General features: G+C 39.2%; 2 pseudogenes; both read left to right on the top strand.

Annotated features, from left to right (window-relative positions):
- The first annotated feature begins 34,777 nt into the window (after positions 1-34,777).
- LOC141582995 (heat shock transcription factor, Y-linked-like) lies at positions 34,778-36,461 on the top strand (annotated as a pseudogene).
- A 21,699-nt stretch (positions 36,462-58,160) lies between these two features.
- LOC141583072 (interleukin-9 receptor-like) lies at positions 58,161-70,586 on the top strand (annotated as a pseudogene).
- Positions 70,587-72,089: the final 1,503 nt, after the last annotated feature.

Below are 72,089 nucleotides of genomic sequence, written 5' to 3'. Positions count from 1 at the left end.
GTGTCTTTGTTATCATTGGTTTTAAAGAACTTCTTTATTTCTGCCTTTATTTTATTGTCTATCTAGTCAACATTCAGGAGCAAGTTGTTCAGTTTTTATGAAGATGTATGGTTTTGAGTTGGTTTTTGAATTCCGAGTTCTAACTTGATTGCACTGTGGTCTGAGGGACTGTTTGTTATGATGTCCGTTCTTTTGAATTTGCTAAAGAGTGCTTTACTTCCAATTATGTGGTCAATTTTAGAGTAGGTGTGATGTGGTGCTGAGAAAAATGTATATTCTGTGGATTTGAGGTGGAGAGTTCTGTAAATGTCTATTAGGTTTTCTTGGTCCCGGTCTGAGTGTAAGTCCTGGATATCCTTATTAATTTTCTGTCTGTTTCTTCTGTCTAATATTGACAATGAAGTGTTAAAGTCTTCCACTATTATTGTGTGGTAATCTAAGTCCCTTTGTAAGTCTTTAAGAACTTGCCTTCTGTATCTGGGTGCTTCTTTATTGAGTGCATATATATTTAATATAGTTAGTTCTTGTTGCATTGATCGTTTTACCATTATGTATTGTATTCTTTGTATCTTTTGATCTTGGTTACTTTAAAGTCTATTTTATCAGAAATAAGAATTGCAACTCCTGTTTTTTTTTTTTGTTTTGTTTTGTTTTGTTTTGTTTTTTCCCTCTATCCATTGACTTGGTAAATTTTCTTCCATCTCTTTATTTTGAGCCTTTGTGTATTCTTGCATGTGAGATAGATTTTCTCGATAAAGCACACTGATGGATTTTGCCTTTTTATCCAAGTTGCCTGTCTTTTTTTTTTTTTTTTTTTTTTTTTTTTTTTTGGTTGGGGCATTTAGTCTATTTACATTTAGGGTTAGTATTGTTATGTGTGAATTAGATACTGCCATTTTGATGATAGCTGACTGTTTTGCCCATTAGTTGATGCAGATTCTTCATTGTGTTGATGCTCTTTACTATTTGGCATGTTTTTGAAGTGGCTGGTACTGGTTGTTCCTTTCTATGTGTAGAGCCCCTCTCAGGAGCTATTGTAAAGACGGCCTTGTGGTGATGAAATCTCTGAGTACATGCTTGCTTGCAAAGGATTTTATTTTTTCTTCACTTATGAAGCTTAGTTTGGCTGGATATAAAATTCTGGGTTAAAAGTTCATTTTTTAAGGATGTTGAATATTGGCCCCCACTCTCTTCTGGCTTGTAGAGTTTCTGCTGAGAGATCTGTTGTGAATCTGATGTGCTTCCCTTTGTGGGCAACATGAGCTTTCTCTCTGACTGCTCTTAGCATTTTCTCCTTCATTTCACCCCTGGCAAATCTGACGATTATGTGCCTTGGGGTTGCTCTTCTTGAGGAATATCTTTGCCGTGTTCTCTGTATTTCCTGGACTTGGATATTCACCTATGTTGCTAGGTTGGGAAAGTTTTCCTGGATAATATGCTAAAGCGTATTTTCCAGTTTTGATTCATGCTCTTCATCACGTTCAGGTACATCTATCAAATGTAGATTTGGTCTTTTTACATAGTTCCACATTTTTTGGAGACTTTGTACATTCTTTTTACCCTGTTTTCTCTAATCTTGCCTTCTCATTTTATTTCATTGAGTTGATCTTTGGCCTCTGATATCCTTTCTTCTGCTTGGTCAATTCAACTGTTGAAACTTCTCCATGCTTCAAGAAGTTCTCGTGTTGTGTTTTTCAGTTCCATCAATTCATTTATATTTCTTTCTACGTTGTCAGTTCTCATTAGTATTTTGTCAAATCTTTGTTCAAAGTTCTTAGCTTCTTTGCATTGGGTTAGAACATGTTCTTTTAGCTCACAGAAGTTTCTTATTACCCACCTTCTGAAACCTGATTCTGTCATTTCATCACACTCATTCTTCATCCAGCCTTTTTCCCTTGCTGGTGAAGAGTTGTCATCCCTTGTAGGAGGAGAGGTTTTCTGTTTTCATCCTTTTTGCACTGGTTTCTCATTTTGTGGATTTATATACCTGCCAATTTTGTAGTTGCTGACTTTCAGATTGGGTCTATGAGTGGATACTGTTTTTTGATGATGAAGTTATTTCTGTTTCTTAGTTTTCCTTCTAACAGTCTGGCCCCTCTGCTGTAGGATTGCTGAGGTCCACTCTAGGCCCTGCTTGCCTGGGGAACACCTGCAGCAGCCACAGAACAGTAAGGGTTGCTACCAGTTTCTTCTTCTGCTATCTTTGTCCCAGAAGGTTACCTGCCAAATGTCAGTCTGTTCTCTCTTTTATGAGGTGACTCTGGATATACTGGGCCAGGGAGCTGCTTAAGGAGACAGTCTGTCCTTCATAGAAACTCAAGTGCCAAACTGTGAGCTCCATTCTTTATTCAGAGCTGCTGGGCAGTTATGTTTTTTTCTGCTGCAGCAGACCTCATAAACCACTTTTTGTTCCCAGGTGCTTTTTCTCAGGAAATTAGGGCTTTATTTATGAGTTTCCATTTTGCTGATGCCTTTTTTTTTTTTTTTTTTCAGGGCTGCCCTGCCTAGCAAGGAGACAGACTATTCACTGTCTGCCTGCAAAGGTTTTGCTGATCTGCTGTGGGCTCAGCCCAGCTGCAGTGTAAACTTTCCTGCAGTCCTGTTTATATGGGTGTAGTTAGAACTGCCTCGGCAATGGTAGCCTTCCTCTGTATTGTTGGACTCTCTCTGTAATGGGAGGTTGCCTTGGCAATGATAGGCTGCCTCAGAAATGGCAGACTACCTCTGTAGTGGTGTAGTGCCTCAAGAATGGCAGACACCTCTTTCACACAGAGCTAGCCTGTCCCAGGTTCAGCTGTGGTTGTTATGAAACTTTAAATGCAGAAATTTTGATTGTTGTTTTTTTGTGGGGGTAGGACTAGCCAAACCTGATCACTTGGCTCCCTGACTCAGAGCCCTTTTTTTTTTTTTTTTTTAATTGAATTGTCAACTTTCTTCCAGGTGTTCCAGTCACCTGTTGAGAAAGTGCAGGGATCTGTGTGATTTTTTGTGCGGCAACTCACTGCACCAGCTTAAACAGTGGTGCAGAGATTTGTGGAGATATTTTCCCCAGAAATATCCTGGCCTGGCTCCCTGTTTGGTTCCCTTTTAAATCAGATAAATAGGTGATTTTCTGGGGCTTCAATCATCAGCTAAAAGGGCACCCAGACCACTGTATTTTGTATGGAGAACTACCATGCCAGGGCACTGGCAATGTAGCAGTGCCAGTCAAAACAACCATGCTGGCCAAAACAGCCACACTGGCCAAAACAACAATGCTGGCTTTGTGTGGGGCTCCTCTGCCTGGGAATCCCCTGGTCGGTAGGCAACAAAAATTCATCTGGAAATGCAACATCCACTCACCCTCTGCCCTTTCACTGGTAGCTGCAATCCTGAGCTGTTTCTAAATGACCATCTTGGATCTTCTCTCAAATGTTCTTAATTAAGAAGTGTTACCTTATTAAAACAGCCATCATTTAAACTATTTTAGTTGTCCGGGTATACAATTCTTATACCAACCATCTAAAACTTAATTTCAAATTGACCAAAAACCTCTACAGCCCTAATTTTATAGACTTCAAGATGTAAGTAATTTAAATTAAGGTTGATATTTTATTTTTTCTCATCTAATTCTTAGCTTCATGAAACAATAAAGTTTGATTTCATCAAGAAAATTTCTTGAGTTTAAGACATTTTCTAAAGAAACATCCCTACTATATTATGTTGTACCAGACAGTAAGTGACTATAAGTAATGATTACCAGTGATGGTAAATTCTACTTCTCTTCATAAAATAACCTATATAACTGTTGAGTTCCTCAGTGCTTTTTAAATGGACTGCTCACTATTGGATTAACTATTTTTACTCACGTTAAGAGTTCACTTGTGATTTGGATGTTTCCTGGCTTTTGTAAGATACATATGCAGAAATGTATTCAAATAAAAGGAAAGAGACACAACACAATCAGGATGTTATTAAATTTGTAAATCAAGTAGGACATGTCAGTTGGTTTTTTAAAAATAATTTTAAAAAATACCTATTGCATTTCTTTAAAAATCTGGTTAAACTCTCTTCTGCGTAGAATGGATATTCCAACACAGCTTAGTGCATGGCTTTCTTGTCGCATGACAGATTTAACTATTATTTCTGATGGTACTGGTGATGCTGTCAGAGGCCAGTGTTCTGAAAGAGAAAGTGTCTAAACCCTAATTTCACTTTTCTAATTCTGGTGGCTATTAACAGGAATTACTGTATATTTTGCATAAGTAGTCTAATTTTTTGTGTAAGGGGCAAATAAATTTTGCTTTGTGTAATTTTTGATAACTTAATGGTGAATCAGTATTTTGAATCAGTGTGAAGGGTTTCCTGTAGTTCTATTCAAATGTTGCAATAAATATTTTTAGATATTAGTCATTTGTATATATTTATTTTAAAGATCTATTTAGCTGCAAATAGTTGTGCTTTTACTAAGAGTAATAAAATAAAATAGCTAATTTCCTTATCTTTTTACAACATATAAATCCTATATTTCTTTGTCCTCAGTATGGTGTCACTTTTGAATAATGTGTGGAATCAAGGTTCCACACTGGTATGGGAATCAAATCTGCAAGTACTATTTGTTTTATTTTTGTCAAGTCTTTTCAGCCACTAGCACTTCTGTAGTTGTCCGCATAATATGATAATTTTTCCAGCTGAGTTTGCAACAAATAAAAGCGATTTTATTTTGAGATAAATTTTATTTATTTATGAGATAAACAAAGCTTAAAACTTGGGTAAGATAGAAACAAGAAGGGCCTGTTTGTAGCTGGTTATTTTTTAAACTGGAGGTACAAAAGTCTATTGAAATAAGTACTCAGGCATACCAAAATAAAACCTAGTTCTAACAGTTACCTCTAGGATAGCAGAGCTAAATATGTTACTTAGGATTTTATTTTATCATCTGTTTAAACTCTTTATCTTCCAACATAATTCTTTATTTAGATTCTCTGCACCTGACCTTTCTTAGTGAGGCCTAGCCTTTGTCATTACTGGCACATGGCCATCCTAAATGAGGTACTGACTCTAGATCATCACCGTTCATTCATTCATGACAGGAGAACAATCAGCAGCTCAATTAGTGTGCTATTGGTCACACTACTTACGACTTTCTGATTAAGTAGCAATTTTTTTTTTTTTTGCAATTATGTAAGTCACGTAACTCAACAGAGAAATCTGCACATAATGAATAGATAAGATCACAAGCAGCCTCTAAATTATCCATAGTGATTCTGTCACATAACTTAGGGTCCTCTACATTTAAATAAGAAGCTACTCTTAGTGTAATCAAAGATATTTTATGACTGGAGAAGAGTTTCATTTGACTATTTTCTTTTTGATTCATAAAGTACCATATAAAATGATGAAAATCACCGCCACTGCCACTGCCACCAAAACAACATTGAAAACCCAGTGTATATTTTTTCCAGTTCTGCCTTGTAAAAATTGATTTTAAAGAGCTAAAAATAAAGTCAGTTATAGAGAAGAAAACCTATATTTAAAAACCAATAAAATATTTTAATCATTTTCATGAAGCATGAGGAACAAAAGCCCCACAATAAAGACACTATCTCAGTACATTTTTGCTGCTATAACAAAATACCTTAGATTTCATAACTCATAAAAACAAGAAATGTATTTCTTAGAGTATTAGAGGCTAAAAAATCAAGATTAAGGTACTGGCAGATTCTGTATCTGATAAAAAACCTACAAATATTTGTCAAAAGAATACACTTTAAAGACTTAAGGTTCCATTTGAAATTCTGATTCTTTTTATTGCTTTTCTCCTTTTGTTTTCAATGAAGAAAGCCTGGCATCTGCTTACATGATGGCACCTGTTGCTGTTTTCTCCAGAGAAGACTAATATAGTGACCTCAAATAATGGAAAGGCAAAAGGGCCTAATTAATGTTGTTGAGCCTTTTTATAAGGATAGTAATGCTACTCTTTATTATCTCTAACATTTTCCAATTTTTAAATCTCTCACAATGACAGGCTTAAATTCTAACATGAATTATGGAAGGACAAATATATTCAAACCACGGACATCAAATATAAACAACAGAGGCAATATTATACTGTTTTTAATACCGAAAAAAATTATGTGTTTTTTACCTTCAGTGAGAAAAACAACAACTGGGGAAAAAAAAAAAATATATATATATATATATACCTTCCTCTGGAGAGAAGAAAAGCACAGTTTTATCTTCCTAAATGTAACTCTGGAGATTACCAATTAGAGGTTATACTAATTTAAAATTCTAAGATAAAAATAAGGAGGTTTAAAAAGTCCAGCTACTTTTAGTGTAATCAATGGAAAATTCTATGACTGAAGAAGGGTTTCACATTACTAGATTATTTTTGGTTCATACACTGTATCACCACATAAAATTATGGAAAAAAGTAAATAACACAATTGAGTACACAAGCATTTACCAAGCACATCAAAATAAATCATAGGGTATCCATTGATCACTACAAAACTTTATACTTTTACAAAATATTAATGTCAGTACTAACATACTTATTATTTAGTGATAAATCTTTTCTTTCTTGTTCCTAAAAGAATGCACTATCCCAGTATTTGGTAACTTTAACAAACTGAGACCGTCCAAATCTTTTACCTTAAGCAAAAAGCCATAATTTTTTTTCAAAAGAGTGCTACACTTCAAAGATGTAAAGTTCCACCTGACTTTATTTTTTTTAATGTTTTCAACTTTTGTTTTCAATGGAGAAGAAAGATTTTTGTTCCAAGCAGTTAAAATAAACCACCACCAACAACAAAAGTCCTGGGTGTCCCCAATCCACAGATTTCCCTGCCCATGGGCTGTGGGAACTTATCTTGTGATTTCTGGACTTGTTTACACTGAATGATATCTATGTATTTCTCTAAAGGATTTTCACTTGGAGAAGGTTTGTCTCTCATTTCTTAATTATTCCTTCCTGATTCATTTTTTATTTCTAATTCATTTTTCATTTCAATCTTCACTGATTCTTCTATTATGTGTTATAAAACAGATGAACACCAAAGGAAAAAATACACAAATCTATTTGTAAAACATTTTAAATGTTTCAAAATGCATTCATATAATCTAGATTCTTCAATTATAACCCTTATGCTAGTGAACTAATTTTGAAAACCGAAGTCAAAATAATTTGAACAGGGCAAAGTCTATGATAGCTCAACAAGGCCTCTTCAGGAAGACTGTATCATTAAACTCTCTTTTACCTGTGCAGGGAATCTCTGAAAACGGGTGGCAGCCTGTCAGAAAATTACCAATAAATCTCTCACCTTCCTGGGAAAGACATCCTGGGAAGAAGAGCAGTTGTGGGTACAGATTTAGCAGACTTAAACATCCCTGCTTGGCAGCACTAAAGAGACCATTGGGATTTTTCAGCACGGTGTTTAAATATTGATAAGAGGCAAACTCCCTCCTCCACTGGCTTTCTGATCCCTGCGTGTCCTGACTGGGAGACACCTGCCAGGAGGGGCTGGCAGACAACTCATAAAGGAGAGCTTAGATTGACATCTGATGGGTAACCTTCTGGGATGAAGATATCAGAAAAAAGAACAGTCAGCAATATTTGCTTTTCTGCAGCACCAATTGGTGATTCCCAAGCAATAAATGTCTGAAGTGAACCTCTAGCAAACCAGCAGCAAAAGAACCTCACTGCTACTAGAAAAACTATCAAATAGAAAGAAATAGTTTTACCATCAACAGAAAAAGTATCCACTCAGAGATCCCATACAAAGGTCACTAACTTCAAATACCAGTGGTGGATAGGTCCATGAAAATAGGAAGAAACCAATGCAAAAAAGATAAGAATTCTAAAAACCGAACACTTATTTTTCTCCAAGGGACTACAACTCCTCACAAGTAAGGAAATGAAACTAGACAGATAATAAGTTTAATGAACTGATAGAAACAGTCTTCAGAAATTGGGTAATAACAAACATCTCTGAGCTAATGTAGTATGTTCTAACCAAAAGTAAGGATGCTAACAACCTTCAACAAAGGTTAAACAAAATGCCAACTAGAATAACCAGTGTGGAGAAGAAGATATGTTACTGATGAAACTCAATAGAACAGAATGAGAACTTAATTAAGCATACACAAGTTTTAATAGCCAAGTCAATATAGCATAAAAAAAGGATATCAGAGATTGAATATTAACATAATAACATAAATCAAGAATACCAGATTAGAAAAATAAGAGAGAAAGTAAATTAACAAAGGCTCCAGGAATATGGTGTTATGTAAACAGATCAAATCTACTTTTGATTGGTGTACCTGAAAGTGACAGGGATAATTAAACTAACATGGAAAACACTCTTCAAGGAATTATCCAGGAGAACTTCCCAACCTAGAAAAGCAATCCAACATTTAAATCCAGGAAATACAGAGGATACCACAGTGATGCCTCTTGAGAAGAGCAACCCCAGGACCCATAATCATCAGATTCACCAGTGTTGAATTGAAGAAAAAAAAATGCTAATGGCAGCCAGAGACAAAGGTCGAATTACCAACAAAGAAAATACCCTCAGAATCACTGGGGAGCTCTTGGCAAAAAGCCTACAATCCAGGAGAGAATGGGTCAATATTTAACATTCTTAAAGAAAAGAATTTGCAGCACAGAATTTATATCCAGCCAAACCAAGCTTCATAAGTGAAGGAGAAGTAAAATGCTTTATGGACAAGCAATTTTTAAGAGATTTCCTAACCACCAGGCCAGCCTTAGAAGAGCTACGGAAGGAAGAACAAAACATAGAAAGGAACAACCAGTATCAGCCATTGAAAAGAAATACCCAATTTTAAAGACCATCAACATGATGAAGAAACTGCCATCAGCTAATGAGTAAAATAACCAGCTAGCATCATAATAACAGAATCAAATTTACACATAACAATATTAACCTTAAATGTAAATGTGTTAGAAGCTCCAATTAAAATACACAAACTGACAAATTGAATAAAGGTTCAATAGCCTTCAGTGTGCTTCCTTCAAAAATGCAGAAGATACATCTCATAATTAAAGACACACATAGGCCTCAAATAAAGGAATGAAGGAAGATTTACCAGTCAAATACAAAGCAAAAACAAACAAACAAACAAAACAAAGGTTGCAATTCTAGTCTCTGATAAAAGAGACTTTAAACTATCAAAGATCCAAAGAGACAAAAGGTATTACATAATTGTAGAATAATCAGTGCAACAAGATAGCCATCAAAAATATATCTGTACCCAATACAGAAGCACCCCAATACATAAAGCAAGTTCTTAAAGACCTACAAAGAGATGTAGACTTCCATACAGTAATAATGGGAAACCTTAACACTCTACTGTCAGTATTAGACAATCAACAAGAAAAAAATGAACAAGGATATGGAATACTTTAACTCAGATCTGAAGCAAGCATACCTGATAGACATCTACAGGACTCTATCTCAAATCCAGAGAATATGCATTTTTCTCAGCACCATTTGCACTTTTTCTAAAATTGACCACATAATTAGAAGTAAAAAAAAAAAGATTCTTAGCAAATGCAAAACAACAGATATTATAGCAGCCTCTCAGAAAAAAGTGAAATCAAATTAGAATGTAGCATTAAAAAAACTACTCAGAACTTCACACCTACAAGGAAACACAACCACCTGCTCCAAAATGAAAACTTGATAATGACATATATGTAAAAATAAAGTTATTCATCAAAACCAATGAGAATGAAGACACAACATTCCAGAATTTACGGGACACGTTTAAAGCAATGACTAGAGAAAAATATATGCAGTAAGTACTTAAGTGGAAGAAGAACAGACCTAAAGTTGGCATCCTAATGTTACAATTAAGGAACTAGAAGAAGAAGAACAAACTAATTCAAGAACTATCAGAAAACAAGAAATAATTAAGAACATGGCATAAGTAACAAAAAAACCAAAAAAAAAAACAAAACAAAACAAAAAAAAAAAAAAAAAAAAAAAAAACAGCAACAACAAAAAACAAAAACAAAAACAAAAACTTTGAAAAAAAAAATGAATGATTCCAGGAGTTGAATTTTTTGAAAACATCAACTAAATAGACTGCTAGCCATAATAATGAAGATGAAAAGGGAGAAGAACAAACAGATGTAATAAAAAATGATAAAGAGAATATCACCACTGATTCTACAGTAATCCAAACTACTATCAGAGTATACTTAAAACACCTCTATGCAAAAAAAAAAAAAAAAAAAAAAAAAAAAAAAAAACGACATTCTAGAAACAAAATGGATAAATTCTTCAACATTTACTTTCATTCTCCAAAGACTAAACCAGGAAGAAGTTGAATTCTTCAATCAACCAGTCATGAGGCAGCAGTTAATAGCCTACCAATCAAAAAGAAAAAAGTGCAGGACTCAATGAGTTCACAGTCAAATTCTAACGGAGCTGCAAAGAGGAGCTGGTACCATTCATTCTGAAACTATTTCAAACAATACAAAACGAAGGAATCCTTTCTAACTCATTTTTATGAGACAAAACTCATTCTGACACCAAAACCTGGAACAGGCACAACTAAAACAAAAATGCAGGCCAATATTCATGATGAACGTTGATGTGAAAATTCCCAATAAAAGACTGGAAAACCAAATCCAACAGCACACCAAAATTTATTTATCACAATCAAGTAGCCTTCATTCCTGGGATGTGATTCTGGTTACATATATGTAAATAATACATAATCCATCACATAAATAGAACCAAAGACAAAATGCCGTATTATTATCTCAGTAGAGTCAGAGAAGACCTTTGACAAAATTCAGCAGTCCTTTATGATAGTAGCTCTCAATAAACTAGGTACATATCTCTAAAGAATAAGAGGTATTTATGACAAGCCGACAGCAGATATCATACTGAATGGGCAAAATCTGGAAATATTCTCTTTGTAAGTCAGAACAAAACAGAAAATGCCCTCTTTCAACAATCCTATGCAACATGGTATTGAAAGTTCTGGCCAGGGCAATCAGTCAAGAAAAGGAAATAAAGTTTATTTAAATAGAAAAAAAGAAAATCAAATTATCTCTATTTGCAGATGAAATAACAGTATATAAAAGACACCATCATCTCAGTCCAAAATTTCCTTAAGGTGAAAAGCAACTTCTAGAAAGTCTCAGGATACAAAATCAATGTACAAAAACCACAAGCATTTCTATACACCTATAGAGACAAACAGAGAGCCAAATCATGAGTAAACTCGCATTAACCATTGCTACAAACAGAATAAAATACCTAGGAATACAACTAACAAGGGATGTGAAAGATCTCTTCAAGAAGAACTACAAACCACTCTTCAAGGAAATAAGAGTGGACACAAAGAGATTAAAAAACAAAACAAAATAAAACAAAAAATTGCATGCTTATGGTTAGGAATAACCAACATCTTCAAAACAGTTATCCAGCCCAAAGTAAATTATAGATTCAATGTTATTGCCATCATGCTACCAGTGACTTTCTTCACGGAATCAAAAAAAATTAAATTAAATTAATAAATACATCTTAAACTTCATAAGGGGACCCCAAGAAAGATGTCAAGACAGTCCTAAGGAAAAAAAAAAAAAAAAGGATTAAAAACCTGCAGATATCACACTACTTGGCTTCAAACAATACTACAAGTCTACGGTAATCAAAACAGATATATAAACCAACAGAAAAGAACAGCGGTCTCAGAAGTAACGCCACACATGTACAAACATATGATCATTGACAAACCTGACAAAAATAAGTAATGGGGAACGGGTTCCTTGTTTAATAAATTATGTTGAGAAAACTGGATAGCCATATGCAGAAAGCTGAAACGGGATCTTCTTCTTACACCTTATATAGAAATTAACTCAAGATGCATTAAAGATTGAAAGGTAAGACCTAACATCAAAAAACCTTAGAACAAAACCTAGGCAGTACCATTCGGGACATAGGCATGGGTGAGAACTTCATGAAACACCAAAAGCAATGACGACAAAAGTCAAAATCGGTAAATAGGATCTAATAAAATGTAAAAGATTTTTCACAGTAAAAGAATTCTCATTAGAGTGAACCAGCAACCAACAGAATGGGAAAAAAAATTGCAATCTACTTATATGACAAAGGACTAATATCCAGAATCTACAAGGGACTATGACAATTTTAAAAAAGCAAAATCAAAAAATGGGTGAAGGATACGAAGAGACACTTCTCAAAAGAAGACATTTATGTAGCCAACAAACATACAAACAAAAGCTCATCATCAGTGGTTATTTGAGAAATGCAAATCAAAACCACATTTACATACCATTTAGGACAGTTAGAATAGCAATCATTAAAAAAATCTAGAGACAGCACATGCTGGAGAGGATGTGAAGAAATAAGAATGCTTTAAACTGCTGGTGAGAATATAAATTAATTCCATCACTGTGGAAGAAATCATGGTGATTTTTTTTAAGAATCTAGAACTACAAATATCATTTGACCCAGGAATCCCATTACTGGGTATATATACAAAGGATTATACATTATACTATTATTTTTTCTTTTTTATTGCATTTTAGGTTTTTGTGTACATATGAAGAACATGTAAGATTGTTGCATAGGTACACACATGACAGTGTGGTTCGCTGCCTTCCTGCAGTCACCTATATCTGGCATTTCTCCCCATGTTATTCCTCCCCTACTTCTCACTCTTGCTCCCCCTCCCCTGTTTCCACCCTATAAACCCTAGTGTGTGATGCTCCCCTCCCAGTGTCCATGTGTTCTCATTGTTCAATACCTGCCTATGAGTGAGTACATACGGTGTTTGACTTTTTATTCTTGTGTCATTTTGCTGAAAATGTTGGTTTCCAGGTTCATCCAAGTCTGTACAAAGAACATGAACTCATTGTTCTTTACAGGTGCATAGGATTCCATGATGCTTATTGCAGCACTGTTCACAGTAGCACAAACTTAAAACCAACCCAAACGTCCATCAACAATAGACTGGATAGAGGAAATGACACACATCATATACACCATGGAATGCTATGCAGCTATTAAAAATAATGAATTCATTTATTTTGCTGGGACATGGATAAAGCTGGAAACCATTCTCAGTAAAATGCTACAAGAACCAAATGCAATATGTTCTTACTCATAAGTAGGTGTTTAACAATGAAAACCTGTGGACTCAGGGAGAACATCACACACCAGGGCCTGTTGTGGAATGAGGGTGCTAGGGATAGGATAGCAGGTGGTTTGGGGGGCTAGGAGAGATATATCAATAGAAAGAATATCTAATTTAGATGACAAGGTGATGGATGCAGCAAACCACCATGGCATATGTATGCTTATGTAACAAACTTGCACATGTACACCAAAACTTAAAATATAATAATAATAAAAACAATAAGGTAAAGAAGCTTTGTCATTATTTATTTTATTTATATGGTATTTGAGACCAAACTGAATTTCCACCTTCTCCTTATGCTGAAAGTGACAAGTAGTCACTCCAGAACCTTACTTGCACAATGCCTTGTACCTGCTTCAAGAAAACCTACACATCCTTGTTTCTTCCACTTCTATTCCTTCCAGGGAAGACACATAATTTAATAAATTGTCTGTTCTTTCTGCATGTTGACCCAGTTTTTGACATGTCAAAAGTTTAATTAAACCTCAATTTCAGAAACAAGTAAGCTGAAATTTCTCCTCCACCTATGACCCATAACCTATTTTGTCTTTAATCTAAGCTATGCTAATCAGCAGAAAAATTCATAGGCTTAACAGTGTACTCTGAAACCTTTTGCTGTGTCTTTTCTTAAAGTTGCTTCTCTTCCACTTGTAAAAGTGACTCAGTCCCCTAAGGTCAAAAGGGACTGAGTTACTTTTACAAGTGGAAGAGAAGCAAAACAGTTGTTTTTAATCTCTAACCATCCTTATATCTTCTCAATAATTCTCATAAAATTGAAACACCAGAGGAGTCAGTTGATAATTTCCGCAGAAAGAAATACAACTTCCTTTTTGCTAAAAGAGGAAAACAGAGTTTCTCCTAAATGAGATCACTTTCTTATATGAAATAGTAATCTCAAAATAAAATTGTTGTTTAATCACCCCTGTATTAAAAAATAAAGAGAAAAAGCACAGTAGTTTTCTGCTCTGGTGCCTAGTTTGTACCTGCATGGTAGTACACAGAAATCTCCCAGGACACAAGTGGAAATAAAGGAAGTATGTCCAATGGGCACCTCAGATCACAGACACCAAATTTCAGGCCAATGACAACAGTGCTACTCACTATGGGCTTAACAATTATCTTTAATTGCATTTTAGCTTTTGGGATAGGGCTTAATGATTTTTAAAGCCAGTATCATAACCTACATGTTATCTCGAGGCAGAACACCAAGTCATTTTATTCGTTTTCCTTGTCCTATCATACTATTCATATTTCCTTGCTCAGGTCTGCGACAAATGGCTCCCTGTCAGAAACTCTCTCCTGTGGTTAAGACCCCTACTCATCTGTTGCAGCTTTTCTCTGCTGCAGTCCTGGGTAATGGATTGCTGATGATCAGCCTTTGGTCCACTATTTTATGCTTAGCTTTGAGGAAACTGCCCAGGATAAAGAGGCTCTAGATCAAGTCTCACTGAGTGTTTTCCAAAACAGATTTATTCTGGAATCAGCAAAATCAAACCTGTTAAAATGAATTGCCCCTTTCAAAAATTTTATAAGCTACTGAGTACCGTGACTAAAATCAATACATTTCTAACATATTTGGATGTGTTTTGGGGATGATGTTTCTCCAATGTTTGGCAGGCACTAAGAGGTGGCTTTACTTCAGAAAATTCCTTTGAGATTTGAGGATTAAATTCTTTAGTCTCAGAAGAAAAGGCCTGGGCTGTCGGCTCATCACTGGAAAAAACTCAAAGCTGCCACAGTTCTCTTCCTGTCTTCCTCTGCCCACAGCAAGGAAAGTGAATACTCTGGAGGAGAATATGAATGAGAAAGTGGATCAGAAAAGTGAAACCTGATGTCGTTTTCATGCAGTGCTAAATAAATTCAGTGTCATAACTTTTCCAAAGATTAAATGAGAAGTTTTTTTTGTCCTAATTTCTTAAGAGAGGAAGTAAGCAAATAGACAGAAAAAAGTAATATTTCAATGTTCCAATCACATTAAATACATATATATATATATATATATATATATATATATATGTGCGTGTGTGTGTGTGTATATATATGTATATATGTATGTAACTCAAATGTACCTCAAAACCTAAAATAAAATTAAATATATATATAATTGTATTTTAAGTATAAATAAATTCATATATGCATATGTATAAATGTATGTGTGTGTATGTGTGTATACGTATGTGTGTGTGTATATATATATGTGTCTATATATATATATATATAATGAATTGTCTTCATCTTACTTTGCAGATTCCTAATTATAGCTGCTAAACCTGCTTTCTTTTTTCTTTATATATACATAAATATATGTATTATACATAATATTTACATCTTGTATATATTTAAATTAAAGTACATCTATAAAGTAATATAGACATAAATATGTATATTTATTTATACTTAAAGTACAATTATGTATATATATTTAATTGTACTTTGGGTTTGGGGGTACATGTGCATGACCATGCATGACTGTTGCTTAGGTACATACATGGCAATGTGATTTGTTAGGATTGAGGGTACATGTGCAGACCATGCAGGATTGTTGCTTAGGCACACATACGGCAAGGTGGTTTGTTGCATCCATTCCCCTGTTGCCTGTATCTGGCATTTCTCCCCAGGCATGTTATTCCACCCCCTCCAACCTTCCTACCCACTGCTCTCTCTCCCCTACTTCCCCCCAGCAACAGATCCCAGTATATAATGCTCCCCTCCTTCCCCTCCCTGTGTCCATGTGTTCTCAACGTACAGTATCCACCTTTGAGTGAGAACATGTGGTGTTCGATTTTCTGTTCTTGTGTCAGTTTGCTGAGAATGATGGTTTCCAGATTTGTCCACGAACATACAAAAGAACAATAAGTCATAATTTTTTATAGGTGAATAGTATTCTATGGTGTATACATGCCACATTTTCCTTGTCCAGTCTATCATGGATGGGCATTTGGGTTGGTTCCAGTTCTTTGCAATTGCGAACAGTGCCAAAATAAACATGTGTGTGTGTGCTTGTGTCTTTATAACAAAACAATTTATTATCCTTTGAATATATATCCAGTAATTGGATTTCTGTGTGAAATGGAATTTCTATTTCTACACCCTAAGGAATTGCCACACTGTCTTCCAAAATGGTTGAACTAATTTACACTACCATCAACACTGTAAAAGTGTTATTATTTCTCCACATTCTCTCCAGCAACTGTTGTCTCCACAGTTTTGAATGATCACCATTCTAATTGGTATGATATCGTATCTTGATGTATTTTTCATATGTGTTTCTCAAATGAACAGTAAGTATGAGCATTTTTTCATGTTTGTTGGTCTCATGTATGTCTTATTTTGAAAAATTTCTGTTTGTGTCCTTTGTGCACCTTCAAATTCCTTTTTTAATTTTTTTCTTATAAATCTGTTTTAGTTCTTTGTAGATTCTAGATAGCAGCTCTTTGTTAGATGTGTAGATTGAAACATTTTTTTTCCCATTATGTTGGGTGCCAGGCTACTCTAACCATTATTTCTTTGTTTGTATAGAAGCTCTGAAGTTTAATTGGAATCAATTTGTCTATTTTGGCTTTTATTGCCAATGTTTTTGGTGTTTTAGTTATGAAGTCCTTGCCTATGGCTAATATCCTGAATGGTTTTGCCTAGATTTTCTTCTAGGGCTGTTATGACATTAGGTCTTACATTTAAGGTTTTAGTCCATCTGTAGTGAATTTTTGTGTCAGGTGTCAGGAATGAGTCTGGTTTTTGCTTTCTTCAAATGGCTAGCCAGTTTTCTCAACTACATTTCTTACACAGAAAATCCTTTCCCAATTTGCTTGATTTGTCAGATTTGTCAAAGATGAGATGATTGTTGATTTGTTTTCTTGCCACTGAGGTCTCTGTTGTGTTCCATCTGTCTGTATCTCTGTTTTGGCACGAGTACCATGCTGTTCTGGTTACTGTAGCCTTGTAGTATAATTTGTTGTCAAGTAACCTGATTTTTTCAGCTTTGTTCTTTTTGCTTAGAATTGTCTTGGCTATGTGGGCTCTCTTTTGGTTCCATATAAGGTTTAAGGTGGTTGTTTCAGTTCTGTGAAGAGGGTGATAGGTATCTTGATTGGGATTGCATTGAATCTATAAATTACTTTGGGCAGTATGGTCATTTTCACAATATTAATTTTTTCTAACTCTGAGCATGGAAATTTTTTTTATCTGCTTGTTGTCTCTCTTATTTTCTTGAGCAGTGGTTCATAGACCTTATTGATGAAGTCCTTTATATCCTTTCTTATTCGCATTCCTAGGTATTTTGTTTTCTTTGTAGCAATTGTGAATGGAAGATAGATCTCGATTTGGCTTTCATTTAGTCTGTTATTGGTATATAGGAATGCTCGTGAATTCTGCATATTGATTTTGTATCCTGAGTCTTAGCTGAATTTTCTTATCAGTTTAAGTTGAGTTTGGGGCGAGATGATGGGGTCTTCAAATCATACAATTGTGTCTTCTGCAAATAAAGACAATTTGACTTCCTCCTTTCCTAATTGAATATGCTTTATTTCATTTTCTTGCCTGACTGCTCTAGCTAGAATTTTTAATACTGTATTGAATAGGAGTAGTGAGTATATAGGTATTCTTGTCTACTGCCAGATTTTAAAGACAATGCTTCCAGTTTTCCCCCATTCAGTATGGTACTCTCTGTGGGTTTGTCACAGGTAACTTTCATTATTTTGACATACATTCCATGGATATCTAGTTTATTGTGAATTTTTAGCATAAACAGCTGTTGAATTTTGTCAAAGTTCTTCTCTGCATCTGTTGAAATAAGTATGTGGTTTTTATCTTTGGTTCTGTTTATGTGGTGGAATACATTTATAGACTTGTGTAGGTTTAACTAGCTTTGCATCCCCAGGATGAAGCCTACTTGACCATAATGAATAAGCTTTTTAATGTGCTGTTGTAATCGGTTTGCCAGTATTTATTGAAGATTTTTATGTCTGTTCATTGTGGATATTGTTCAAAAAAATTTTTTGTTGTTGTTGTTCATTCCCTGAAGGCTTTTGCTATCAGGATGACATTGGTCTCATAAAAAATCTCTGAAGGATTCCCCTTTTTTGTATTGTTTGAAAGAGTTTCAGAGGAATTGGTACCAGATTCTCTGTATACATCTGGAAGAATTTTGTTGTAAACTCATCTGAACTTGGGCTTTTCTTGGTTAGTAGGCTATTAATTGCTGCCTTAATATCAGCCCTTGTTATTGGTATATACAGCGTTTCAACTTCCTCCTGGTTTAGGTTGGGTAGGATGCAAGTGTTCAGAAATTTATCCATTTCTTTCAGGCTTAGTTGTTTATGTGCATCGAGTTTGTAGTAATCTCTGATGGGTAGTTTATATTTTTGTGGAATCGGTGGTGATATCCTCTTTATAGATTTTTATTGTATCTATTTGAGTCTTCTCTCTTTTCTCTCTTGTTAATCCAGCTAGCTGTCTTTCTATTTTGTTGATCTTTTCAATAAACCAGCTCCTGTATGTATTGATTTTTGGAAGGGTTTTTTGTATCACTATCTCCTTCAGTTCTGCTGTGATCTTGATTATTTCTAGTCTTCTTCTAGTTTTTTAGTTGTGTTTTCTTTCTTTCTTTCTTTCTTTTTTTTTTTTAATCTTGCTACTGTAGCTCTTTCAATTTTGATAATGGGGTTTCAATTTTAGATCTTTTCTTGCTTCTCTTCTGGGCATTTATTGCTGTACATTTCTGTTTAGACCCTGCTTAAATGTGTCCCAGAGAATCTGAGACATTGTGTATTATTTTCTTATTGGTTTCAAAGAACATCCTTATTTCTGCCTTTATTTCATTGTTCATTCAGTCAACATTTAGGAGCCAGTTGTTCAGTTTTCATGAAGTTGTGCAGTTCTGAGTTAGTTTCTTAATTTTTAGTGCCAATTTGATTGTAGTGTGGTCTGAAAGATGATTTGTTATAAATTCCGTTCTTTTGCATTGCTGAGGAGTAATTTACTTCCAATTTATGTGATTAATTTTAGAGGAGGTACAATGTGGTGTAGAAAAGAATGTATATTCTGTGGATTTGGGGTGGATAGGTCTGTTGATATCTGTTAGGTTGGATCTGTTGTGAGTGTGATTGTTTCTCTTTGTGGGTTACCTGACTTTTCTCTCTGTCTGCCCTTAGCTTTTTTTTTTTTTTTTTTTTTTTTTTCTTCATTTCAACGTGGTGAATCTGATGATTATGTGCCTGTTTTTCTTCTTGTGAAATATCTTTGTGATCTTCTCTGTATTTTCTGTATTTGAATGTTGACCTGCCTTACTGTCTTGGGGAAAGCCTCCTGGATAACATACCGAAAGTATTTTTAAGCTTGGATTAATTCTCTCCATCACATTAATGAACACCTATCAAAAGTGAATTTTTTTTTTTTTTCAAATAACGCCATATCTCTTGGAGGATTTGTTCATTTCTTTTCACTCTTTTTTCTCTGATCTTGTCTTCTCATTTTATTTTATTGAGTTGATCTTCTATCTCTGATATCCTTCTTTCTGCTTAGTCTATTCAGCTATTTAAACTTGAGGATGCTTCACAAAGTTCTCGTGTTGTGTTTTTCAGCTGCATTAAGTCATTTATATTCTTCTCTAAGCTGTTTATTCTCATAAGCCTTTAGTCTAACCATTTTTCAAGGTTAGTTTCTTTGCATTGAGTTAGAACATGTCCTTTTAGCTTATACAAGCTCCTTATTAACCACCGTCTCAAGTCTGTTTCTGTCAATTTGTCACAGACATTCTCCATCCAGCTTTGTTCTTTTGCAAGTGAGGTGTGGTCATCCCCCAGATGAGGAAGGGCACTCTGGTTTAGAGTGTTTTCATCTTTTCACACTTGTTTCTTCTCATCTTTGTGTATTTATCTACCTGTGGTCCTTGTAGTTGGTGACTTTCAGATGGGGTCTCTGAGTGGATATTCTTATTGTTGATGTTGAAGTTATTTCTTTCCTTTTTTTTTTTTTTTTTTCCCTTCTATCAGTCAGGTGTCTCTGCTGTAGGACGGCTGGAGGTCCACTTCAGACCTGATTGCCTGGGCATTTCCCGCACGTATGGCAAAACAGTAAGGGTGCCTATTGGTTTATTTCTCTATTATCTTTGTTCCAGAAGGGAACACACCAGATGTCAGCGTGAGTTTTCCTTTATGAGGTGTCTCTTTAGATATATAGGGGATGTGGAGCTGCTTGAGGAGACCGTCAGTCCCTCTTAGAAGCCCAACTTAGAAGCCCAGATGCAATCTCAATTTTTTTTCATTCAGAGCTGCTGGGAAGGTGCATTTATATCTGCTGCAGTGAAAATCACAGCTATCTTTTTAACCAGATGCTCTTTCCTGGGAAGTTGGGGCTTTATTCATAAGTTCTTGATGCATTGATGACTATTTTTAGAAATGCCCTACCCAGTATGGAGGCAGTCTAGTCATCGTCTGCCAGCAAAAGTGTTGTTGAACTGCCTTGGGGTCTGTCCTGCTGCTTTGTGGAATTCCTTGCAGTTTTGTTTACAGAGTTACAGTTAAAACTGTCTGAGTAATGGCGGTCTGCCTCCATAATGATGGAGTGTCTCAGTAATGGTGGACTGCCTCATAAAAGGCAGTGTGCCTCAGTAATGGTGGACTGGCTCAGTAATGGTGGACAGCTTTGGAAAAGGCTGATGCCCTTCCCACCACCGAGCTGGAGTGCCCTGGGTCCAGTTGCACTTGCTGCGAAACTAATTTGAGAGAGTACCAGATTGCTTGTCTTTGTTGGGGTGGGAGCTGCTGAGCCAGATCACCTGGTTCCCTGTTTTAGACCACGTTTTTTCAGCTGAATGGGCAGCTTGTCTCCCAGGGGTTGCAGGGGCCAATTGAAACAGCTACACATGACTGTGTGAGTTTTTGTGCAGGTACCGAGGGTGCTGGCTGAAACAACCATGCTGGAAACTCATGGAGCTTTTCTGCCCAGGAATCTACTGGTGTGTGGGCTGTAAAAACTCATGGAAATGTTATGATAACTCACCTTGTGTGTTTTTCTTTCTGCGAACCGCCGTCCAGAGCTGTTCCTATTTGGCCATCTTAGACCTCCGGTCCTGTTTCCTGTCTTAAAAGTCAACACAGCCCTGTCTTCTCCCAGATATTTAACCCATACTTCCAAGAGGTTAATTAAGAAAATAGAACCAGCTGTTTCTCAAACGCAACTAGATTACATTGATCCATGCAATTTGATTCAATTGTTAATTTTTTCCACCAAACAGTGTCTTACAGGATTAAAAGCACAGAACTGTGCTTTCTAGAATAAGTTTTTTGCTCACATATCAGGACTAAAACACTCTCTCCCTGTATCCAATTACTCACTAAGTTCACTTGGGCAAGCTGCAGGCAATGCAATTAACTTCTAGGTTAGGACCCTGATGTCATAAAAATTCTTTTGAGTCAAAAGCAATTTGAAGCAGTAATTCCCTCCTCTCTAAATCTGCAAAAGCTCTGGCTGATTACACAGGCCATATAGACCATTCCTTTCTGCTGATAAACTTCTTCAGTCCTTACCTCAAATTTCTGTGAACTTACATACAGAAATTGTTCACTCCCCCATACTTAATGTTTTAACAGTATTTACTTAAGGTTTGCATAATCAAGAAAAATCAGCTCTTTGGTGAATACCAAGTAATTTTCTATTTGATCTGGATTTACTGGAAATAGAAGAGTTAATATTGGGGCATTGATATTAGCCCTGGTATATTTTCCAATTAACCTTTTAACATTGTCACTGCTAGTGACTCTGTTTACTTCTCTATTGCATAACCTTGCAACTGCCTTCATAAAGACTACTCTTGAGCCCACATTGTGTGCTTTTTTTTGAACTTCAAGGATTGCTAAATCGATGTACTCCTCCTACTTTTAAAACACATATTAAAGCCCACAGCTCATTGCCTGTAACAATGGCTTATGGCAATAGACAAGCTTACCTACAGGTTATGACATCACTGCATGACCAAGACAATCAGCTGCATCAGTTCTTTTTTTAATCAAAATTGAACAAACTTATCTAAACAATTTTAACATGCCCAGAGACTAGCTAAACAAATTATCCTGAAATGCCCAGATTGCCAGCTCACAGAAACATTCCATCATTCAACAGGTGTTAACACTAGAGGACTAGAACATAATCAGTTATGAAAAATGGATGTTACATACATTCCTGAATTGGGAAACTAAGATATATATATATCTTTCCATATATATATATATATATATATATCCATTAATACTAACACTCATTTAATTAATGCACATGTCCTTCCAGGGGAGTCTACCAGATACGTCATTAAACATCTTATTTTAACTTTTGCATTTATGTGGCTGCCCATAAAAATTAAAGCTAATAATGGTCCAGGTTATACCAGCTCACAAATTCAGTAACTTTGTCACACTTGGAATATTTGTCATTCCACAGGCATTCTGTATAGACCTCCAAAGATGGGCCATATTAGAATGTGCTCACTCCACTCTTAGAAATATGCTCAGAGAACAAAAAAGGGTGAGTACGAGTAAGGACCTTTCAAAACTACTAGCACAGGCCTTATTTACCCTTAATGTTTTAAATTTAGATGACAAATTTCAATCAGAAGTAGAAAAGCACATTGCAGAAATCTCTAAAGACATAAAACCTGCAGTTTCATGGAAAGATGTAAACATTTTATTTGTGGTCTAAATAAATTGTTAACATAGCGAAGCGAATACGCTTATGTTTACATCCCCTCAGGTTATCTTTGGATTCCAGCACAACATATTAAACCACACCATGGCATGACTAGAATTCAATCTGGTACTGGAGATGAAGAAACTGACCCTACTGAATCTTCAGCCTCAGATAATGCAGCTTCCTCTAACAACACAGACACCATTAATTCTAGGTAATCTGTTTCAATTTTACTCTCTCACTTTTCCTGCTACCTGTATCTGCCACACTCTATTGAGCCCATCTTCTATATCTGCTTAATTTCTGCACTGTTACTTAGAAAACCTCCCATGTCCCAGCTTCAAACAATGTGACTGTTTGGCTAAAAGAGATTAACACATACCCAGTGGGGTTCCTTAAGAAATTAACATATACCCAGTGGGGTTCTTTACCAACAGCAGGCGTCGGACTAAGGTGTCAAAACACTCTTCCATTGTAAAAGATGTCCTGTGTTGTTTTCTAATTTGAAAATGCAAAGCCAGAATAAGAGGAATCATGGCCTCTCCTGTAAGACCTGTTGCTGCACACATATTTACCCTTCAGACAATATAGCCCAATGCAGAAAAATAAAGGGGTGGGGGGAGATGTGGGAATTTATTCAGAATGATGGAAGAAATAGTAAAATTATGTAAAATTATCACAGTCCTTCTTGGAAAGCCAGAATATTTGAATAGCCTTTGTAAAAGATTTGGCTGAAGTCAGCCTAATCCATTTTGCCTTTAGTTGATATCAGAATAGCAAATAAAAGAAAAATATGATGAAGTTTATTTAAATAACTTGTTTACCCATGAGGTTCTAAAATTAACCTGTGATCATTCATGAGCATAATGGCTCTCTCAGGGGGTTGGTGACCAAGTTAATTACCCTGTAATGGTGTTGACTCAAAGCCTGTCATTTAATTTGTGCTAAAAAAAAAAAAAAATGCCGCCCTGGCCAGTTGGTCAGGGCAGCTGCTAGAACTCTTTTTGGTCAGTGGTCTGGCCCCTTAGTTTGCTCTTCCACTGAATATCATTGTCTGATTGTTAGTCATATGTCATGCAGCTGGGGTCTAAAGTTCGCATAGAAATGTTAATTAAATGACTTTCTTAGTTTTATATTCCCACAAAATTATTTTTTATATGCTACTTCTTCAAAAGTGCCAAACAATTAATTACTTTGAAAGTTCACTCTTAAGCTTTCAATTATAGATCTCCTTAAGATTCTATATTCGATGACACATGTCATTTAAATGCCTCATTTATGCATTTTATTTTTAGTCTTGGAATGTATGGGTTCTATAACTAGCAAAAATATAAAAATAAATAAACTATAATAGCTTAGAAATTTAGAAAACAGAAAATCAAGTGTTTCTATTTCCATGGACTAAAAGTGCTACATGAATTTTATTACTGGAAAGCAGAAGAAAGGGTAGAAATAATCAGTGTATTTTATGAACTGATAAACTAACTTATAAGGTATTGAAACTACCAGAACTAGGGTACTTCTGTATCTGATTGAAAGAAGTGTGAAAGTATCAAGAGGAATGTGATTTTCAATAGAAGATAACACTTAAACAATGGTTGCAGATAGTAAAAGCCCCAAATTAATTCTGAAATGAAAGAATAATACTAGCAGTTAAAAAGTAATAAAAATTTACTTATGCATTTGATTGCATATAATGTTGCCTCTAAATGTAGGATTTAATTAATTAGCTTATAAACATTGAAGGTAGAATATTTGCTTTTGTCGTTTAACAATCTAACAGATATAGCCAAGTGTGGTTTCTCACATTTACTATCACAGATTTTTAGAAGGCAGTGGCAGAAAGGTCACTTGAACCCAAGAATGTGAGACCAGCCTGGGCAATATAGCAAGATCTTCTCTCTTGAAACAAACAAACAAAAAAAAAACAAGAAAAGCAAGCAACCGAACAACAACAACAAAAAAATCATTAGAAAAACACAAAAACTATTAATTGAATATTGGAAAACTAACAAAATAGAAAATTAAATGTATTAATCTGGACTTCCAAATTCACCCACTGCAAGTCAAGTTAGACCATCATAGTTTCTTTTTTTCTTTTTTTTTTTTTTTTTTCTTTTTAGCCCAACTCTGGTAAAAGCTGTAGGACTGGATATATGGAATTTAGTTACCATACACAAACAAAACCATCAGATGTGAAGGACTGAAATTAACTGCAAAATATATGATTTGTTAAAGTATTAATCATCCCTCCAGATTATCTGTCTGCTGTTAGTCTGACAATAACACCTCATTCTGCTTTTTACCTTACTGTTTAATATTTCAAAAGCTAACCTCTAGTGTTTGTTTCTTTTAACTTGTACCTTCTATTGCTATGTGATATGATTTTTTAAATAGAACTCCTCTTGGACATAAATATCAGAATATTTAAACATATATTTAGACATTATTTTTCATCTCATTATGCTGAATATCTAAAATAAACATATATTACCCACAATTAAAAATTTCAACCCTCTGATTCAGCTCTGCTTCTTTACCTCTTAGCAAATTCATGTCTTAAAGTTTTCTTTGAGTAATTTTTTTTTGTTTCAATCTGTCTAAAGATTAATTTTTAGCAAGCAAGATAATAAACCAAAATTTATTTAAGTAAATATACTTCTACCTAATTTTCAAAAAGCAAAGTACAGACAGAGAATACCAATTTTGCCTTCAAGATAATTCAACTTGAGAGGTTAGGGTCGCTCAAATTTGTAATTTCAGGGCTTTGGAAGGCCAAGGTGAGCAGATCACCTGATGTCAGGAGTTTGACACCAGCCTGGCACACATGGTGAAACTACATCTCTATCAAAAATGCAAATATTAGCTGGGCAGGGTGGCAAGCATCTGTGATCCCTGCTACCCAGAAGGTTGAGGCAGGAGAATCACTTGAATCTTGGAGGTGGAGTTCATGTTGAGCTGAGATCTTGCCTCTACACTTTAGCCTGGGTGTCAGAGTGAGACTCTATCTCAAAACAAAACAAACAAATAAATTCAGACTTGATTTGGAATCCTCTCAACCTTGTTGGAAAGCAAGGTTTCAACCTTTTTAACTAAATATTCTAGTTGCATAAATACTGGCACCATCAATTTTTAATAAACTGCATTTCCATATATTCCTAACATTCCTTATGTGATTTATGGTATTTAGTATCTAGAGCTTTAACACCTCTCAGTTATTTATCTAGAAAACAAAACAAAATAAAACTGGTGTTCTGCTCCATTTCCTGGGCTGGAGTGCACACTGTGATCTCAACTCACGTGACACTTCACCCCTTGGGCTCAAGGATTTCTCCTACCTCAGTTTCCTGAGTAGCAGGCACACATGACCAAGTATGGATAAGTTTTTGCACTGTTTGTAGAGATGATGTTTGCCATTCTACTCATATTGGTCTTGAACATTTGCGTTTAAATGATATGGTCACCTTGGCCTCTCAAAGTGCTGAAACTACAGGCATGAACCACCACGTCTGGCCTCATTAACTAAACTTTGGTAAGTTTTACAGAAAGAAAAAAAAAATTAAATGTGCATTCAGCAGTAAAATTCCCATGGCTTTTTGTGGTGGCAGTCATAATGTTTTAGTTCATAAGGAATTCTGTCTCAGAGTTAGCAAGCTCATGTGAACTCCTAATCACCTAGGCCATCATTCCATTTAAGTTTGCACAGCGCAAGAATTTACTAACTACTTATCACATGATAAGAATCAGACTGGAAACTGGATAACTGGATCTAAAAATGTACACAGATATAAACCTAGTCTCTATTGCCCTCAAAATGTGGTAAGGGAGAAACAATCACAATCAAATATAATAATTTCACAACTGAGTTAATAAAGATTGCATGCAGGAATGAGACATAAATGAGTCATTAAGTGTTGTCAAGAAAGGAATCTCAGAGGTGACATCCAAGGTGTGACTTGAAGGAGAGTATAGCTTAATCTGAGAGAGAGGGGAATTGAAAATTCCATTGAGAAAATACATGCATGCTGCTTTATATGAGGATGACAATCCTTTCAAAGCCTTCATATACTCTCAGTTAAATAGAAATCTAGTCAGTCAGCCATCTTGAAGATGAAGTTATTAGTCTATAAACAATTCTATGATCTCAAAGATCTGTGCTTTCAACACTCATTTTTATACTCGATGTAAGACAAATTCCCAGAAATGCTATACAAGAGGGTGTCCTTATCATGAAACAATTAGGTTTTATTGAGAATCCACAGGATACAGTGGACACTTGAGAGGAAAGCCTTCCTACTTGTAACATATGACAGCAGCAGTTCTGGATGTATGTAACTAAACTGCTGTGAATCCATTCTGGTCTAAGACATCCTCTTGGAATAAGAAAGTGATTTTGTAAAGGAATAGATTAATCCAACTTGCTGACATGGATTCCCTGCCACTCCTCATTCTCATTGACTTTTGTGGAATTTCTTTACCATTCACCAGGTAAAATGGCCACATGGATGATCCTTGTGACCCTAGTGACTCCTTTACCCCAGGGACCTTGACCTTTGCTCATTTTCATGACTCTGCCCAATGGAAGTACCATGCATTTGGTTTTCAGTTTCCACCTGAAACCTCATCCTGCAACTCTGTGTTGTTGGGCAATCCTTATTTTTCTACCTGAAAAGCTCTCCGCATGTAGTCCTTGATCATTGAGACTGCCATTCAACCCTCACTTCCCCCTAGGTTGGCAGCTACTTTCCCTCTACTCTGCTACCCAAGACAGCCCCAGAATTATCAATTAATTAGCGACCTTTATAAATTCAAAAAAAGTGGGCTCACAAAGCTGCAATATTTAAACATCTTCGTTTTTCCACACTCATGGATGGGTCCAAAGGGAGAGACACTTATAATTTATTCCCAGAGCTAGAACAGTAAACTCACGTACAAACACATGGCTTGGTTTCTCTCAATTCCAGGATCCCCCAACCACATCTGGCCCCTCAATCCAGGTTATCATGCCTCTCTGTCTTAAGGAGCTATTCTTTCCTTGCACACCAGACCTACTTTTCCCCTCCAAGCTGCTCCCTTCTAATCTTCCTGACAAAATGGAGGTTATTTAGGGTATGATTCTCATAACCCAAACATGACTGTTTATTTCTGCAATTCTTGCCTTTCCACTAAGCTCAGAGAATTCAAGTCTGTGTATCCTTTTCAAAGCCCATCCCTCTATTTGCACTCTTGGTCCAAGTACGTGTTGCTCTTCTAGTGACATATTTCATTAATTGTGCCACTTAATTCCCGAATCTTGTGCCAAAGTAGTAGTAGCTGTAGAAAATAGCCAACCAGGAAACTATATATAAATACCACCTCGTGGTGCTTTTTGCTTTTACCAAAGATACTTCTTTCCTGAAGATTAAAGTCTGCCAATTTTGCTTGACAGGCTTTCTCAAAGTTGTTCTAAAATAGCTAATTTCTTCCCACATTTTGCTTTCACTTTCATTTTAAATTTTGTTATCTCAGGATCTTTACAACACTTCAACTGCAAATCCATCATGCACACACACAAACACACAAAAATATTCCAACTATTTTACTACAAGAACAGTAACAAATTATTTTTCTACAGCAAGGCTTAACATTAATGCTCTCCACAGATACGTCATATTTACTTGATTTTTAGTTTTCTCTATTTCACTGTATTTGTAGGACCCACTCAAATTACATAAACAAATGTTATCAGAAACAAAGGTATTATGTGCAACAGTATAGTATCCTAACATTTATTAAAAGTTTTAGATTTTTTTTTTTGATATGTTAAATATTAACCTTAGAAGACAGGTAGGTTGTGGTAGCTCATGCCTGTAATCCGAGCACTTTGGGAGGATAGTTGGGCAGTTCACAACTTCTGAATTTAGAGACTGTTAGGACCTCCTGGTCAAACACGGTCTCGACTGAAAAATATATAAAAGAGCCAGCTGTGGTGGCATCTGCCTGTAATCACAGATACTCAGGTGAGTGAGGCAAGAGAATCACTTGAACCTGAGAAGTGAGGTTGCAGTAAGCTAAGATCATGCCATGGACCTCTAGCCTGGGTGACAGAGCTAGACTCTGTCTTAAGAAAGAAAAAAAAAAAAAAAAAAAAAAAAAAAAAAAGGAAAGAAAAACGGAAGACTTTACAAGACAAGCAAAAAACATTACTCTTGTGATCAGTAACAAAATTAAGTGTACCAGTTTACATATGACTGCCTGAATTTGCTTCTTTATTTCTCTCTTATATTCATGTAGTTTTACTTCTAAAAACTCACACTTGATACACTGAGGGTTAGCATCTTAAAACTGATCATTAGTAAGCCGAAGCTTCTCAGCTATTAAAAAATAAGCTGTCAAGTTAAGAATGGAAGCATTGTCAAGTGTCTGCTCTGGCCAGCAAAATGTTAAAAAAAAAAAAAAAAAAAAAAAAAAAGTAAAAGGAACACTGAGAGAGAGACAGAGTTAAACTGCTGACCTTGAAGTCAACAGAGCACAGATGTTTGTGGGAGCAGTTGGCTCCAGCAGCTCAGACAGTAAACACAGTGTAAGAGTAAACTGATGAGTGAAAGCTTGCAGTAAAACCATAAATGTCATCAAAGAGTAAGAGAGAGAGAGAGGGAGAGAGAGAGAGAGAGAGAGAGAGAGAGAGAGAGAGAGAGAGAGCACACAAATGAGATAGAGACTAAGAGAGAGACCCATGTGTCTGGCAATAAAAGATTTAGATGAAATTGCAAGATAATTAGCGGGCAAAGATGCTACTAAACTCATACAAGTGGCCAGAAATGTGTTTAACAATCAGGAGGAAGAGGCTGAGAGAACGGCAAGGCATAACTCACAAGTCAAGATGAGGAGACAACCTGGGTTAACAAGACAGTGAGAAAGAGATATGTCTAGACCAGCATCTAAAACCTGGCTGGAGAAAGGTCAATGTGGGTGGGGTTGATAAAAAGAAAAAGGCATTAGAAGAATAAGTGTCCCAAAATAGCATTGTCTAAAGATTAGGTGTGGCCATATAGCCAATGGTTTTATCTCCATGAAATATGTAGGCCAAGGGCAGCAGCAGCAGCAGCAGCAGAAGCAGCAGCAAGTCAGAAAGTCTCAAATAATCAGGATACAGACTTACTTGGTCTGGCTGGGGTGGGAAGATATGAAGACTGACATAGGCCAAGCTCAAATTCTCTATGCCCAAAGTAGCCTATAGTCAGCATTAAGGTGATCCATAACAACAACAAAGAATTTTATGGTAGATGCAGGGACTGAGCATTAGGTGGTAACAAAACTGGTAGGGCCACTGTTCAAAGCTTATGCTACCATCATTGAGGCTATGGGAATATCAAACTGAAAGACCACGTTTGCCAATCAAAAAGATGTGTCATTGGAAGATGTGAGGTGCAGCACAAAATGTTATATCTTCCCAGCTGCCCTTTTCCTCTATGGAGGAGGTACCTGCTTCAAAAACTACAAGTATAAACTTTTAAACCTGAAGGAAGAATAACTTTAGATTCTAAGCAACCAAAGGCTATGATATTAGTACTTACCTTTCCACAAGCCGATAACTGGTGATTATCTGCTAGGGATGTGGAGGGTCCTGGAAAGCAAACTTGGAGGCCAATGAAGAAAGTCACACTGTCAGAATTAATTAGTAAATCCAGAGCTATGGGCTGAAGATAATCCACCCAATCTAGCCATAAAGCATGCTCAGCAGGTAGGTGGACTAAAAATGGGAGCCAGTATCCCACACCACTGGAGGCAGGTTTAGGCTTAGAAAAGCATTTAGAACACTTAGAGAAGCAAGACATTTTTGTGCCATGCTGGTCATTCTGGGACACTCCACTCTTATCAATCAACCAATTACTGCCTAGTAATAAATTGTACCACACCTGAAATGACTATACACCAGTGTAGAACCCACAAGCTGTAAACCAAGCAACAGTAACTTGCTTTCTGTTACTTTCCCAAACACATACATCTTGCTCCCCCTAATTCCCTCCAAGGCAGTATGGTTCACTGTTTTAGATTCAAAGAATGCTTTCTCCTGCCTTTGTCTCATGCCAGTCAGTTGGCATATCTTTGTGCTTCAAAGGGGAAATCCCCAGCATAGTTGGACCAGGCTTACCAAAGTGTTCAACAACTCCTTCATGATTTTTAGTGAGGTCCTACCATCAGACCTTAATGCTTACACCCCACCAAATAAAGACCAAACCTTTCTCCAGTATGTGAATTACTTTCTCCCAGCAGCACCCACTATAGAAGATTGCCATTAAAAAACTGTCTCCACTTTCTGTGGAAGATAGAGTAAAAGCTATGTAGAGAAAAGGCCAGATTTGCTGCACAGCATTCACATATGTGGAGTTTGTCAAAAGCCACTGATGGCACATGTTAAGTAGTGTATACAAGGATCTAACCACAACCTCACAGCAACAAGTCAGAGAGTTCTTAGTGACAGCAGTGTTCTGACATAGAATTCCAAATGTCCTGCTAATGGCAAAGCTATTATATGAAGCCCCAAAGGGGTCAAGGAGAAAAGACCCCTTCATCTGAGACCCTTAACAACAGAAAGCATTTAATATGATAAACAAGTTTCTAGTTGAGGCACCTGCTTTAGGACGGCCAGACATAACTAATATTTTTCTTCTGTATGTTCATGAGTGGAGGAAAATGGCCATTAGATTTTTAACCCAATGTTGGGATAATGGCATTACTCAATATCCTACCTATCCAAGTAGCTGAACTCAGCAGCTCCAAAATGGCCACCCTGGTTCAAGGTGCTTGCCACTACAGCCATGCCCATGCTGGAAGCTAATAAATGAAATCTGGGGCAGCGGGTCACTGTAAGGGCATCACGCTATGATTTAACACTAATGGATTAAGTAGGTCACCACTGGCTGTCAAATTCTAAAATAACTTGATACCAGGGACTTTTGTGTAAAAAAATTGTACATCAACTTAGAAATTGTAAACAGTCTCAAATCTACTACACTGCTCCCTTTGGAGCAAGAATCTCACTTATGTAACTGTGTAGAAACAGTGTATAAAGTATTCTCAGGTCGACAGGACCTTACAGATTAGCCCCTCCAAAATCAAGATGTTAAGTACTTTACTGCTGGTAGCTGCTTTGTAACAGAAAGAGTTAAAGGGGCAGGATATGCAGTTGTAACTCTAGATTCAGTGCTAGTGGCTCAAAGCTTGCCAATACAGCCATTGCTGTTAACAAAAGGTAAAGGAACCATGATACATACTAACTCAAAATATGCCTTTGCTATGCTACATGTACACGGGAGCAGACACAAGAGAAAAGGACTCCTAACTGCCCAAGGAACAAGTGTAAAGTACACAGAAGAAATTCTACAACTTTTTGATGTGGTATAAAAACCTAAGAAAATAGCTGTTAAACATTGTCAAGGCCATCAAAAAGGTGGAACCCTACCAGAAATTCAGAGGCAGTGGCTAAGTGTGCAGTGATAAATACCCCACTTTCCAGCACAATAGCTAGAAAAGCAGCTTGTGTTATGTCTCTCCTCCTAGAGCACTTGATTAAATAGAAGTCAAATGAGTTTCCAAATAAGAGGACCTGGTTTACTCTGGACAATGAAGTGCATTAAAAAAAAAAAAAATGGCAGAAGTTCTTATATGGAAAATTAGCAATTTCTGAAGTTACAGCCCCTAGGTCTGTAAAACCTTTCTCCAAGCAACCCATATAGAAAAACAGCACTACTAATACTACTGGGGTGCTAATTCTATATGCCATGGCTCATTGTCATCTCTTGATCCATTTGTAAACAATGCTTAACCTGTCCTATAACCCTCAAAGAAGCAAATCCCACATTGGGCTCATAATACAATAAGCTGGTGTAATTATAATAAATGTATAAATAGAAAAGTGAAAAAACACAGACTGTCCTCTAGAAAGAATACTTAATTATTATGGCTGAGCAATTTGGGTGCAAATTGGGTCATGGGGATATAGTCCTTTAATTGATACAATGAATGGCATCTTCAGGCTGCAGAAGTTTCTAAAAGTCACAACCACTGAAGCTTCCAGAGTTTCTGATTTGCTAGTGGTACAAGCCACACAGATGAAAAATGCCATTTTCCAAAAGTGACTAACATTGGATTATCTTTTAGCCCCAAAAAGAGGAGTATGTGGACATTTTAGCTTATGAAATGGCCGTCTGGACATTAATAATAATGGACAAACAGTCATGGAAATTACCACCAGGATTCAAAAACTAGCTCATGTCCCAGTACAAACTTGGAAAGAGTAATCAGTATACTCACTCTTTGAAGGATGGTTTGCGTATTTGGGAAGGGGAGGGTAAAACACTCAGGGGGCAGTAGTAATTATATTGAAAGGGTGTTTAATACTATCTTGTCTCTTGCCTCTCTTAATTGGTGATATTCAATCAACTACAGAAGCAATAACCACCAGTCAATTGATGACATTAACTAAGTATCATCCTGTGCCCCAAGAGGATGTACCACTGCCTCAAAATAATAGGACTAATAACAGGACTACAACAAAAGGGCTAACTATGGGCTTATGCAGCATAATCATCTAATGGAACTTAATCATTGTCAAATGATGAGATAAAATAAACTTAAACTAAGCAAATAATATGCTAGTAGCCAAAAAAACTACATTAATACCATATTTTCTAAGCAGGAAGCTTATCAGAAATAATAATTATTAATAATAAGATAATAATAATAATAATAATAATAATAATAATAGTATCTTACAGGTGAGTAACAGCCAGTCCTGGAACCTCAGCACTCTGCATATCAGCCTGTGAGAACCTTCCAAATTCTAAGCTGTCACCCTGGCTGGTCCCAGGTAGGTGACTGGTTAGACAAAAGCAGGTGAGATTCCACAGAGGAGGGACAACTCTTAAGACAGGCACAGTCACAAAGAGTTTGTCAGGTACTAAAAGTTTAATTTTTGCCTCTCTTGTCAGGATAGAAACTCTCAACCTAGTGCTAAAGGAATCAACTCGGTGCTATAGGCTTACCATAAGCTCACACACCACCCTGCTGTCCATAAAAAGCACAAAGCCATTCCCAGGTGGTTTCTCTTAAAATGTTCTGCAACATAGGTAAGCCATCCACCCTGAGGTCCAGCTTCAAAAACCAAACAGGCGTAAAAGAGATCTACTAAATAAGCTTGTAAGCTCATAGAAGCACCATATAACCTTTACCAAATATTAACTTCTAGGTGGTAGTAAATGTTTAAAGCAATGACATTGCTTCCTATTAATGGATTAATAAAAAGCCACATATTAAATGGGAAATTTAATAGTAACAACAGTAGTCTGTATTTGTTGCATAATAAAATATAGTTTACTGTGTTGTGTTTGATATAAAACCTCACCCCAGTCTCTGTTTGAAAAATACCGATAATTTCTATGGGCATTTCTTTTTACCATGTAGTGCATCAGTCTTCAATTCAATATGCCAAACTGACAGAGCTTTAATAATCTTTATTTATCTCTACTGCTCAATTACCAGACCCTGTGTCCCCTGGAACCAATCTAGTGAGAGTGTGTGTGTCAGTGAGAAAATTCCATGTATTTCAAGTACTGAGGACATTATTTATTTAATTACATGTTTAAAAGATTTTGCTGGGATGAGAATCTTGCAGGTTGTACTATGTAAGTAATCAGTCTATGCTTTAGTTTTGCTGTATACATTTCTCGGGCTGAGAAGAAAATCCTCTTGGTAAAATTTCATGTGTGTTGCCAGGAGACCAAAGGCCCCTTGTGATGTCATAGCTACTCAAATTGAGAACCATTGTAGTGGTCTAGATTACTTTACCTGCTTAGGACTATTGCAGCAGGTTTTCAAACTGCAGTGTTGAAAACTATGCAGGCTGGAGGATTAGGTGAGAAAATATTTATTTGAGATGGCAGATATTTCTTCAGAAACTCAAGATGTTTCTCCTAAAGTTAAATCGACTGGTTCAGAAGCTTCCACTAGGTTTCTGTTGGGTGAAGACATATTCTCTGAAGACTCTGACTTAAGGTCAATAATTGAAGAAAATGCTTTTCAGGTTTTGTCACAAGGATCCTTGATAAAAAGTCCAGGTTACACAGTTTGTGTCTCTGAGCTAGATAAGGGTAATGATTTTATTTCTCAGACTTTTCCCAGAAACTTTGGAAAATAGTTGAAAGTGACCAGTTCAAGTCCATTTCATGGGATGAGGATGGAACTTGCATAGTGATTCATGAAGAACTTTTCAAGAAAGAAATTCTGGAAAGAAAAGATCCTTACAGAATATTTAAAGCTGAGAGTATAAAAAGCTTAGTTCGACAGTTCAACCTTTATGGATTCAGTAAAATTCGACAGAATTTTCAAAGATCTGCTTTTCTAGCAGACTTTCTGGAAGAAGAAAAAGAAGTCCCCATTGTAAGCAAGGTATTAAAAACATTTCAGTGGCCACTTTATGTAGAGTATATAGGTAATTTTATTTTGTACATCAGTAAATATGTTGATACATGCAGTAAGTCTAGATTTTGTAAATTATATAAATATCGAAGTAAAAATTGTTTAGGATTTTATAATCACTGAGGGCAGCTTCTGCATTAAACTTTCCAGGTTTCAAGAAATTTTGTAACAACTCTGAATCTTACCAATAAACTCCAGATAAATTTACCAAAGCCAATAATTAAATGTTACTATTATTATGTAACATGTTTTTACTCAAGGGCTTGACAATATGAGTGCACTTTCTCCCCAAAAGGCACATTCCTGGAAAGAATAAACAATGTTCATGCATCATTTGATGACATTAACTTTGTGTGATAAGACAGCAATCTGAGTTTTTTGTATTATATGTGCTATTGCCACTTTTCTCTTGGTTTAAAATGACACTGAATTACTTTCTCTTTTGCTTTTAGTTAAGTCTATTGTAACCCAAATTTCAAACGTGGCTATCCTCAACTTTTAGTAAAAATGAAAAGAAGAATTGGGATTAGAAATGCTTCTCTTGTGTCTACTTTATTCAATGAAGGTTTCAATAAGAAGCACTTTAGAGCAGGGGCTGACACAGATAATCATAATTCTGGATTAACTGCTGAAACTAGTGGAGAGGGATCATTTTCAACCTCTACAAATTTAAATATGCCTCTGATAAGAAAACCTTCCGTCAGCCAAAGAATTGCCAGTTTGTCTGACACAACCAGAAGTGGCTTTCCTCCTACTCCATCTCAACTTCATTTGGACCAACAGAATGCATTGCAACAAATCAAAATCTTATTTTAAATCAGTTGGCCAGTATTCATATGCAATCTCATAGCACCTACATACAAGCAAATGACCACACTTTTAATTGCATTACAACCACGCCTTCTCAATACCAAATCATATCTTCCTCACAAAATAGTCTTTTGGAGTTGATAGTGAAACCATCAACTTTTCCAAGCAGATATCCTGAGGTGTCAATAAATGAGACTCCTTATCCTAACCTGCTACCAGCAGGCAACCTGTGGTTGCTAGGGCCCGTGATAGCTGATATATCTGCTGACTCTCCTTTCAAGCCAGCTTTTCAACTATCTTCACTGGGAAAATACAACCCTAATTACAACTGATATTAGAGTGACACTAAAAGAGTACCATATAATGCACAACCATAGAGACTAACATTTTCCTAGAAAAAAAAATGCAAATATTCTGCAATTATCTTGTTGAACAATAAAATTACATGTTTACCCTTATGGTTGCTTTTTATTTATTTCTAAACATATGGTTAAGAGTGAAATCATGTTGCATTTTATTTCATTTAAAACATATATTGAACGGATATACATATGTGTATGGCTAATATATATAAGATATATACGTATACAGTATAGTATATTTTATATGTGGGGTGTGTGTGTGTGTGTGTGTGTGTGTGTGTGTGTGTGTGTGCTTTTGATTATTTGGCAATACCTTTGCCGTATCCCTTGGTAAGGTCGTTCAGTTATCTAGAGAGAAAGAAATAATAGTCTTTTAGGCAATTTTCTGCTGCAATAGCACAATGTTACTGATGGAGTTATTTGGAAAAAGACTTATTCTGCTCGTGTTTCTGAAGGCTGGAAATTCCAAAGGGCTGCATCTGGTGTGTCTTTCTTTCCATGACAGGCAATCAACATAAAGTGAAGGACATGTGATGAAGAGAAAATCAAGACCGAATTCATCCTTTGATCCAAAGTCCACTCACAAAATAACTAACGTGCTCTCCAGATAAAGTCAACAATGCCCTTGTCAAGGTGTATCCTCATGACTAATTACCTCTCAAAGGTCCTACCTCCCATGGCTATCACAATGACCAGGGACTGTCTATGTAAAATTTGGAGAGGACATTCAAAACCACAGCAACAGGTAAGGGAAAATGAATGAAGTGGAAATAGTAAAATATAATAAGTGACTTCTCAATTAGTCTGGCCTTAAAAAATGTGGGGATTGCACAGGACCAGATGCTCAAATATGCAGACACATACACACACAGAGACAGCCCCCTACACACACACACACAATTTATAAATGGGTTAAAATGCACTAGTTTCCTGTTTATCACTTGCTTTCCCCCATTATCTTAAGCTTAGATTGTAGTAGACAGACTTTTTTCATTACAGTTTATATGCAGTGAGTTCAGTAACTATAATCACGTTTATTTGTGTCATCACTTGATTTACAAAGTTCATGTTATATTATGTACATGAATGGCATCACTGTTAGAATATGCTGAAATTTTACAGTTAGCATTAGCCATAATCATTTTTTTAATCAAAACATTCCAACAGATTTGTGTCTTTAATTATCTTCTGCAGGAGTTCCTTTCATGTTTTCTAATGCACATTTTTTTCTTCTTTCTCTTTTTCTTTCCCTTTTTCTCCCTTTTTCTCTTCCTCTTCCTCTTTCTTTTCCACTTTCTTATCTCCTTTTTCTTTTCCTCTTTGTTCTTTCTTTTTTTTTTCTTCTTCCTTCCTCCTTCTCCTTCTTCTTTCCTTCTTCTTTTTCTTCTTCTTCTTCTTCTTCTTCTTCTTCTTCTTCTTCTTCTTCTTCTTCTTCTTCTTCTTCTTCTTCTTCCTCCTTCCTCCTCCTCCTCCTCTTTCTTCTTCTTCTTCTTCTTCTTCTTCTTCTTCTTCTTCTTCTTCTTCTTCTTCTTCTTCTTTTTCTTCTTCTTCTTTTCTTCTTTCTTCTTCTTCTTCTTCTCCTTCTACCTCTCCTTCTCCTCCTCCTTCTTCTTTTTTCTCTCTTATTCTTATTCTTATGCTTCTTCTTCCTCTTGTTCTTCTTCTTTTTCTTTTTGTTAACCTAAGGCAGAATCTGGCTGGGTTGCTCAGCCCAGAATGCAGTGGCATAATCTCAGCTCAATGTAAACTCAACCTCTGGCTTAAAGCAATTTTTGTCTGTCAGTCTCCTAAATATATGGGACTAGATGTGCATTAACCATTGGATAAATTTTAGTATTGGCAAGGCTGGTTTTGAACTCTTGGACTCAGGTGATTCACCGGCCTTGGCCTTTAAAAGTGTTGAGACTACAGGTTTGAGCCACTATACCTGCCCTCTAATGCACATTTTCATGACATTGGTTTCATGCTGAAAGTCAATTTGTAATTGTTTTTGTTGGTATTTAGTATCTTCTAGATTCTGAGCCTAGATCTGCAGCATGGCTGAACAAATCTCTTCCAGACCTGATATTCTCTGCCTTTCAGCTTCATGTCTTGCTGTTTCAGCATGGTTTATGTGGACCAACATTCAGACAATTTTCCTTTCAGCCATGAACACTCCCATCCTGCAACTATGGCTACCTTTCCCTCCTGGAGATAAAAGTCTCTCTCCCTGTTTGCCTACTTAAGACTTCTAATGCAGAAACATTATTTTTCCAGGAAGTGTTTATCTATCACATTAGTTTTCTTGTCTGCCTGTCTTAAAAATTCAGCACTGATGTAACACAGTACCTGGTATACATTAGTAGGTGTGTGTGTGTGTGTGTGTGTGTGTGTGTGTATATATATATATATATACACACACAGAGGACAGTAGCTGCACAACATTTCAAAAGCAGCATTTTTCATGCATTTGACATATTATAAAACTGCTGGTGTCACAAGCTAAGTCTTGACAAGAATCATCATTCAGTTTTCTGGGACAGCTGGGATTTAAATGTGATATGGGTTTGGATGCCAGAATTTCTCAGACTATAATCTTATTGCTGCCATTCTACCATATTCATATATTTTCAAGTTGTGCCTAAGTATTAAGTAATTACAATCAATGATCCACGTGAGAAATTCTGATTTCTTATCCTGTAATACCATGACACAGCACAATTGTCTTTTCACCTATGTCCACATGCTATTAAATGACAGATACAGGCGAGGGAATGGAAGGCAGAAAATCACACTGCCATGTGTGTACCTATGCAACAATCTTGCATGTTCTTCAAATGTACCCCAAAACCTAAAATGTGATAAAAATTAATTAATTAATTAATTAATTAATTAAAAAAGATCTATACCACGTTTTAGTTCTCAAATTGTATTTTCAGAGGGTTGTCTGATAGACATGGTTAAATGCTGAACATGAAGAAGGTTTAAAAGAAATGTAGCCAGGTCTCACACCTTTAATGTCAGCACTTTGGGAGCCTAAGGTGGGTGGATCACATGAGATCAAGAGTTTGAGACCAGCCCAGTTGCATTTTTTAAAATGATATAAAACCCCATCCTTCTAAAAACTATAAGAATTAGTCAACCATGGATGGTTGACCCATGTAATCCAAGCTAGTCAAGAGGCTGAGACAGGAGAGTTGCTTGAACCTCAGAGGCAGAGGTAGCAGTAAGCCAAGATATTGTCACTGCCCTTTTGGCTGGGGGACAGGCCAAGATTATATCACAAAAGAATCAACAACAACAACAGGCTAATGATTAAAAATAATAAAACATGAAAAGATTAACTTGGGTGAACAACAGGACACCGAGAAAAAAAGAAAATGACATTTAAGAAAAGGTAGGATAAAGTAATGAAGGATAATCAGACAGGTTAAAATGTGAACTTCAATATCATAAGGTTAAGGCCAGAATAAGGCAAGTACCAAACAAACAACAATGACAACAAAAACAGCAACAACAAAATGAGCACAGGGAGGAGGAGAGATAGGTGATGAAGGAAAAAATAAGTAAAGCAAATGCAAAACATTAAATAGTTGGCATGATTAGAATATCTGCTTGATGCTATATCTTTCTAAATAATGTGTATTTATGTTAAACTAGCTTAAACTCTTTCAACAGCAAAAAAAAAAAAAAAAATGACTTAAAGTTTGCTACCCAAAAGGAATAACGTGGATGTTCTGCATCTTGCATCATCATTTGTCTAATAAAGTAGATGAAGTGGATGTACTTTACCCTTTCCCAAAAAGACAATTAATATTCCTACATGTTATACATGCAGCAAACATAAGTCTCTGAAAGGGGATAAACTGGAGAGAAAACTTAAGACTTAGCAAGTGATAAGATGGTTGAGTTAAGAACTTGCCTTATGTTTCTGGGGGTACTCTGTCTTGGTTGTGTATATATTTATAATGGTTAGCTTTTCTTACTACATTGATCCTTTTACCATTAGGTAATGCCCTTCTATGTCTCCTTTGAAATTTATTGGTTTAAGGACGATTTTATCAGAAGCTAATATTGTAATTACTGATTTTTTTTGCTCTCCCTTTGCTGATATATCTTCCTCCATCTCTTTATTCTGATCCTATGTGAGTTCTTGCACATGAGATGGGTTTTCTAAATAAAGAACACGGATGGATTTTGACATTTTATCCATATTGCTGGTCTGTGTCTTTTGATTGTGGCATTTAACCGCTTTACACTTAAAGTTCACATTGTTATCTGTGAATTTGATTCTGCCATTTTGATGCTAGCTGGTTGTTTTGCCCATCAGTTGACATAGTTTTTCATTATGTTGATGGCCTTTACTATTTGGAACATTTTTGTAGTGGCTTGTACTGTTGTTCCTTTTCAGGTTTAGTGTTTCTTGCAGGAGCTCTCATAAGGCAGCACTGGTAGTGATGAAATCTTTTGGCAATTGCTTGTTATTAAAAGGATTTTATTTCCCCATCACTTATGAAGCTTAGTTTGGCTTTATATAAAATTCTAGGTTAAAATATTTTTATTAACTTTTTTATATTTTTTCTTAAGGACATTGAATATTGTCCCCTTTCCAGCTGAATTTTTTTTTTTTTTTAAGGACATTGAGTATTGTCCCCAACTCTATTCTGTCTTGTAGGGTTTCTGCTGAGAGACCTCTGTGTGTCTGATGGGCTTCCCTTTGTGGGTAACCCAACCTTTTTCTCTGGATGCCTTTAGCATGTTTAACACTAGTGAATTGGATGATTATGTGCCATGGTGTTGCTCTTCTTAAGAAATATTTTCTTGTGTTTTCTGTATTTTCTGGACTTTGAATGTTGACCTGCATGGCTAGGTTGGGGAAATTCTCCCAAATAGTATAATGAAGAGTGTTTTCCAGCTTGGATTTATTCTCCCCATCACATTTTGATACACTTTTCAAACATAGATTAGGTCTTTTCACATAATCCCATATTTCTTGGAAGCTTTGTTCATTTATTTTCACTGTTTTTTTTTTCTCTAATATTGCCTTATTGTTTTATTCCATTGTGTTGATCTTCAATTTCTAATATCCTTTTTTCTGTTTCATCGATTCAGGTATTGAAACGTGTAGGCTTTGCAAAGTTCTGGTGCTTTGATTTTCAGCTCCATCAAGTCATTTATATGCTTCTCTAAGCTGTTTATTCTTATTAGCATTTCATCTAGTCTTTTTTCAAGGTAAGTTTCTTTGCATTGGGTTAGAACATGTTTTTTTTTTTTTTTTTTTTTTTTTTTTTTTTTTTTTTTTTTTTTTTTGCTCAGAGAATTTTGTTATTACCCACTTTCTGAGGCCTGTTTCTGTCAATTTCTCATACTCATTCTCCATCCAGCTTTGTTCCTTTGCTGATGAGGAGTTGTGACCCCTTGGAGGAGGAGAAGTGTTCTGTTTTTTTGGTGTTTTTATCCTTTCTGCACTAGCTTCTTTCAGTCTTCATGGATTTATTGACCTGTAGTTTTACAACTGTTGACTTTCAAATATGGTCTCTGAGTAGACATCCATTTTGTTGATGTTAAATCTATTTCTTCCAGTTTTTCAGTTTTCCTCTGACAGTAAGGCTTCTCTGCTTCAGGAGTGCTGGAGGTCCACTCCAGACTCTTCTTGCCTGGAGATGACCTGCCAGTGATGCAGAACAGTAAGGGTGGCTGCTGGTTTCTTCTTCTGCCAAATGACAGCCAGAGCTCTTTTTTTATGAGCTGCCTCTTTGGATATATGAGGGTCAGGGTGAAACTTGAGGAGACAGTCTCTCCCCTAGAGAAGCTCAAGTGCTCTGCTGGAAGCTCTGTTGTGCTCCGTTCTGGAAAGGAGGGCTTTATTTATAAGTTCCTGATGTGCTAATGTCTATTTTCAGAGTTGCCATGCACAGCAAGGAGGTGGTCTAGTTACAGTATTCCAACAGAGGCATTGCTGTGCTGCCATGGACTCTGCCCAGTTGCTGTGTAAACTTCCTCGTGGTTTTGTTTACATAGATACAGTTAAAACTGCCATGTTAATAGGAGTCTGCCTCAGTAATGGCACAGTGCCTCAGTAATGGCTGATTGCCTTGGTAGAGGTGGACTCCTTCTGTAATGGCATACCCTTTTTGCCCCTCTGAGCTGAAGTATATGGGGTCCATCTATGCTTGCTGCAAAACTCTCAATCCAGAGCGTTTCAGATTGCTTGTCTTTGCGGGGATGGGATCCACCTATCAGAATTGCCTGGCTATCTTTTTTAGTCTCCTCCTTTTCAGTTGAATGGGTGGCTCTGTCTCCCTGACATTCCAGGCACCTGCTGAAATGGCCACCCAGATTTGAGTAAGTTTTCTGCGTGAAAACCCGTGATCCTGGCTAAAACAGCTGTGCTGGAAACTCATGGTGCTTTTCGGTCTGGGAATCTTCTAGTGTGTTGTCAGTAAAAACTTATTTGGAAATGCAGTGATCACTCATTCCTGTGTTGTTTTTGCTGGGAACTGTACTCCAGACCTTTTCCTATTTATCCTTCTTAGATCTCCCTGCCAACAGAAATGTATTGAGTCCTTGATAAATGACAGGCACCCAAGTGCTAGGAATACAAACTTAAATTAAAAAGCCAAAATTGCTGTCCTCCTGAAGCTTACAAATAGGGTTAGGAGACAGAAAATATACACACAACCTCACTGTTGTATAAACGTACAGTGTGCCCACTTGTGGTAAGTGCTCCAGTTTCCTCCCAGGTTGATGTACACATGTCTTTTATAGCATGGTATAATTACAAAATCTGTTATGCACAATTTTTAAATCTACAAGCTCTGAGAAACAAATATTTTAAGTTATTTGGTGTCAAAGCCCAACCAGACAAAAACTCATCAGGTTGAAAACTTTGACCTGAACTGATATAAGCACATTTAATATCTTTCTTTATCCCAGAATAAGTATTTCTGCAATTGACTGCAAAATAATTACTGGTTTTCACTAAAGGATTCAGAACCATTCCCAACTCTACAGCACATGGTGAGAGTTTTTGGACAAGGAAGTGAAGTTCTGCATTCACAATAACACAGTGGTAAGGGAACTCTCACTGCTCCCACTTTATAGATGGGAGACTAAAACAGTAAATCCATGAACTCCTTGGTTTCTCCAATGCAAAGCCAGTGTGTGTTTCTCACTCTCCATCAATGCCTCCCTATGATAATTCAAATAAATAAATAAATAAATAAATAAATAAATAAATAAATAATAGCTTTACCTCCACAACACATACACACAAAAGAGTTCTATATTCATTCAAATATTTTTTATTATTGTGAGACTGCTATAATTTCAATGTGAGAACTTTCACAAACAGAACAGGAAGAAATGAGAAAAGGAAAAGAAAGTGTAGATGAATGAAGATGTAAAAATTGGTAACATGTCGGTAGAAAAGAACAAGAGGCTGATGAAGCCAGAGTACAAATGTAAGCAAGAAAGGTGTGAAACAAGTATGAGCAACCAACTGAAGTAGTAACACATGCACATTTTCTTTGAGCTTTAAAACAAATAATGAAGAAAGCATGTAACCTTCGTTATTATTTCTATGAAGTAGAAAAGGGGAGAGATGCATCCATGGTGAAGATGCAATAATAAAATAACACCAGTAACAATTTCTAGAGTGCTATTTTTAATGTCTCAGGCACTGGATTGAAACAGATCTCATTTTATATTTTTCTTATCATGGCCCCATAGGTATTATTGCCCCAATTACAAATGAGAAAACATACTCCCAAGGAAGTTAATATAACATGTGCAAGATCAAACAACTAACTTCAAAATTTGTGTCCAAAAGAAGAACAGTTTTCTGATTCTGAGGGCAGTGTTCTTTGTGCTAAACCACACAGCTTCTTCCATGTATGTAAATATCTGCTTATCAAGGAATTCATAAAACTACTAAATTACTTTTAACATTGGAGTAACAAATAAGAATGGAAATCTGAGGATAAATGTGGGGCTTCTAGGTGACCACCACAACTTTTTTATTTGGGACATAAGGCTCTCCAAAACCATGAGGCACCTATTAAATAAGTCACTTTTGCTGATGTTCCCAATGGTATTACAAAATCGAATAGGGAGCTTTACTTCCAACATGACATTTATTTCTATGGATTTTCTTCTAATACAATAATTACTTTGGATTCAATAAATTATGATCATTACATTTCACATGCATCATAAGCTTTATACACACAGGAATATTTTTGGGTTAAAAATGACTCTAACTTGTCTGAGTTTGCTTCTGTTGCAATTTAAATCAGCAACTTGAATAGTTATCCTCTTTACCAAAGATTTGCATTCCAGTATCTGGGTCTTCAGCTGCACAGATTTTCAATCTGAGCAGATTGAGAATAGATAAATAAATCAATGTAAAACAAATCACTGCTTGCTTCAAAAGAAAAAGTTTTCTTATTTTGTTTGCAATCATTTTGTTCTGCTAGTTTCAAGAACATTCATGCCACTAAACAATGGGGACCCTAATTAAATAAAAAAAAAGAAGGACAAACAGAACACACAGACAAGTCTTTCACCATCTGCTTCAGCAATATCAAATAATTCTGTCATGGAGGCAGAAGACACAGTAACTGTTTGCAATATTCTTCAGACTGAACATCAAGATATAACAGTGGGTAGAATCAGGCATTCCAGAAATTTTATGTTCTATGTGTTTGCATTCTTGCCAATTTTATTACTATTATAAATATAAGGTCATATTATAACTGGAGAATATTCTCAGATGAGAAAGAGTTTGTTTTGCATATTTGGGTGAGTAATGCTTGATGTTAAAATAGATTTGATTTACACTGATGTTACTTGTACCAAGTTTACATATCAATAAAGTGTACTGGTATCATACTGGAAGTGGCAAACACCAGTACTCACTTTATTTTGTGGTTCTCTTTGGAGATCTTGCTTGTAGATTTCAAACTCTTCATGCTCAGCTGCAACAGCATTTTCTGCAGTTCTTACCAAAAAACTGCAACCTCATGAGCTAGATGAGCAGAGCCTAAGAAACTAACAAATAATTCTACTCATTGTCACTCTTCAGTTTTCTTATTTTATTTAACAAATACAGCTAAAAAGTTCTAATGTGTTGTTTCTATTTTTTTGTGGTCACATGATACATATGATATTAATTCTATTAAAAGACTGCAGAGAAATCCTAACTCTGAAATTTTAGAGCAAGAAAATAGGCTGGGAACAGTAGCTTATGCCTGTAATTCCAGCACTTTGGGAGGTGGAGGTGGGTGGATCACAATGTGAAGGGATGGAGAGAATCTTAGCCAACATGGTGAAACCCCATCTCTACTAAAAATACAAAAATTAGTCACATGTTCTGAAACCTGCATAGTGATTCATGAAGAACTTTTCAAAAAAAAAAAAAATTCTGGAATAAAAGCATCCTTACAGAATATTTTAAACTGACAGTATAAAAAGCTGAGTTTGTCAGCTCAACTTTTATGGATTCAGTAAAATTCAACAGAATTTTCAAAGATCTGCTTTTCTAACAGACTTTCTGGCAGAAGAAGAAGAAGCCTCTGTTTTAAGCAAAGTATTTAAAATATGTCAGTGACCACTTTACATAGAGTACATATGTAATTTTAGTTTGTAAGTTATTAAATATGTTGATACATGCAGCAAGTCTCAATTTAAAAAAATATATAAAATATTGAAGTAAAAATTATATAAGTCTTTAAAATTATTGAAGGCAGCTCCAGCATTAAACTTGCAGAGTTTTAATAAATTTTGTAACAACTTTGAATCATACAGGTAAACTCCAATAAAACTTACCAAATCCAATAATGAAATGTTATTATTAATATGTAATATGTTTTCACTTGACAGTTTAACAGCTTGAATGTGTCTTCCCTAAAAATAACACATTCTTACAAAGAGAAAACCACATTCATGCATTATTTGATGACATTAACTTTGTGTGATAAGACAAAAATCTGAGATTTTGTGTGTTGTATGTGTTATAGTCACTTTTCTCTTAGTTTAAAATGGCACTGAATTACCTTCTCATTTGGTTTTAGTTAAAATTCCATTGTAATCCAAATTTTAAACGTGGCCATCCTCAACTTTTAGCAAAAACGAAAAGAAGAATTGGGGCAAGAAACGCTTCTCTTGTATCTACTTTATTAACTGAAGATTTCAACAAGAAGCACTTTAGAGCAGGAGTTAACAGAAATAATCATAATTCTGGGTTAATTGCTAAAACTAGTGGAGAAAAACTATTGTCAATCTCCACAGATTTAAAGCACTTTGGGAGGCTGAGGCAGGTGGATCACGAGGTCAAGAAATCGAGACCATCCTTGTCAACATGGTGAAACCCCATCTCTACTAAAAACACACAAAAAATAAGCTGGGCATGGTGGCACGTGCCTGTAATCCCAGCTACTCAGGAGGCTGAGGCAGGAGAATTGCCTGAAACCGGGAGGTGGAGGTTGCGGTGAGCCGAGATTGGGCCATTGCACTCCAGCCTTTGTAACAAGAGCAAAACTCTGTATCAATCCATCAATCAATAAATCTATCAATATTCCTCTAATAAGAAAATCTTCTGGCAGCCAGAGAACTGCTAGTTCACCTGACACAATTAGAAGTGGATTTTATCCTACTCCATCTCTAGCCTCAGTTGGACCATCCGAACAAATTACAACAAATCAAATGCTATTTTAAGTCAGTTGGCCAGCATTCACATGCAATCTCATAGCACCTGTATACAAGTAAATGACCACATTTTGAATTGTGTTACAACCATAATTTCTCAATACCAAATTGATAGTCTTTTGGGGTTGATAATGGAATCATCACCTTTTCCAAGCAAATATCCTGATGTGTCAGTCAATGAGGCTCGTTATCCTAACCTGCTACCAGCAGGGAACCTGTGGTTGCCAGTGCCCACAATAACAGATACATCTGCTGCCTCTTGTTTCAAGCCAGCTTTTCAACCATCGCCACTTAGCAAATATCACTCTAATTACAATTTATATTTCATCTAAAGGGTATGATATTATGCATGAAGGTAGAGACTAAAAATTTACATTGAAAAAAATTATAAAAATCCAGGCAATTATTTTACTGAACAATAAAATTACACGTTTACCCTTATGGTTGCTTTTACTTTATTTCTGAACATAGGGTTAAGAGTGAAATCCTGTTTCATTTTAGTGGTAGGCTATTGTATTAGCTCTTAAAATATATTGACTATATTTTGTATGTGTGTGTTTTTGTGTGTATACCTGCACACACACACACACACACACACACACACACACACACACACACACACAGGCTCTTTGATTATTTGACAGAAGCATTGCCCTGTTCCTTGGTAAGTTTAGTGATCGAAAGAGAAATAAATAACAAACTGTTTTAGTCAATTTTTTGCTGCAACAACCCAATGTCACTGACTAATTTTGAAAAAGACTTATTTTGTTCATGGTTCTGAAGGCTGGGAAGTCCAAGAGGCTGCATCTGGTGAGGCTTTCTTTCTGTGTTTCAATATGGCAAGTAAGTATCATACAGTGATGGACATGTGGGGGACAGAAAATCAAACCCAAACTCATCATTGGTTCAAAGCCCCCTCACACAATAACTAAATTGTACTCCAGATAAAGCAAAAAAATCTTGTTATGAGGGTGTATCCTCATGGCTAATCACCTCTTAAAGCTCCTACCTCCCATTATTATCACAGTGACCACAGAATTTCTATGTAAAATTTGGAGAGGACATTCAAAACAAGGGCAGCAGATGAGGAAAAATGAATAAAGTGTAAATAGTAAAAAGTAGTATGTAATTAACTTCTCAATTAGTCTGGCATTAATTAAATGAGGGTCTAAATTTGGATGGCACAATGGACTATATTCACAAACACACACACACACACACACACACACACACACAGAGAAAATCTAGAAAATGATTAAAACACACTCTATAGTTCAGTGTGTTCTCAATTACTTTTCCCCATTATCTTAAGCTTAGATTGTAGCAGACAAAGACAATTTTCGTTACAGTTCATATCTAGCAAGTTTGGTACCTATGATCACAATTGTCTGTGTCATTGCTTGAGTAATAAAAATTCATCAGATGGCAGGATCCAGTTTACAAAGAGTTAAAAATAGCCCAAAGAAAAGAAACAAGACTAGAATCTGATATCCCACAAGGGCTATAGTTTTCCTATTAAAAAAAAAATTTTTCTTCAGACAGGGTCTGGCTCTATGGTAGAAGCTGGAGTGCAGTTGTGCAAGCTCAGCTCACTTCACCCTCTATCTCCTGGGTACAAGAAAGCCTCCCTCCTCAGCCTCCTGATTAGCTGGGACCACAGGCACATGCCATCATGCCCAGCTAATTTTTGTATTTTTAGTAGAGATGTGGTTTTGCCGTGTTGCTCAGGTTGGTTTTGAACTCTTGGCCTCCCAAAGTGCTAGAATTGCAGGCATGTGCCACCATGCCTGGTTGAGTTATAGATTTTCACTGAAACACAAAATTTATCTCAGTTGTAACCATCATTTTTGATCATAGATACTCAAAGATTATTCTTGTTTTAAAATAAGTCTAGCTTTGTTAGATTTTGCCTGATAATTTGTGTAAGTGCAGGAAGAAAAGGAGCTGACCACACAGATGCTTTCAAGCTTCTTTGCTGCAAGTTTTCCTACAGAATCTCAGATTGGAGTTTTAAAGGCCCCATTGAGGCTAAAAGCCAAGCCAAGAACATACTATCAAATTTCAGCTGCCATCCTAATAGCTTTGAGTGAATTCCTCTCTTCTTGAGGCTCCCAAACTCTCCCCAAATTTCTGGGCCTACAAGAAAGAACCTTTCTTACAACCTGTAAGGATGTGAATCCTGTAATCTCGGTATCAGGATGGCTTTTCTCAGACTGCTTTGTAAGGATTGGGTTCATAAAAATCAACCTTAGTTCCTTAAAATTGATGGTTATAACTGATCTTAGGTACACTATTGCTAAATATAATATTCCAGTAAAAGCCTTGATAATATAAACGAAATTTCCAATTATATCCTGTTCTAAGGTGAACAGATTCTTATTAGACTTCTGCTAACAACTATATTGTAATGAAAATAAGAGTGTTCAATAAGAATTTCAAAATTCTGCAGAAATTGGTCAAGGAAAAAGAGAAATGCTTCTTTTCTGTTTAAATAAATGTAATCTACTAAACTGTTGTGAGTTATAGTTAGCTTAAGAGAGATTTCTTAAATCCAGAAACTATAACATTAAAGAATCAGTAATGCTCAAAATAAGCTATAAAATTATAATCCATTTTCATCAATTTATTCAGTGCCCTGTACTCAATTCCAGTCTTGCTGAATCTTGGGTTAGCAGTGTCATGAACCCATCAGTTTCTCAACTAGTCTTCTGGAAGCTTCACTGAGTCATGTGTATAATCTTAAAGTTATTTGAGCAATATCATCAGAAGCCTGTAACCAGAGTACCGGTCATAGTCTTTTCTGTGAGTCTCAGAGGGAGTCCAGTGTTGGAGACCAACATTCTGATCCACAGCTGATTGCAGGAGCTTTTAGGAAAGCATCAGGCCTAAATAATATCTAAATGACAAAGAGCATGAAATGGCTATGACAAAAGATATAATGAGAGTTCATTATACCACAACTGACAAGGATATTCAATTTTGTCAGTGGCATATGACATTTAAAATAAAAATTGAAAATATGACTCATAGTACTATATCACCACATACCATGGATAAGGAAGACACTGACAAATTACCAGGGATTTTATATATTTTCTGAAAACATAACATTTTGCTAATTCAAATATAACACAGGGAAGGTTAGATATCTCTTTTTACTTTTGTATTTGGTACAGTTTTTCTTATAAAAATTACAACGTACTTTATTTGCATACCTTGCCCTACATTTTCTGCATACTTTGCATAGAGTTTCTAGATATTCTATCAGTTCTAGTAATTTTATTTATGTATAGATGATATTTTTAACACTTAGTAATCTTTATTTTCCTGAGTAAACTAGGAAGCAGAAAATTTTAAATTGTCATATATTAACATTTTATAGTAGATTAGAAAATGTATGAGTATATGATCTCCCAACATCTAGAGTGATGTTTCCACATACTAAAATTTCTCAACGCTGTGGACAAAAAAAAAAAAACAAAACAAAAAAAAAGGTTTATTATCAGACCAAATTATCTTTTTTCTCTCTGTAGAAATAGGGGGTCAGAAGTGTATATAAAATTGAATTATTTATGTTTAGTAATTAATGTTTTAGTATTGTAACTTATTTATAAATGATCTAGATATTTAATGAGAATCTTTTAATTAGCTTAACTTTAGTACTTTGGAAACTATTATTAGGCAGATTTACTGTAAAAATTATTATTGAAATAATAATTTTTGTAGAATGACAACTTAATTAGAATCAATCTATAAACGTTATGACTTTAAGTATCTAATAAGTATAATATTAGCTTATTTGAGTAGAACTCAAGAAGAATAGATATTTATGTTTGTTTTATATTTAATAGTGATAGTTCTGAAGGCATAGTTGTTTTATTACACCAAAAATATTAAATTGGTCTTATTTAACTATGTTTTATGTAAATTTTGTTAACTTGAAAGACATTTATATCAGTTTCTACATTTCAAGGAGTTTGGGAAATATTTATGCATAAACGCTTATTTTTTTTTTTCCAAGCTAAGTTAGAATAGAGCATTTTTAGAGGATTTTATAAATGAATTTTGCAATGCTATCTGGTGTCAAGAAAATATCACATATACATAACATACATTAATAGGCAAAAAACACAAATGGAGATCTCATAGGTTTCATTCTAAAATTTTAGCCATGAATCAGGCATATGTATTCTCATGGTTAATTTTAGATATCTGGTTGATTGGATTAAGAGACACATAACTGGTAAACCGCAGTTCCAATATTTCTACTCATTTGATTACAAGTTCTCCCGTATCAAAACTAATAAACAAAATAACAATTTCTAGGACTTCTCTAGGAGAGTATGGAAGGAATTTTGAACTTTGTAATACTGTCAACTGAAGAATGATGAGGTTGATAAATTTGGAAAGGAGTGATTTCATTTATTACATTTTTATTTATTTTTGTTTTTTTTGAGAAGGTGTTTCACTCTCGTCCAGGCTTGAGTACAATGGTGTGATCTTGGCTTACTGCAACCTCCACCTCCCGGGTTCAAGCAGTTCTCCTTCCTCAGCCTCTCAATTATTTGGGATTACAGATGTCCGTCACCAAGCCTGGCTAATTTTTTGTATTTTTAGTAGAGACAGGGTTTCACCGTGTTGGTCAGGCTGGTCTCAAACTCCTGAACTCAGGTGATTCACCAACTTTGGCTCCCCAAAATGGGAAGCATAGACTCCAGCCAGAAGCCAGAAGCAGACACTTTAAGAGAGAGATAAAGAAAATAGAAATTTATGCTGAGTGGCATGATCAAATACAAATATTTAATAAGCTCTAGAAGAAGTCATGAATACTTATAAAAGGAGAAATGAGTGCAATCGCAGTTGAGTTTCTTACTTCCTCATGGGTCCCATGTACAATGGGTGATCTTTTATCAGGCATGAAAGGAAAGGCAGCTTCAGGCAGATGGTTAATATAAGTGGCGGAGTCTTTTGAAGGGGCTGGTTTCTCTTAAATCCTTTGGTTAGGTGTCTGTTCAGATTTCTGTGCATCTTTAACTGGGCTGCTTTACTTGGTTTTAAGATATTTTTATATATTGAATACAAATTCTTAGATCTGTATTTTACAAATAATTTTTTACAATATGTGGCTTGTGTTTTTATTCCCTTAACAAGATCTTTTCTAGAGTATACACTTTTAATATTAAAAAAATCCACCTATTTCTTTCTTTGGTGTGTAATGACAGTTTGTGTGGTTTGTTAAAATTCATTACTGAACCCAAGAGCAGATAACTTTTGTTCTATGTTTTCTTCTGGAAATTGTATAGTTTTGCATTTTTAGTGTAAGGATGATTTTGAGTGATTATTTGTATAAGTTGCAAAGTTTTCATCTACATTCATTTTATTTCTTATGGTTTCCAGTGAATTGTTTCTGCACTTATTTTGGGAAAGACACATGATAGTGGGCTCTGTTAGAGTCGGTAGACAGCTAGACATGAACATGATGGAGATGGAATCTCACTCTGTCACTGAGGCTGGAGTGCAGTGGCACAATCTCAGCTCACTACAACTTCTGCCTCCGTGTTTAAAGAGATTCTTCTGACTCAGCCTCCCAAGTAGCTGGGAGTACAGGCCCACACCACCACACCTGGCTAATTTTTTCTTGTGTTTGTAGTAGAGAGTGTTTAACCATATTGGCCAGGCTGGTTTGAATGCCTGACTTCATGATTTGCCTGCCTCGGCCTCCCAAAATGCTGGGATTACAGGTGTGAACCACTGTACCCAGCGAGAAGATTGTTTCATAATGATAAATGGGTAAATTCATCAGGTGTCAGGGTTTTTAGGGTTTAAAGTTGGGGATTAGGATTCACAGTTGAGAATCTAGGAGTTAAGTTTTGGGCTTCCTCTGGAGTCTACATGGCAGAAGAAAAAGAAATGAAATACTTCAGGCTTGGTGGTACTCCAGATTTTGATCTCCAGTCTGCCTGTTAAACACACATTTTTAGTCTTTGAATCAGCTGCTCCATACATTTTAGGACTTATAGTTGTGGGAGAGACAAGATGCTTTCTCCATCTTGCCCAGAACTTGAACCCCAGTGCAAAATAATCCTAACCTCAAAACTCAGTGCCATAAAACAATTATAGTGTTTTATTTCCTAAGGTTCAGGTTCAGGTGTCAGGTTAGGGATTGGGAAATTGAGTTCAGGTTAGGGTTCGAGTTAAGCCTGAGCATCTGTTTTAGAATTAGTGCCGACATCAGGGATTGGGTTGGGATTATTGTTGGGGTTTGGATTCATGCTCAGATTGAAGGTTTTTATTTGTTTGTTTGTTTTTAGATGAAGTCTTGCTCTGTTGCCCAGGCTGGAGTGCAGTGGCATGATGTTGGCTCACCACGACCTCCACCTCCTGGATTCAAGCACTTCTTTTGTCTCAACCTCACGCACCACCATGCCCAGCTAATTTTTGTATTTTTAGTGGAGTCGGGGTTTCACCATCTTGGCCAGGCTGGCCTCAAACTCCTGACCTCAAGTGATCCACCCGCCTTGACCTTCCGAAGTGCTGGAATTATAGTCATGAGCCCCCGCACCCAGCCAGATTAAAGGTTTTGAATTGGAATCAAGTTCAAATTTAGGATTGAAATCATAGTCAGGGTATAGGTTAGGTTTAGGATTGGTTGGGTTACAGGCATGTGTTCAGGTTTAGGGATTCTGGTAAGATTCTAGCTCAGGTTTGAGTTTAGGCCTGGAGTGTAGGGGTTCCATTTCAGGTTAAGACTCTAGCTCAGTTTTATGGCTTAAAAATTTGGGTTCAAGTCTGGGTTAGATTTTGAGTTTGGAATTAAGGTTTATATTTATGGTCAGAGTTTATGGTATAAGTTTTGGGTTAGGGTTAGTGTGGATGTTGAGACTGAGTTTTTGGCTTAATTTGAAATGTGGTTTGGGTTCAGGCTTGTACTCTGACTTGATTTTTAGGGTTTATGAATGCACACTTGCATTCTGGTTCAGGTTCAGAGTTTGGATTTGTATTTGAGTTTACTATTTGGGGTTGGGCGAAAGAACGTGATTGAAATGACGTTTGGTTCTGGGCTAGAGCTGAGGCTGGGATTTCAGGTTGGGGTTTGGTTCAGTTTGAGGTCTGCATTGAAGCTCGGGCTCTGAATCCAGTTCATGATAGGGCTCTGACCAGTGCTCAGTTTGGGCTAGACCTTGGGCTATGACTGAGATTGAGGTTAGGGCAGAGGCTTAGGATGGATCTAGGTGCAGGATAGTTCTCCAGATATCCTTGGACCATCCCAGTTCTCCCCTTTTCTGGTAATTCTCAAGAATAATTGTAAAATGTCTGGGAATGCAACACCCTGAGATAAGAAGAACCAACTGGAACAGCCCAGGCTCCATTCCAGTGCCCCTCACCCAGAACAGGATGTCATATCACACTTCAAACAAGTGGTTCCTTTACTCCCCAGAGTATACACTCCAGAGAAGACAACTTTCTAGGATCCTTCAGTTGCAGTTCAAGGGAGGCATACACAGGCAGGAGTCTATCTATCTGCCATGAGCAACTTTCCTGAGCCTTGAGGGACTGGCTCACAGTAAATTCTAGGCTTCTGTTTTCCCTTGCTGCCTATTTATAATTAATAAATGTGCTTCATATAACTTGTGTCACCAGACCCAGACAAGCTGGTAAGCAGTGCACAGTGAACCTGCTTTATACTAGCTTAAGGCGTGGGCTGAAAATGTTAATAGGATTGGGATTAGCTGGGTTTGGATTCTAGTTCAGGTTCAGATTTGGATTTATTTTTCCTGTTCAGGTTCAGGCACTGACTTGTGTTTGGAGTTTAGTGGTTTGGGTTCAATGTTCAGTTCTGAATGCAGATTTACAATTTAGGGTTTGGGTTCAGGATTATGATTTAGATTTGAAGTCAGTGCTGGAGTGATTCACATTTGGGCATGAGCTCTCACTCAGGTAAGTTTTAAATATTATGCCTGTGGTCTCGCTGTCATTCAGTATCAGAGTTCAAGTGCAAATTTGATTGGAGTTTGGTTTCAGATTACAGTTAGTTTAAGGGTTGAGTTCAGGGTTTAAGTTGTGGTTTCAGTTTAAGATTAGATTGGATTTACAGTTTGGGCATGGGCTTGGACTCAGACTCTGGCAATAGTTTTATGTTTAGGGATTTAGACTTGGGTATGAATTCAGGTTAGAGTCTCTATTTGGCTCCAGGTCAGACTCAGGGCATGGGTCAGGTATTGGACATATGATTGGACTAGAGCTCCAGGTTTGGGTGTGGGGTTGTGTCTGGGTTTAGAATGTGGCTCAGCTTAGAGTTTTGGGCTTAGGTTTGTTCTAGTGCTCTGCTTAGACTGGAGTTGATGCCATGGATGGGGATGGAGTTTGGGCTGGTGTTGAGGCTGAGTTTGATTTTGGGACTATGGGAAAGGTTGAAGTTGAGGTTAGCTTTGGGATCAGGATTTGAGTAAAGAATCACGTCCGGGTTTGGAATAAAGTCAGGATATGATCCCTCAACCTGGATCTAGCCTCAGTACTGGTTTCAGGGTTTGGGTTTTGAATTCAGGTTAGTGGTCAGGTGCAGTGTTCTAGTTAGGTTTGCAGTTTGACTTTAGGGTTAGAGTGCCAGTTTGAGTTTGGGTTCATGCTTAGGCCTTTTGGGGACCTTTTGAGATCAGGGTGTAGTTCATGCATCGGGTTTAGGTTTTGGTTTGGTTTTAGGATTCAGGCTTGGACTGGAGTGTAGTTAGGTTCAGGATTTAGGAGTTCAATTTTAGTTTCAGGTTCAGAGTTTGGATTGCAGTTCACATTCATGCCCAGATTTGGTCTCTGACTCCATTTAAATATTATGGCTAAGGGCTTTGGATTAGGATTTTGATTGGGGTTCAGGTTTTGTCTTTAAGTTTGAGTTAGGCTTTAATGTTTAGAGTTTGAGCAAGTTATGCTTTAAGTTCAGTTTGGATTTAGGTCATATTTCATGTTTAGGACTTTAATTTGGTGTTGTTGTGGTTGGAAACAGGGTTTGGAAAACAGGCAGGTTTGGTCCCAGGTTGAAGTCAGCATTGCAGTTGGGATTCAGGTTGTTGTTTGGTTCAGAATGGGTTCTGGGATTTGGCTTCTGCTCAAGCTCAGGCTTATGTCTAGCTTGGAGGTTGAAGCTCTGACTGTTGTTGGGGCCGGGGTTGATGTCAAGTGTGGATGTGGGGTGTGAGGGTTAGGTTTGGGATTAGGTTTGGGCTTTGGAATATTGGATTTGAATTGGGTTTGTTATTATGCTCAGGCTTGAGTTCTGACTTGGCTTGGTTTTAGGGTTTAGGGATTCCAGCTTGGGTTCAGGCTTTAGAAAGTCGAGTTCAGTTCTAGTACAGGTTTGTGTTTATGGGTTTAGATCGGATGTTGAGGTTGGAGTTTATGGTTTTAAAAATTTAGCGTTGGGTATGTGGTAGGGTTAGGAACAGTTGGGTACAGAGTTTGAGTCAGGATCGATTTAGGAATTGGGTTAAGAGTTTGGACTCAGTCCTCAGGCTAGGGCTTGGCATGGGCTGGAGCTGGGTCTGGGACTTGGTACGTTCTGTGAATGGACTGGGGATAAAGCTTAGCCTGGATTTCGGATAGGGTTCAGGTTGTGAGTAGGGTCTTGTTTCTGATTGTGGCTGGATTAGGGTTGTATTTGAGGGCAAAGTTTGGGGTTGGAATTTCAGCAGGAGTATTGATCAGGATTCAGCTCAAGCTGTGATTCAGGCTTGGTTTTGGCTTTTAAGGATATGACTTCTTTTTCAATTTTAGAGTTTGGCTCCTGGTTCATGTTTAGGATTAAGTTTTAGGGTTAAATTTCAGGTTCAGATTCTGGTTGAGTTTGCCTATGGGTTTGAGTTGGCTTTATAGTTTAAGGCTCATGTTTGTGTTCTTTTCTGGATTTGTCTTAAGGATTTAGATGTGAACTCTTAGTAGGAGTCAAATATGATTTTAAAGTTTAGGGTTGGTCTTGTGATCAGGGTTGTTTTTGTTGTAATGTTTAGGTTCAGGCTCAGGTTTATGCCAGGGCTGAGGTTAGGGCTTGGCTTGGGTTCAGTTAGGGTTAGGGTTGAGGTGCTCGTTTTGACTGAAACTTGGGCTAGAATTGAGTTGGGGCTGCTTTGGATTATTGTGATTATGTCCTGGAACCCCAAATTCAAACTCATGTACCCAATGCACAGCTGAGGCCAAACACTGAGACACCAGTTCTTGGAGATAGAGGAAGGTTTATTAGATTTTGCCAAAGCAATAAGACCAGAAAGCAAGATCTGTCAAATCTGCCTTAACAAAAAGAGGCAACAAGGAGTTTTTATGCAGTTAGGGAATAAGGGAGGGTTGTTTCAGAAAACTGAAGGGGGAAGTCTATGTTTCTTCAATCTCAGGTAACACCTTGAACAACCAAACTTCTGGGCATCAACAGCTGGTCCTAATATCCTTCTAAACATCCATTCAGTCTGCTTTTTTTTTTTTTTCTTTGTGTGTGTGTGTGTGTGTGTGTGTGTGTGTGTGTGTGTGTGTGTGTGTATGTGGCCCTGAAGTTATCTCCTCCTACTTGACAAAGAAGTAATGTTGTACTGGACCAAGCACAGAGAGTCAACACCAAGACAAAAGTATACCAAATTGCAGGGTTTATTGTTGCAGGTGGCCACAGAGGACTCGCGTCTCTCCAACCCATGGCTGGGGAAAAGGAAGGTGCCAATTCTTTTTATGCCCAAAAAGCCACCTTGGAAGTGCAGGTGAGAGTGTGGGGCGGGGTGTAGAGGTGAAGGTATTCAGATATTCTGAGGGCCAGGTGATTCCATAAATCACTTCCCGGGCAGGGAGGAGGGTGAGGGTCTCCAGACATTCTGAGGACTAGAAGACTTGTTGGCAATTTGATTGTTACCTAAGTGGCTTACAGAAGTCAAGATAAGCGTTAGTTTACACATTTTCTGAGTTAGTGTAGAAATAACATATTTTAGTCAATTATTACAAGCTGCAGGAGCCGGGATGGAATTAGATGGAGATGCTTATTCTGGTTATTACCGGTAAGCAAAGACTATCAACTCTGGCAGTTACTGATAAGCGGCTTTACCTTTTGCATTTTGCAAAGTAAACTAGCAGTTGTATTTACAGAGGCCAAGGCCCACAGTTATTCTGAGGAGAATGGGGCAGCCTTTACAATTTATTTTAAAAAAAAGCTTTTTCCTTTATAAAACGGCATTGCTCAGGTTGTAACTTTAGGCTACCTGTGCTACAGTAATATGTCAGCAGTTTATAATCATAATGTGGAAAAAAGAAATAATGGACAAAAAAGTGAATAGTTAACATGTGTAAGGAATAGTCTGATCAGAATTTTCATTATTTCAATCACTAGAATGTTGGGATGCTGAAATCTCAAGGGGTTTGATTACAGTTGGGTTAGGGTGGCATGAGGTCAAACCTGGGAAGAGCATTGGCCTTGATATAGACCGGTGTTCTGGTTCAGGCTTCGGCTTTCACTTTGGCTTGGTTTTAGGGTTCAAATGTTTAGATTCAGGTTCTGACTTATATTCAGTGTTTGACTTTTAGATGAGATTTGGAATTAGAGTTAGTATTAGGATGGGCTTGGGGTTTGGCTTGTTTGTCAAGTCGAGGTTAGAATTGGGTTTCTAGGGCTTAGTTTTAGGGTTTATGGGTTCAAGTACATTTTCTGGTTCATATGTAAGTGTAGTGTTCTGGGATTTTGATGGGGTTCACATTTGGGTTTGATTGGGGCTCATGGTTGGGCTTGAACTTGGTCTCTCACTTCTGCTCAGTTTCAGTGCAGAGGGGAGTTAGTGTGCTTGTTCAAGTTTAGTGTTTCATATACCAGAGGCAAGATCACAGTGGTAGGGGACAGATTTAGCCAAGAGTAGGGCAGACGTCAGAGCACAGGCGGCAGGGGTCCTGTGTCGTGGACCGTCCGGACGGGTAGGCACGTCTGCCCGGGGGTCTCTCGACCTGCAAGAGGGTCCCAATACCTGGAAGAGGAAGTGCGCCTGAGAAAATAATAAAGACAGAGAGAGAGAAAGCGAGGCGTCTGGAGGGCTGATAGGCTGTGCCTAAACAGCAAATTTTATTTTTCAAAGGCCAGGAATAAATACACTTTCTTGGCTCTGGTTTACATCATAGTAAGAGGAATGTAAATGTATGCCTCACATGGCCTATACAATAGAGAAGTCAAATACACAATGGTTGCAAGACGAAATGTAAATGTATACCTTACATGGCCTATACAATTGAAAAGTCAGATACACAATCAGTGGTTGTAAAAAGTAACAATTTCCTGTGATCACAAAGCTTGTTCACATCCAGACATTATTCCTCGTGGCTGCAGGTATCTGGAGCTGAAGGTGCTGGAGGGAGGAGAACACAAGGCAGAAGAGGAACGACAAGAGAATGATGAGTACAAGGAGGAAACCTCCAATGCCAATTAAGGTAGAAAGGGAATGTAAATGAAAACCACGAGTCCAAGAGGACAACGTGTCCACAATGTCGCGGGCAATAGTGGCATCCTGCAGCAGCTGTCTGCGAGAAAAGTCAATAGCATGAATTTGACGCTGTAAGCGAAAAATGTCTAAAGACAGATTGTTGTGACTCCAAATGCCTTGTAGATGGGCACGGACCAGAGGCCAGTCCCATTCTGAGTCATTATAAGGAGCACTAGTAACACAAATGGAATTATAATCAGCATGACAACGGAAATGGAGACGAGACTGAAGATTATGAACCTTGTCACCCAAAACAGTAACAGTTTGTTCTAAAGCATTAAGCTTAGCCTCCAATTTAGAATCAATATCAATTTGAGTACCCAAAGAAACAGAAAAATTGTGGGCTAGATGGTTAACAAATGTGGCAGCTTGAATACTGTGAGCTAAACTTACATCTTAGCTGCAGACTCCAGGAATCTGTGCCAATACCTTTACTCCAGCCCTGGCCTATGACCACTGCCCAACCCTTGGGTCCTGTCAATTCAGGACCCTGCTCCCATTTCCAGCCCCATCTTCTGTCACAGCTTCCATGACCCCAGGCTTCAGCTGCGTCTAGGGTACCAGGGTCTGCATTTCTTCCTCTTCCCCCGGCTGACAGAAGAACTTGCTGGACAAGTGCCCACTTAAATAGCAACTTCCACCCTATCCACCTCAATGGCTGCCAGCCTACTGGATGGGCTACAAGAACCAGGATATGCTTCCCTGTCCCCATTACAAAAGACAAAATTAGACCAGGTGTGTTGGCTCATGCCTCTCATCCCAGAACTTTGGGAGGCCAAAATCGGTGGATCACTTGAGGCTGAAAGTTTGAGACTAGCCTGAACAACATGGTGAAACCCTGTCTCTACTAAAAATACAAAAATCAGGCCAGGAGTGGTGGCTCACGCCTGTAATCCCAGCACTTTGGGAGGCCGAGGCGGGTGGATCACCAGGTCAAGAGATTGAGACCATCCTGGCCAATGTGGTGAAAACTCGTCTCTACTAAAAATAAAAATAAAAAATAAGCTGGGCATGTTGGTATGCCTGTAGTTCCAGCTACTCAGGAGGCTGAGGTGGGACAATCACTTGAACCCAGGAGGCGGAAGTTGCAGTGAGCTGAGGTCCTGCCACTGCACTCCAGCCTGGCAAGTGGTGACAGACTGAGATTCTGTCTCGAAAAAAAAAAAAAAAAAAAAAAAAAAAAATTAGTGAGATGTGGTGACACATGCTTGTAATCCCAGCTACTTGGGAGGCTGAAGCAGGAGGATCGCTTGAACTCAGGAGGTGTAGGTAGCAGTCAGCCGTCATCACACTACTGCACTCCAGCCTGGGTGACAGACCAAGATGCTGTCTCAAAAAAAAAAAAAAAAATAATTGTATATATAATGAGCTCTGTGTAATTGTATAAGGCCAACTTGGAGAATGTGCTTCATGTCACAGAGGAGCCCAGGGCTACATAGCCAGGCTCCCTGACGGTGGCCTGCTCTGGTCTAAAATTCTGCTTGGTGTTACGTGAGTGCTCAGGGGATGAGGGCCAGGGAGGGTGAAGGGCTGAGCCTGTCTGAAGACCCTCCTGTGGGTGTGGCAGAGCCTGTGGCCTGAGGCAGGGCTCCAAGTGCAGGGCAGCCCACAGCTTCACAGTGGCCCAGGAAACCAGGGCAGGCAGGCCACGAGGCTCAGTAGCCATCTGGGCCAGAGCTTGACATTGAGGCCATGGAAGAGATAGGGATCTCAGAAGAGACCAAAACATGACCCATGGACTGAAGGCTATGTCCACAGACCCAATCTGGGAGAGGCTGTGCCGGGCAGTGATATCAGCCAGGCTCCCCAGGAGGACTGGGAGTGTCAGGGGCAGCTCTGTCCCAGGTTGCAGACACTGGGTTTCCCTCCTGCTCTCACAACCATCCTGTGAGCGGGTGTTGTTTGAGCTATGGTGAGGCCTCCCTGGTGACATCCAGGAGCAGGGATGCTGCAGGTCGAGATGTGTGCACCAGCCTGGACTGATTGGCCCTATGGTCCAGGATGGAGGAAGGGACCTCTTCCTTCAGCCACCCCATCCCACTCCTTGCTCTCAAGCCATCTGCTTCTGGGTTAGCCTATGGCCGGCCTGGCCTGATTCAACACAGATGTGGGTGTTTCTCCACGGCTGCTGTAGCGGTCATTCTTCTTGGGGCCTAGGTCAGCTCTTAGGTGTGGCTGTTGTGCCTGGGCTTCCTTACGGTCCTGGTAATCATTCTAACCCTGCCTTCACATATCCCAAGAGCTGGCTGACTGTCTACCCCATCTTTCCAGTAACTGCTGCAAGAAGGAACAGACACTGCTGCAGAGAACTTGCCATGGTGTTTCATGCTGTGGCTGGTGGTGACAGGCTGCATGCTCCATTCTAGGGAAGGGTGAGACTTCCTGATCATCAGTCTTAACGGGGGACTGTCCTGTGGGTACCTGGATACACTGCCGGGAGTGACGTGTAGTGGGGTTAGTGTAGTGCCCACTGTCCATTGAGGATGTGCAGGTTTCAAAAGGGTGTGCTTGATGTAGTTTGCATGCATGTCTGTTTTAATTTCTCCTTCCTTATCACTAATCAGTCTTGTATAACTAGGCTGGCCCTGCTTCCTGCCTAGGGGTTATCGCTGTAGCATCTGGAGCTGCAAATGGGGTGATAGGGCATCAGCAGACTTCCCACACCCAAGTACTTTCTGACACCCAGCCCCTCATCTCCAGCCAACCTCTGGCTCCCCCAGAGATCCTGGGGCTCAGGCCTCACTCTTCAGCATGGGGGGCTTTGCCTTTCTGGTGGTGCTCTTCCTTGGGACAGATACCCTGCTACCATCCTTGTCTACCTTCCTGGGGCAGAACCCTGGGATGGGTCTTTAAGAAGACAAAAAGGAGAGAGAATACATAGAGGCTGGGCACGGTGGCTCACACCTGTAATTCCAAGACTTTGGGAGGTCAAGACAGGAGGACCCATTGAGGTCAGGAGTTCAAAACCAGCCTGGCCAACGTGGTGAAACCCCGTCACTACTAAAAATACAAAATAATTAGCCAGGTGTGGCGGCGGACGCTTGTAATCCCAGCTACCTGGGAGGCCAAGGCAGGAGAATCACTTGAACCAGAAAGGCAGAGGTTGCAGTGAGCCAAGATTGCACCACCGCACTCCAGCCTGAGCAACAGAGGGAGACTCCATTAAAAAAAAAAAAAAAAAAAAAAAAAAAAAAAATTCTGTAGAGGTTGTCTGTGTGACCCTGGGCAAGCCATCTCCCCTTCTCAGGACTCAGCTCCTTGCCTGTGAATGCGAGTAACAAGTGCCCCCAACCCTGACTCCTCTGTGGGGGTGCGGGGAGATGCGCTGGCTGAGGCAGACGTGGAGACCTAGCTGAGTCAGAGTACAGGATCTAAGTTTGAGGGTGCACCTCACACACTGCAGTCATGAGTCTGGCTGGGTCAAATGGCTTTTCTGAGCTTCAGTTTCTTGTGAGTAAAGCCTAGGCAATGGTGCCCAGTGTCTTTCTTTCTTTTTTTTCTTTTTTTTTTCTTTTTTTTTTAAAGAAATTTACAAAATTTACAAAAAAAAATTGTATTGTAGGTTTTGGGGTACATGTGAAGAACATGCAAGATTGTTGGATAGGTACACAAATGGCAGTGTGATTTGCTGCCTTCCTCCCACTCACCTATATCTGTCACTTCTCCCCATGCTATCTCTCCCCATCCCCCACTGTTTCTCCCCTATTTCCCTCCAACAGACCCCAGTGTGTGATGCTCCCCTCCCTGTGTCGTGTTCTCGCTGTTCAACCCCTGCTCATGAGTGAGAACATGCAGTGTTTGATTTTCTACTCGTGTCAGTTTGCTGAGAATGATAGTTTTCAGGTTCATTCTTGTCCATACAAAGGACACAAACTCATTGTTTTTTATGGCTGTGTAATATTCTATGGTATATATGAGAATATGTCCAAAGGATTATAAATTGTTCTACTATAAGGACACTTGCACACGAATGTCTTTTGCAGCATGGTTTACAATAGCAAAGACCTGGAACCAACCCAAATGCCTGTCAGTGAAAGACTGGAGAGGTTGCCCAGTGTATTTCACAGGACACTGTGTGAGTGGGGAGCACCCCTCCAGAGTAATTCACGGGGAGCACCCCTCCAGAGTGGGATGGCTCACTTGCACAGGGCCCTCAGCCCAGTCCTTTGAAGGCTGGACCTTGGAGAGTGAGGCCCTGAGGCAAGTCATGGGCACCTGGCTCCTGGCTTGCATCTGCATCTGCACATGTCTGCTCGGGAGTCTCCATCCCAGGGGAAGGATGAGGTGAGGGCTGGGCACTGGTGTCTGTGTGAGATGGGTGGAGAACTAGGGCATGTCTGGGGGACTGGATTGTCCTCTGTTGAGCCCCTAGGAAAATGTTTGGTCCAAACTGTGCTGGGGCATGTCCTCTAGGGGTCAGCCTGGACCTCAGTCTCTAGTCTCCGACCTATACCTCCCTACCTTCGGCGTCTGGATTGACCTTAGTCTCATTTCTTTCATCCTCTTGACACCTCTCTGAGTCTAACTGGCCCAGGCACCATGAGTCAGAGCTCATCACTTCCCAGGCCTATCAGTGCTTCCCTGAATAGATTCTGGGATCATTGACTGGTGACTGCCCTGCGAAGGTGTCAGCCATCAGATCCCCCCAACCCTCCAGCTCAGTTCTGCCCTGAAGCACTTACCGTTGGCTGCCAACCATCATTATTTCCAGGGCCAAGGGCTGAAACCTTTACCTGCCTCACCAACAACATCCTGAGGATCCATTGCCACTGGTCTGCCTCAGAGCTGGCCTAGGGCTCCAGCACCTGGCTCCTCTTTACCAGGTGAGGATGTCGGGCCATGACCACCTGGACAGGGATGAGGGAGAGGTCTCCAGGATTGCAGCAGTTGAACCAGAACAGTGTAGCAGCCCCGTGGTTCTGATACACACCCTTTCCAGCAACCAGGCGCCTGGTGGCACACATAAGTGCATGTTGCAGGGCAGTGAGTGCACTCTACTGCTGCCACCCGAGGCAGTGATCCTGCCATCCAACAATTTCACCATCACTTTCCACCACTGCGTGTTTGGGAGGGAGCTGGTCAGCCTGGTGGACCCACAGTACCTGCCCCAGAGACACAGTGAACAGCAGCTATAGGTCTGGGATGGACCCCTTGGCAAGAACATCCTGGCTGCCTGGTAGCTGGGGGCAACACCCCATGGCCCAGTGAGTGTTCTCAGTCCCTGCCAAGTGAGATCCAGGGCTGGGGGCGGGGTGGCCCCTGGGAGGCGAGGGCCCACATAGTTACTGCAGGGTCAGGGTTTTAGCATGAAATCAAGTTGCAGGGCTGCTAGTTGGGGCACGGCTGCCATTTAAGTCATGGGAAATGCTCTTCAGTCATCCCAAGAAGGACTCCAATAATATGTTGGGAAGAACTTCCAGCAGTTGACTGAGAAGGAAAGGGAAGCAATATTTAGAAACCACCTAATCACGCTGTGGAGGCCAGTGGATGTGATTGCTGTCCTGTCCCGCCTGGGGCTTTACTGGACCTGTCTTCCAGTCAGGTGTCTGGTTGGAGAGGGTCTTGACCATGCCCCTTGGGAATCTTTCAGATCCCCACTCTTGGGTGTGCTGACTGACAGACCCAGACCCATGGACCTTCAGCCTCACATGGATTCACTCTGTTCCAGTTAAGCTGGATCCAACCTCTGACTTGCAGAGCAATGCCAGCACTGGCCACTGCACGCTGACCTGAATCATCAGTCCTGCCTTGGAGCCAGTGACCACACTTCTCAGCTATGAGCTGGCCTTCAAGAAGCAGGAAGAGGTAACACTTTGGCTGGTTTTCTCCAGACTCCGCTCTCCTGGGAACAGCAGCCCAGGGCAGAATCCCCACTCTATACAGGGAGATGTCAACTGGCAGTGATGAGGAGGGGAGGAACTCGGGCTAGGTGTGTGTATACATACACATATAGTGACATGCACATGTGTGCGTGCATGGGAGTTAGGCTGAGTGTGCCTGTCTCTGCGGGTGTGTGCCCGTAAGTGTGGTGAGTGTGCATGTATGTACTTATGTGTGCACACATGGAAATGTGCACACTTATGTGTTTTCACACTCATGTTTGCGTGTTTATATGTAAGTGTACATGAAAGTGTGCCAGTGCCTGGTGTTTGTATATGTGAGTGTGCCTGTGTGGATGGGTGTGTATGCAACTGTGGTGAGTGTGGTGAGTGTGCTCATGCATAAATGCATGTGCTGTGCATATGAGTGTGCATGCAACTGTGATGAGTGTGAAAGCGTCCCTGTAGATGTTTGCCTGCGTGTGCATATGTGTATCTGGGGCAAATGCAGCTGTGTCTGTGTGTGAGTGTCAGTGTCAAAGAACGCCTTCTCTGTGTGTGTGCACATGAATGTGGCAAGTGTGCCTATGTGTTAACACAGGCATGTTATATACATATAATAATACATGTGTGTATTCTCGATGGTTGAAGGTTGAAGCCCCACCTTCAGCCCCTGCTAACTGTCTCCACCCCCACAGCGGGCCCAGCACAGGGATCACATTGTTGGAGTTACTGGGCTTATACTTGAAGCCTTTGAGCTGGACACTGGCTTTATTCATGAGGCCAGGCTGTGTGTCCAGATGGCCATGATGGAGGATGACGTGGAGGAGGAGGAACATTATACAGGCCAGTGGAGCGAGTGGAGCCAGCCTGTGTGCTTCCAGGCTCCCCAGAGAAAAGGTGGGCACTGCTTTGGCTCCTGCACTTCTAGAGTCTGGGCTGGGTGTCCTCTACCCTGTTCACCTCACCCCCACACCCTTTCAACCTCCTGGAAGCCCCTCCTTGAGGCAGTCATGCCCCAGTTGACACCCATCCTCTGAAGCTCTGAGGTCTAAATGGAGGAAGCAAACACCTGTCAACGCTGGGGCTTCCTGAGAACTTGTAGACAGTGGCACCTGTTAGGACTGAGGTCGGCAGGGCTGCACACCAGGGCTGGTGCTCCTGCATGGAGGCTGGATGTGACCTCAGTGTCCTTAGTGAGAGCTGGGCTGACCCTTGTGCATTGCAGTGCTGAGAGGTCCCATGGACCTTATGACCCAACATGTGGAAGATGGAAAGAGTGAGGCCCAGGTATATGGCTCATAAACAAGGTCCTTCAACAGGTGACACAAACCTTCAAGGCCCATCACGAACCTTCCACTTTGGCCCAGGGCACTAAACAGTGCACCTTTGCCATGTAGGTTTGTGGGAAGCCTCCTGGCACTGAGGCTGCTCAAAACCCTGTGCCCTTCCTGCCCATAGGTCCTCTGATCCCACCCTTGGGGCACCCAGACAACATCCTTGTTGCTGTGTCTGTCTTTCTCCTGCTGACTGGCCTGATCTACTTTCTGTTCAAGCTGCCACCCAGGTAGGTAGCTGGTGTGTGTGTGTGTGTGTGTGTGTGTGTGTGTGTGTGTGTTTGTGCGCACTTGTGTGAAAGGGTAAGGGTGTACATGTCTTAGTGTACGTGTGAAGATGTATCTCTATGTGCCTATGTGAGTGTGAGGTGGGTGGGGTATCAAGGGCCACCCCTGTCTGGTTCCTCCCTTCCCCTCCCCACTGTCGAGGTTAACAGTGGAGTGGGCTTCTCCAGTCTTCCCTGTTGGTCAGAAGAGGTTTCTCAAGTTGCCAGAGGAGAGAAGGGAAGGGGCATCTGGGGCAGAGGCTGAAGATAAGGACAGCTTGGTCCCAACCAAACCCAGAATCATGGAGATCAGGAGCCCAAGGTCCTGGTCTCCTGCCTCTGGAGGAGCTCTGTTCATTCATCTGTTCACACATTCTATGAAAGGACATTTGGGGCATCTGGTGTGCATGGGACCCTGTTCTCACCCTGGCAGATGTGTTAGAGAACAAGCTGGACAAGGGCACTCCTTAAATAAACCATCATGCCTCATGCACCGCATGTCAGGTTTCAAGAGAGGGTGCTCGGGCCGTGTCAGGGAGTAGATGTGAAAAAGAGGGTGTGGGGACAGGGGTGTTGGCTGGGGCCAAGTGGGAGGGCACTTGGCTTCTCCTTGGAGCAAAGGAAAGTATGAAACTGTGTGATACAACCTACTTTATCTTTTGAGGAGTGGATCGCTGGACAAGGGAACATGGGAGACCTTCTGGAGGCCAATGTGCACCAATAGGGTACCCACCAGGAGATGATTTGGCTTGAGCCAGCCAAAGAACTGGAGAAAGAGCAAAGAAGAGGGAATTGCGGTGTCTTAGGAGGAGAAATAGAGGGGACGTGTGGCTGGTTGAGATACGAGTGGTGACCCCTGAGGTGGGGAAAATGGGAACAGCCTTACTGGGAAGTTGATGAGGTCTCTTTGGACCTGCTGGGTTGGAGCCCAGGTGACACCCTTGTGGGAGAGTCAGTGGATCCTCAGCAGCAAGTATGGTGCTCAGGGAGACACTGGGTGGCACGGGAGCTGCAGACCTCCTGCTGATGACAAAGACGGGTTTCTGGAGGTGCTGGCTCCCTCTGTGGACAGAGGATACAGCCGGTAACTCTCTGTTCTGAACCTGCCATTGCAGGTCATGCTGTCAAGGACATGTGCCTCGGCATAAATCAGTCCCATGTGGCCATTAGGCAAGGAGGCCCAGATGGGTCCTGACCTGAGAGTGGGTTGGGATGTGATGAGATGGAAGAGAGGCTCATCCTCTGCAGTGACCTCAGTCCACTTGCGTTGCCATAGGCCTCTGACTGGCCTCTCCTGGCCTCAGGGTGAAGAGAACCTTCTACCAGAACGTGCCCTCTCTAGCGGCATTCTTCCAGCCCCTCTACAATATGCACAATGGGAACTTCCACGTGGGTTCAGAGACCATGGCAGGGTGTGGGGGGCAGGGGTTCACTAGAACACTGGACTGCTCAACATGTTGGCTTTCATGAGGGCTGGTGGCCAGAGTCGGAGCTTTGTTTATGCTTGGAGTCCTTTTTGTATAGTAAGTGAATTTCTATTTATACCATGTCTCAAATGGGGAAAAATTAGTTTTATTTTTCCATTGCTGATGCCTTTTTCTTCTCGTGTCTCCAGTTCCGTTGTTGATGGAAAAAAAAAATGTAAATGTCTAATGACTTATCTCTGTCTCCTCTGGTTTGTACCTGTCTGCACCCACCACATGCCTCACCTCCTCCTCCTGTGAAGTTGTTTGTGGGGAAGGGTCTGTGGTGGATGCACTGCCATTGGGGCTCTCACTGCCACTGGGCTCCTGCTTTGCCTAGTCCCCTGATGCCCCTCGGATCACACTTTCCTCCCTCTCCCCCATGTTGGGTTCTCAACCGAGGAACCAGTGAGCAACTGGGCTGGAGGTTCATGCCCTCTGGGTGGGAGGAGGGGGAGAGAAAAGGCTCCAGTGGTCTCTGGTTTTTCCATTCAGACTCCTCATTTTGGGCAGAGGACAAGAAGCAGTGAGTGTTCCTTCCTGTGGTCTGAACCAAGTTGACCCCTCTTCTCCAGGATCTTCCCTGCTGGATGCCCTCGGGCATCCCTGGACCCTCTGAGGCAAGGATGTTCCCTCCACACCACGGCTCCTGCTTACTGTGCAGAAAGATCATTTTCTCGCTCAATAAGGAGCCTAGTTTTCAAGATTTTTGTCCAAAAATAGAATTTGAAACATGAACTGACACCTGGCTTCTTTCAGAGTCCCCCTCTTTTCCTAAGGTGGTAGGTGTGACTCTTAAGAACCTGGGCAGCTGAGAACAAGGCTGAATAGGGCACAAATCATGATGGTCACCTGGACTGTCATCCTGTTGCAGGCACCAGCCCTTCCCTAGAGAACCAGGGCACTTGCCAGGGGTTATTTAGACCCTTGGGCGGGGATCTAGTGCCAAATGTTGGTCTCCAGAGAGTAGTGCAGTGATGGAGGGTGTGGTGTGTGTGGTGCATGGGCTGGAGGCTCCTGGTCCCACCAAGGGAACAGCTTCTTTTTGGATGTAGGGGGCCCCATGTGGCCCCACAGAAGGATTCAGTTCTGCTGGTCTTAGCCAAGTGCTTTGAAAGTCACCAGTCCTGACAGCGACTCTTGCGTGTGTGTTTGTGTGTATGTGTGTGTCAGGTAGGAGTGCCCAGTCTCAGTAGCTGATGAAAGGCCCCGAGGCACATGCTGTCAGAGGCACTTTGGCTCTATCCTGGGCAGATATCTGTACCTTGGTTCAGACTGTTGTGAGCACCAAGCCCTTTGCTGGGGGAGTCATGAGGGCCCGAAAGGACTCAGGGTTCCATGTTCAGGCTGCGATGGCACATGGAGCAATGACAGAATGTTCAAGACACAGGTGCTGCTTGGCCTCTGGGTGTGGACTTCAGGAGGGCTTCCTGGAAAAGGAGGGAGGCTGGGCTTGCCAGAAAGGAGGCAGCTGCTCCCACGATGAGTTCTGAACATACTGCCTGAGCCCTTCCTTCCTCCCACACTCTGTTCCAGACTTGGATGGGGGTCCACAGGACCAGCATGCTGCTGAATCAAGACTGTGAAGGCACCTCACGAGGAGCCTTGGAACCCTGCATCCAGGAGGCCATTGCACTGTTCACCTGTGGCCCACTGTATCCTTGAAAATCTGTGTGTCTGGAGGAAGAGAGGAGAGGGCACAGCCACTTGCCTATCTGCCACAGGAGGACTGGACCCCCATGTACCCCACCAGGCCAGCTCCCCCAAACTCAGACAGCAGCAGCAGGAGCAGTGACTACTGTGGTGTCTTGGACTGCTACGGGGGACGCCATCCCTCAACCTTCCCTAGAAACATGCAGAGCTCCGGGCCCATCCCAACCCTGGCCTGTGGCCTTTCCTGTGAGCATCAGGGCTTGGAGACCCATCAAGAAGGTTCCTGGATGCTGGCTGGTCACTGCCAGAGGACTGGGCTGCATGAGGACCTCCAGGGAATGTTGCTCCCTCCTGTCTTCAACAAGCCTCGGTCCTGGACATTCTAGGTCCCTGATGTATCATGTCCATTTGGGAAAATGGACTGAAGTCTCTGGAGCCCTGATCTGGGACTGAACCTCCTGAGAAGGGGCCCCCTAGCAGTGGTCAGAGGTCCTGTCTGGATGGATGCTTGAGCTGGTCCCAGTGTTCTCCTGATCCTCCTTTCTAGAGATTAAAAGGGGCTTGATGGCTGTTGCAAGGTATTGATACCTGGGAGGAGGGGCCAGAGGAGGAGTGAGGGGTGGGGTTTGACCAGCCCTGGGCTTTCTGGGCTCTAGAACTAGCACAGTGGAGGCTCAATGACTTCTGGGTACAGCAGTGCCTTAAGGAGGGTGCCATGCATAATTTATGGGTTAGGAGAGTGTCATCACACATATGGGGGATGGTGATCATATGCATTAAAGAATCAGGCTAACACATACATTGCGTGATTAGAAAATGGCAATAAGCTCTTCTTTGGGTGTAGACTTTAGTATTATCATGAGGCCAGGGGTAAGTATTATCATAAGGCCACGGTCATTCTCCTGGCCTTGTGCACCAGCAAATGATAGAGTCAACTACCTTATGGTGGGATGATGCTTCTCTTATTTTTTTCTCAGGCAGTTGGCAAGGTCTAGTCAGCTAGTATGGCACCTGGAGGGTGATGCTGCAAGGTCTGGTGGTCAGTGGGCATGTATGGAACATGTTAGTGGGAGTGGGCCAAGTCCCATTTCTACTCTGTCTCAGCAGGTGTATGCTCCCTCTGAGGATACTAAGGAAGGATCAGTTTCGGGCCTCTCTTCATCTTCTGTTAGTTTCTTGGCTTGTGACAGCAAAGCTCCAATCCTTTTTGTTTTGTTGCCCAGGCTGGAGTGCAGTGGCACAATCTTGGCTCAATGCAACCTCCATTTCACCTCCCGGGTTCAAGCGATTCTCCTGAATCAGCCTCTGGAGTATATAGGATTACAGGCACCTGCTACTGTGCCTGGCTAGTTTTTGTATTTTTAGTAGAGACGGTATTTCAATGTGTTGGCCAGGCTGATCTCAAACTCCTGACATCAAGTAATGCACCTGCCTTGGCCTCCTAAAGTATTGGAATTACAGGTGTCAGCCACCATGACTGGTTAAAGCTCCAGTCTTTAAATGGATTTTTCCCTGTCTGCATTTGTTTCTAAATCCCGCCCCTGCCAAATTTTATTTTATTTTATTTTATCTATTTATTTATTTGTTTGTTTGTTTGTTTATTTATTTATTTTTTGAGACGAAGTCTCAGTCTCTCTCGCCCAGGTGCAATCTCGGCTTTACAGCAGGAGCATAGCCCTGCTGACACAGAGCAGATCTCAGCTCACTGTGACCTCCATCTCCAGCAATTCTCCTGCCTCAGCCTCCTGAGAGCTGGGATTACAGTTGCATGCCATCACATCCAGGTAATTTTTGTATTTTTAGTAGAGATGGGGTGTCACCATGTTGGTCAGGCTGGTCTTGAACTCCTGAACTCGTGATCCACTGGCCTTGGACTCCAAAACTCCTGG

The sequence above is a fragment of the Saimiri boliviensis genome, chromosome Y (assembly GCF_048565385.1).
Source record: "Saimiri boliviensis isolate mSaiBol1 chromosome Y, mSaiBol1.pri, whole genome shotgun sequence".
Classification (NCBI taxonomy): domain Eukaryota; kingdom Metazoa; phylum Chordata; class Mammalia; order Primates; family Cebidae; genus Saimiri; species Saimiri boliviensis.
This window is presented reverse-complemented; position numbering and strand designations above follow the sequence as displayed.